This window comes from Meriones unguiculatus, chromosome 2 (genome assembly GCF_030254825.1).
Source record: "Meriones unguiculatus strain TT.TT164.6M chromosome 2, Bangor_MerUng_6.1, whole genome shotgun sequence".
NCBI classification, from domain to species: Eukaryota; Metazoa; Chordata; class Mammalia; order Rodentia; family Muridae; genus Meriones; species Meriones unguiculatus.
The window spans coordinates 157,736,184-157,808,272 of record NC_083350.1 but is presented as its reverse complement, the minus strand read 5'-3'; the positions used below and the strand labels follow the sequence as shown (position 1 = coordinate 157,808,272).

General features: G+C 41.0%; 1 long non-coding RNA gene across 1 annotated transcript; it reads left to right on the top strand.

Moving 5' to 3' along the window:
- The first annotated feature begins 14,765 nt into the window (after nucleotides 1–14,765).
- On the top strand, nucleotides 14,766–33,357 carry LOC132652212 (uncharacterized). Its single transcript, XR_009589692.1, has 4 exons — nucleotides 14,766–14,894; nucleotides 31,068–31,154; nucleotides 32,594–32,862; nucleotides 33,221–33,357. It is a non-coding gene; the product is annotated as an uncharacterized LOC132652212 (long non-coding RNA).
- The last annotated feature ends 38,732 nt before the right edge of the window (nucleotides 33,358–72,089 follow it).

The following is a 72,089-nucleotide window of genomic DNA, read 5'->3' as shown; positions in this document are numbered from 1 at the left end:
TGAAGGATCTGGTGAGCTGTGTGTGTGAGGATCTGTGCAATGTTGGCAATTCCTTGAAGCCAAAGTTACGTTGCAAGCATGCAACTGCTGCATGGAAGCCTTTTACCTGCCAAACCCAGAGCATGCCCAGTCCCAACCCATTAAAAGACTCAGATGTAATGTGCTGTATTTCTCTGCAACATTTTTTTCTTTGTAGTTCTAGGATCTCTCTCTCTCTCTCTCTCTCTCTCTCTCTCTCTCTCTCTCTCTCTCTCTCTCAAATCGCCTTTTCTGTTTCCTTTACTTTTTTTTCTGTCTTGATTTACAATTACTCTTTAAGTCTTCTTGTTGACTACAATCCCAAGTTTCACATATTAACTGGTTCAATGCCAATCTAGCTCACAGCTTCCGCTCTAAGCAAGTGTACTCCTAGAAGATCCGTGATCCCTTGTCATGACAATGCTGCTTTTCTTAGAGGGCCAATGTGAACTGTTTCACTCTATCGGGGCTGCTTCAGTCAGAGTCCCTGCAGGTAGCAGATGGTATGCTTGAAATAGGTTAAGCCAGCAAGGAGTCCTCCATTAATTTAAAGGATCTATTTAAAAAGATGCGCTATGAGACAACCATAGGGGATGCTGTCAAGATTCGGGGCCCATCAGAAGCCTCAGGCTGCAGGGTGTGGGGACAGCACTGAGCACAGCAGCTTTAGTCTCTTTGGGAAACGTAATAACTGTGGATTCAGAGAGGTCATGAACTTGACATGACCTTGCAGCCAAGAAGCCCTTTCCTTTTTTCACAGCAGCACCCAGCTCCTCCATGATTGAACCTAGCTCTAAGGTAAGACTCAGGTGCCAAATGCTGTTATCCACAAGTTGACAGAGGTCAGTATAAAGGACAGAGGAGGGTGTCTCTGTAAAGAGAAATTTGAGATCCCTGGTACAAGTTCATTTTTCTCAGGGGCATGATCAAATATCACTCAAGCCCATTGTGAGTGGAAATTCCAATATTAGTGAGCTTTCAGGGTTCATTTTTCTAGATCACAGAAAACAACTTCCCCAACCTTAACAAGACCCTTTCTGGCTGTCCCTCCTAGCTCCATGTGACACCTTGTGGGAGGCCAGTCCTCCATTGCTTCCATAGAATTTCTGTTCAGGGCTTGCTCTGGTAATGTGTGTTGGCAACACTTTTTCTTTCTCCGGGTTCTTCTTGAAAACTGTCAACCCCATCTTTCCCTTCCCCAGGATGGTCTCCTTCCCCCCTTTAGACAGCCTCAGTGCACCTTTGGTTGGACTTAGATCAGTATCATGATACACACTACAAAGACCAGATGTGTATCACATTGATGGGTAGGAGAATAAGTACAGGGTCAGCGACAGGACTAGCAAATAGTTCACGGTTCTTTCAGCCCAGAGTCAGGTAAATCACAGGGCAAGCATGATGCTAAGTGGCAGGAAAGCTTACAGCCAGCCTCCCCCTTGAGCTGTTTGCCGCTATTTTGGAATATAAGCTATTTTAAGGCACGCGGAACCTCTAGATTTTAATGTAAAACCTCTTTACTTTTAAGTGCTGCTAGGTAAATGAAGATGAATGTTCCATAGTTATGGAAGCTAATAAGACATAAGCTTGCCTTTGGTGGTTGGAGGGTAGAGCTTTGTAAAGTTGAAGGTAGAGAAAATTAAGCGTGGAGTCGCCTGTCCTTCCATTGTGCTGTAGGGAGCACAGGGGGACCAGGGAGAGGCCAATGGATAGGAAAGGGTGTATTCCTAGGCAACTTCTGAGCATGCATATTTAATTCAACTTCTAGTAATGGACACAGAGCTCACACACCAGGAAGGTTGGAATAGGCATCAGGTTGGAATTGGCGTGGTGCGAGCTGACACAATGCAGGAGAAATCAGGAGAAGCCATATCTGTCCTCCTTAGGAGAGGAGCCCCCCCGCTTTTTTTGTCCTCATTGACAAGAGTTTTAGTTCTTGCTACCCGAACTGCCAATAAAAAAGTTGAAATTTAACACAAGAGTCTTTGATATTTAATGCCATTTCCCTGAATTATGGAGGATTGGTTCTATCGGGTGGAGCAACATTTTAAGGTAGCTAAGAGTTAGTGTCATTCCTTTTCTATTTGACCAATACTAAGCATACATTTTGTGTGTCAGACAGTGCTAGGTATTGAGGATATAGCAAATGATCCAGACACATTGCCATCAACTAAATTCTGGCCAAATTTATTATTTAATTATTCAAGTGAGAATGAATTATACTCATTTAATAGGTGTATATATAATGTATGTAACCTTACCTGCCAAATTCCATTTGAAAAGACAGAGCAATGTGTATGGAATAAAAAAAAAAATTTAAAAGGCTTGGGAGTATAGCTCAGTGGTAGAGCACCACCTAGTATTACAAAGCCCAGAGCTTGATTGACAGCAGTGACAACAAACAAACAAACAAACAAACAACAACAACAAAACAGAATATAAGAACAGGTCTTATCAAGTTTGGATCTGGAGAATTGGAAAGTGAAAGTCTGGGCATCAGGGAAGATGCCGTAGTCCACGTGAAGTCCTGGCATGGGTTGTTTAAGCTCAGGCTTCTGTGCCCAGCCAGAGCTAGAGGACAGGCCCGGAACAGCCACTGTCTCTGATTCATTGCCCGTGGCTGTGGGGCACTGCACAGTCACACAGAGCCACACACGTTACACACAGCACCGGCAGCCAGGAAGGAGAATTAGACGTCCAGCAAAGAAGACAGAGGGCATGCTGGTCACCTGTGCCTCTCCATGACCAAATCTGGCCATGTTTTCTTTTTACTTCTGTATTCCAATGTGCCCCAAAACTTCTTTATTTCAGCCAGCTGTGATCTGGGGCCACACAGAGAAAATATTTTTGGAAAAAGTTTCTTTTGTTAGTCTTTGACATTTACAGCCCAGTAGAATAACAATGTATGGGAACAGAATCACACACACACACACACACACACACGCACATATGCACACATTACATATGCACACACATGTGTGCATACACACAAACACACATGCACATAGATATGCACACAGGCATACATGCATGAACGCACATGTGCATGCCCACATGCTGACACACATTCACACAGGCATATGCACATGTGCAAACCCTCATGCACACTCACTCACTATTGGCTTGCTGTGGTCTATCAAATAACTTCTGAAACAATTCCCTAAGTTGGTTTACATACACTGTGATTTTTAAGACCTTGTTACTTTTAGTAGTAACAACAAATGTTATGCTAAATATATATATATTAAAATACTACAAAAGGTCTCTCTTAGGTGCATTCCATTAAGAAAAAAATAATCTTCCTTGTAGCAAATGCATAAAGCACTATGCCTAAAGTCATGACAGACACTGTGTAATTTCATCTACCCGAGGGCCTGGGTGGAGGTCAATAGACTCCCTGTCAGCTAGAAGCTCTGGGAAGTCACAAGTTCTTTGTTACCTTGTTAGGTGTTCTATTACTGTTGAATGAAATTCATTCAGAGAGCATGCACAGCCCCACTTAACTCTAATGCCTCCCCCCAGGGAACTTCCAGCAAACATTGCTTTTCCTATAGGACAAACAAAAGGTCTGATATGGCAAGGGTCACAGAGTGGAGGCTAGAAGGAGCCACCTGAGACTTTCTTTAATGATGGCTGGAGATTCATGACCACCGAATCCTGGAAAACCATGGGTAAATATTTCTGAGAGTAACCATAATTATAACTAAAGGAATCTGACATCTCTTTACCCACATGCTTAGTCCTAATGAAAAGGGAAGGTGGCTGCTTGTATTCTGAAAGCTTGCATTATTTGATGAGAAGAATCTCCTGGTGATACGGGGACACAAATGTGGTGAAGAGACACCTGGACTTCTATTCATAGCTTTTATTATTTATGGCCTGGACTATTCTCCTCTGTAAAGTTTCCTTCCCTTTTTCCCTAACAGGCACATGAAGGTATTTTAGCAAGGACTAAATGAGCGTGTCAAGTATCGGCTAATTGTCGGAACTGGATAACTCTTAATTTCTTTACTGTTCTCTTCAACCCAAACTTATTTCATCACAGTAATAATGTATCTTTCTCTCCTAAAGCTATCGCTAAGAGGCTTTTGTGGACATTGATTTTCTTCATAAATAGAGACTGATGCTTCCTGGGGAGATAATAATAGATTTTCTGCAAGGCTGAGGCCTGGCTGTCCCTTCTGCTTTTTGCATTGGATTGAAGGGAGACCATAGCTAAATAAAGGTTATTGAGCAAGAGGCTGCTGGAGTGATGGAAAAATACTGTTTTTCTAGTTATGTTTGTAAGATGTTTGATATGACTTATGGAATGACTGGCATATTGTTTTGTTTAGTAGGGAGGAGAGAGACTGAATTCTTTTTTCAAAGATACTTGTTTATTTTATTTATTTAATAAGGTGTGTGTGTGTGTGTGTGTGTGTGCACGCATGTACAGGTGTGTGCCTGTGTCAAAGGACAACTTTGGGGGGTTGATTCTCACCTGTCACCTTGTGGAATTCAAGAATAGAACTCCAGTCACGCGGCCTGCATGGGAACATCTCTGTGTGTTGACCTCTCGCCACCTCTGTTAGTTTATTTTAAATGGCATGCACAGTTGTAGTTGTTGCGTTTATTGCACACAACATGACAGTCTGAAGTACGGACGGAACACGATGTGAAATGGCTATATCCAGCATGTTACTGTATCGCTGCCTTCCACAGCCAGAGGGCTGTTGGGGGAGCTCTGCATCCTCCCTCGGTCTTTTCTGAGGAGGCCGTACATCGTGATGCTTTCAAACCGTGCAGCCTTGGGAATGGCTCGGTGAGGTTTGTGGAGCAGAGACTCCTATTGTCCACCACTGCCACTGCATGCTGGAGTCTGGCATGCTCAATGCTTTGTGTCCACTCCGGACATACAAGTCAAGCCAACAACTGGTGAGTTCTTCTTCAAACGGTGTGTTCCTCCTAACCTAAAAGCAACAGTACCCAGGAGGAAAAGAAATCTTAATCCTTTTGCACCTCAAATAAAATATTTTTCTTATGTTTATGCGGGTGAATGAAATTTTTAGCAGGGATATTTCATTCCCAGTTCATTTCTTGAATCCCAAGGGAAACTCAAATGTAGGCCAAGCTCCGGATTTAAGTTACATTTTCTTAGATATTATTTAAATAAGACATATTATAAGATACCATGGAGACCATAATTTACTTCAGTATTATATTCTTGTTGTAAAAGAGTTAAGTAGCCCCTGGGTCTAGCTTATGAGTTAGGAGAACTTGTCTCAATAGATAATCATTAATTTTTATGTGAATTTATATAAAACTTGTACGTGATCACAAATCAGAGGTACTTAGTATATCACAAGTGTCTATTATAACTTTTTACTGGGTCTAGTGTTTTCTAGGAGTTGCTTAATAAAGACTACAATGTATATTAAAATAATTTGAACATTTTTTTGTCGTCAGTGGCTATTGGACTAACAGGAGACACGGCATTCCATATTGCCTTCTTGGGACAGTTTCTTTTTCTATAAAGCAAGGGGGTTATGCCCATGGCTCCAGGTCCCTTGTGGTTTTATGGCTGTAGAAATCACCCATTCCATGAGAGGGTTCCCATTGCTGACACTGCCTGGAGGACCAAAAACCAGGGGCCAGATGGCCCAGAGACTAAGGATAAAAACCAAACTCGTCCAGAAAAATAAAAAGTAAAGACACGATGCCTAATGATACTCTGCAATACTCTAGACAGGAGCCTAGCATAATCACCCTCAGACAGATTCCATGCAGCAACTGGTAGACACAGATTCGGAGACCTACAGCCAAACAGTAGGTGGAACTCAATGAATCCTGCGGAAGAAGGGGATAAAGGATTGTGGGAACCAGATGGGTCAAGGACACTGCCAGAGAATCCACAGAATCAACTGAACTGGGCTCACAGGAGCTCACAGAGACTGTACCAGCAATCAGAGGGTCTGTGTGTGACTAACCTAAGCCTTCTGCATGTATGTAGTAGTTGCGTAGCTTGGTGTTTTTGTGGGACTCCTAATAGAGGAAGTGGGGGGCTGTTGCTCGGCTTTTGCCTGTTTTTGGAATGCTTGTCCTCCTACTGCATTGCCTTGTCCAACTTCAATACGAGGGGAGGTGCCTAGTCTTATTGCAAGTTGATATGCTGCATTTGGTAGCTATGCCCTTTTCGAAGGGAAATAGAGGAGGAGTTGATAGGGAAGGTGGAGGCCTGGAAGGACTGGGAGGAAAGCAGGGAGAGGAAACTGAGATTGGAATGTAATATATGAGAAATAAATTAATAATGATGATGGTGACAAAGATGACGAAAGCACAACTCACTGGAAGATGCTCTCAGCTGATTAGAAATTCTCAAATCAGGAATGCAACTACTTCCTCCTTTAAAAGATACATTTGCCCCTTCTTAGTATCCAACTGACTTTACTGCATGCCATCTTTTGTCCTCCTTTCTTATTCTTAATAACGGTTCACTTGCTAGTCCTTGTGATAGATACTGGGACAACAATTAAAAATAAAATATCACTAAATAAATGGAGTTGGAAGGGACTGTGACAGATCATCTGGCCGAGCCATCTGCAGTTGCAGCTTGTTTTAGCGTTCACTTGCTCTATAAATAACCAAGAGCATCTATCCAGCCAAATCCGTATCGCTCAGCATGACCAAAAGTGCGGGTCACGCTCAGGCACCTTCCCTCTGTTTATCCTTGGGACTCTTTTGCTTTCCTTGGGTGGAGTTTCAGGAGAACCCGTGACTGCAGACCAGAGTCTGAAGTGAGCAGCAGCGGGAAACAGGGTTCTGTGGGCCAGGCACACCTGGAGACATTTCAGATAGCCCTCCTGCCTTTCTGCTTCTGTCTGTTTCAGGAGGGCATAACCTTCTCTGCATACAGCTCATGTTTCTGGCCCCTTCTGTGGGGCTTAAAGAGAACACAAGTAAGAGCCTAGCCCAGGGGCAAAGCCTAGAGTAGGACACCAGGACGTCAACACCGAGCTTCCAGAAGCTAACTGTCTGTGTCTTGAGCAATGCTATTTCGTGCCCAATGTGGGATGGTTCCTGGCACCTACCTGGGAGGCACTTGGCAAGTACTCACTCAACTTACTCCCATAACCCTCTCCACATACCTTGGGCCTCTCATCTCCCCTCTGCCATCTTTCTAGCGTATTCTGCTCTTGTTTCTTCTCTCACCTGTGAAAGTTCAAGCCATTAAGGGAAGAACAGTGTTGAATACTTAGACCCTTCTGCAACTGGTCTTTGACTTGGAAAAAACGTTTGTGTGATTGTGTCTGTATGTGGGGTGTGTGTGTGTGTGTGTGTGTGTGTGTGTGTGTGTTTGAGTGGGATAGCTGCTTGTCTGCAACCTGTCTGCTCATTTGTGAGCAAGGAGCTCCAGAGGATGCTTATGTGTGCTAGGTTATTCCGGACACAAATCTCACCCTGAGATATTTCCGAGGGGAATGTCTTAGTGGCTCAGCCCAGAAGCTGCAGCTGAGAAGATACCTCTTATCTCTCTGCTCTCCGGAAAGGCCCAGGCACCAGGGCTCGAGGTCCCTGCACAGAGACCTGCAAGCTCGTTAGAGCATGCCAACTCTGGTAGCTGAACGCTCAGTCCCTATCCCTAGAGAAGCTCCAGTTCTCAAGGACACAGGGGCTTCCCAGGCTATGTTGCTCTTTTGTGCTGTTCTCCTCAGAATAGCAAGTGAAATGATGCCTCATCCACCCGCCCCAGCCCCAGGCATGGCCTCATGTAACCCAGGCTTGACTAGAGCTCACTGTGTAGCCGGAAATGACCTTGTGCTTCTTCTCCTTCTCCTGTCGCCTCTCACAGGCTGGATTTAGGGCACAGTCTGTTTGGGGCAGGGCTGGCGATTGGCTCTGTGCACAGTAGGAAGCACTCTTCTGACGGGCTTCTTTTCCAGCCCTGACAAATCGCTGTTATACAGAAGGAATATCTTTCCCTTCTAATGTTCTCATTCTCCAAGCCCCATCTTGTAAACAGCACCCAGCCATGTTAAGCTTTGCTCTCCTGAAAGTCCTTCACACACTTTAACATTTCTGAATATTTGCACATGCCTCATATTCTGCCTAGAATACGCTCTTCTGTTCCATTGAAAAGCAGTCCCACTAGATATCCTGTCTCAAACCCCAAGACTTTCAATTTTCTTTATATGGAAAACAGAAGAACAGGATCTCCAGGTAGTGATTAAGTTAAGCATCTTGGAGTGGAGAGATTATTTTGGCTCATCCGGGTAGATCCTAACGTAATCACATGGGAGAGGCACAGGGAGACTTTACCTAAAAGATTCCATGTAAAAGAAAGAAGGCATTGAAGGGACAAGGGAAGGAGCCCAGGAGTTCTGGCAGCCACTGGGAGATGGAAGAGGTTAGGCACAGAATCTGAGAGTGTCTGGAAGGAACACAGCCCAGCCATCTTCAACTCCATGGCAGTGACACCACATTTCTGGGATCTCAGCCCAGGCCACAAACCCTACATACATGGACTTTAATACAGACATAAAGAGAAATGAAATCATTACACTTGAAAGGAAACAAATGAAAGAGGATACCATTATATCAAGTGAAAGAAAGGAGACTTAGATAAATACCACATTTTATATGCAAAATGAATTAAGTGTGTGTGTGTGTGTGTGTGTGTGTGTGTGTGTGGTGTGTACACGTGAGGAAAGTAGGAAGAAGTTCAAGAGAGGGGAGGGAGATACCTTCAGGGAGCAGGAAAAGAGAGGGTCATGGAATACATAGTGAGGGAAGGATGAGAAAGGGGGGGGGCAGTGGGAAGGGTAAGAGTGAACAAGGCATGATGTCATATGCATTCAAGTGTCAGAATATGGCACAACACAGAGTACCCACGGGAATGGCCTTACGGATAATAACTGGTGTGTAAGTGTGGGGCTGTGTCAGGATCTGCAGCAACCATGTAAACGTCAGGCAGCTGCCCATGGCCCGAGAACTCATTGCTAAAGACAGGATTCAGGGGCAAGCTGGGTACACAGACTAGATCAGCAGGAATTGGTAAACGCTCGCTTTGTCAAGAGACCCTGCCTGAAAAAGTGGAAGGGAGAGAGGCTGAGGAAGATATCTGATGCCTTCTTTGGGTCCAACATACATGTGTCCACAAGTACAAAGGGATTCACACACATGTGCCTCTACCACACACAGGCTGAACACACATGCACACATACACACACACTTCCACAATGAAATCCATTACTTTGTTTGTCAGCCAAAAAAATAAAAATTAATTGGAAGCAAAGCACAACAAAACAAAACAAAATGCCCAGCTCCAAGGCTGTCAGATTGCAGTTCCTAGTAAATAAAACTACGAGTTTGTAGCTGTTTAGGCATTTCCTTCCTGGGAAGTCTGTGTATTGCCTGGTACTTCTACTTGATGATTCTACACCAATGCCCTGGCCAAGCAACTTCCCCTCAGCCCCTCGACCTTAGAAGAGTTCTGTCTCCTAAGACCCAATGTCCTACTTTAAACGGGGGCTGCGTCTGTCTGCTTTTATCTTTTGTTCTTAATTTAGGTCAGGGCTTTTACACAGAGTTGGGATCAAGCATGTATTTTATTAGGGCTATACCATAAGTTCACAGAGATGAAGGGAAACAGCCTGGGAATTAATTAACAATGAACTGTGAGACTTGATTGCTCTACATTTCACAGTTCTGATTTGGCCTCTGGCCTGAACCCACTCCAGTCTGACATTCTTTCCCCCCCTCCCCACCAGGGCTATGGCCAAGTTCTGTGGGGCCTGAGCTCAGTTACAATATCTCTTAGAGAGGGCAGGGAGTTCTGAGCCTATGAAAGGCTCAAGACTTCAACACTGGAATGTTTCTTTCTTGGGGAGAACCACACAAGGTTTTGTGGTATGGAACCTTGCAGGCTCACATCTGTACACTCTGGCTTAATCATGTTTGAAAACAAGACTATGGGGACCTTTGACAATCTAGCCCAGGCCCTACTCCAAAATAAGTTGAAGGTTTTTCTGGCAATCTTTTTTTTTTTTTTAAATTCAGTCACCCATCCAGTGACTGGAAATGTCAGCAATACAAGACTAAAGCAAAGCAAAAACAAACCTGAAATTTCCCCCCAAAGAAGGAGTGGCCTGAATCCACCCTGCAGAACTTGAATAGATCCTCACTCAGCCTTTCTGAACCCTACCTTTTTCTTTCTTCTATCTGCGTAGGGTGGCTTGCATTTCTACACTGCAGTACAAGTGTCTGAATCATCTTTTCTAAAACACACATGGCCTTATGGTGACTTCAAAGCTTCCTTCAGGATCAATGAACCTTCCCATTTGTGTAGTTTAGAGACCTAGTTTGCTGATTCCATCTTAAAAATAATGTGCTTCATGGTTGAATTTCTGCCTCTACCTTTCATAAGGCTTAAAAAAAGATCGTGAAGAGTCAGTTATAAAATAAATAAATCAATGAAAAAATACTGAGACCTTTAAAATGACATCTCCCCTCCACCCTGGCTCCTGCTCATTAAGATGTCAAAACCCTTCTTTTCCTGGCTGTAGCTATGGAGCACCAAGAACTCTGAAGGATGGTTTTAGATGGTATGTTAGAAAGTTGGTTGACTGATAGCTTTTGTTGTTGTTGACTCCAACTCCAAGTGTAGATGTGGGCGGATGTCCAGTTTGTGTGCTTCTAAATGGAGCAGGAAATATGAGGGAATTTAGAAAATAGTAGAATAGCTTTTGCTTTTAGGCTCTGGAGGCCAGGCATCTAGTCATTTCTGTAATCTAGGTTTCCCTCAATAAGAAGGCATTTTTATAAGACTTAAAGAGAGATTCTTGTTGAGGTGGATAAGGATGGAGGCAGATGTGTGGTCCCTCCCCAGCAGGGAGAAAGCACATTCTCGTTGAATAGTGTTTTAAAGAAATATGTAGTTCTCAGAGACATTCAGACAAGTTAACAGGTGACCTTGGAGCGATTTAAAAATGATATTAGCTTTCTCATTAATGCAAGGTGAGCACATCTGTTACAGTCATTATCTTTCTTATTAGTGTTTGTCTACAGTTTGATAATATGAAATGAGGTCTCACCAATAACACTCTATTTCATTTTCATCATTATGCTTCATTATATTTCTGCTTTATCTGCATATATACACAATCTGATCCATTAACTGTAATTTTGTTTTAATTACTAAAGTATTTTATTCCTGAAACTGCTCTACAGGGTTGTTTTGTTTTCTCAGGGAATAAGCAAATATCCATTTTACTATTCTTATAAAGTAATTTGCTTTTTTTCTTATCAGTTTTTAATTTAGTAACAGTGATAATAATTCTTGGTATTTGGTTAGTAAATTACACAAGGTCTGGTTGTCTGTTAGCTGATAAAATGCTTTCCTTTTACTAGTTTTTGTTGCATTAGACCTTTCTGTCATTGAGAGTAAACACTTAGCACATTATAGCACATTAACAGTACCTTTTAGTCTTTGAGAAATGCATCCCTTGATGTCTTTCTTAATCTTTAAATAAGCTTCAATGCACAGAAAATAAGACTTTTAGCTTATTAATGACTTATTTATCGACACCTATTTTCTTGTTGGATTAAAAAATTTATTATATTGGCACATGCTTGATGAACTTCTAAATAAATCACTTCAATGTGTTTTCCCCTGTCTTCAATTTAGGGTGTTGAAAGTTAATCAATCAGTTGCAGGTACACTGGCTGGAATGTAACACTTTCCCACTGGGTCTCAATAACCTTCATGCATCTCCTACCTAAAATACAATGATAATTTCTCATTGTTTTAGCAAAAGTTGGGAAATGCCTTCTATATATGGGCTGTTATATCCCAAGTTTCAATTGCTTCATCCACATTCATTTGTGTTTGTGAAAAGACTTAGATTTAAATCACATTTTAGGAAATAATATTATGAGTATTGGGTAAAAATGTTCGTTAAACATGCATGAAACAAAGAACATGTATCAAGAAAACATATTGAAGGAGGGAAGGAGGAAGAGGAAGAGAGGGTGGGACTGGGAGGAGTTGAGGGAGGGGCTACAGTCTGGGTATAAAATGAAAAATTGTAAAAAAATAAATTAATAATAGAAGAAAGGCCTTTTCAGAAGCTAAAAGACATAATTAAGCTTAACAAGTCTAATGAAACAATCTAATCAGAAGATAGGAAAAAATCATGAAGGTATTTTTCATCCAAGAGAAGATGGGAAAAGAAAGTAAGCATATACATGGAAAGTGTTCATTTGTCATTATGGACATGTACATAAGGACCACGAGGAGACCACTGTATACCTATATGACGCCTACTAGACCCTAGAGATGACCAGGAGGATGTTCCGTTATCATTACAGGTGGCAAGATGTAGTACGATCATTGAAGAAAGTCACCTGGTAATTTATTTGAAAATAAAATATGCATTTGTCTTTTGCCCTAGGAATTATACTCCTGGCATTTAGCTCCGAGAAATAAAATCCCACGCTTATCCAAATCCCTGATCATTAATGTTCTCAGCAGTGCTATTTGCAGTTAGCTACAATTTCCCATGGACAGAATCCAAATGTCCTTCAATAAGTGTATACTCAGACAAACCCTGGTACATCTAGGTGATGGAATTCTACTGAGCAGTAAAAAGAAAAACATGACAGAACAGAACCCCAAACAATTAAGACCTGCACTAACTTAGGCAGACCTGAATGGCATCATGGTTAGTGCAGTGGCTGGGGAGGGATCTAAGAAGGCTTACACACTGTAGGGTTGTGTTCATAAAACGTTACAGAAACACTGAATCTAGAGAGAGAGAAGAGTGACTGCTAGGAGACAGGGAGCATTTTGGGTAAAAATAAGGTGTCTGAGGTATGTTTTGTGGTGGTTACATAAGGTCTACAAAGAAACAGATTGTATAAAACTTTATACCTACACACATGCACACACACACACAGAGTCAGACAGAAACACACACTCTCAGCAGTATTTCACTGAGGAAATTCTATGTCAGCATTGTTCTGATGTAAGCTTCCTGATTTTGTTCATGTATTAGCTTACATGAAATTGCCATCTTTGATTAAAGACTTCAACGAACTTTCAACCATATCTGTTGGAACCATATCTGTGTTCCATCTATTCTCATATGACTTTCCATAAATCAAGGTTTAATTTAAATAAAAAGTAAAAATATAAATACTAAGTAATTAACAACTTGGAGTGTTATTGACTAGCCCTTTGTAGAATATACTGTATACATAATTCTTCAGACTAGTCATTGCTGAAGAAAATTCATAGACAATAATTTTCACTCTACTATGATAAAGGATTACTTATCATAGTTTAATTTGATCAGACAAAATTGACCATAGAGATGCATTATATTCTTGGTATACACATTGTTTCATGAAGTAACACTGCATTCCATGTGTTTGTCCTCTGGGAGAAAGGGAAAAACAGTGACAGCAGCAGGGTTCATTGTAGACATCGGCCATTCCTTGATATTCCTTGGTAATACAGTGAATTAGTAGGCGCTGTATTTAAAGTGGAAAATAAAGAGCTTGGAGCAGGCATACTTATGACCTCTCAGTGGCTTACCATTGTGGAGGTGGCTCCTGCGTGGGTCCTAAGGAGATAGGTTTAGAATTAGCTTTCTTTATCTCTTCAAACTTGTTATCTATCAGTCCTCAACCTCTCACATGGCAACATAATTTCAAGAGCATCAGGGAAATGAAAAAGGGTATGTGAATATTTTATGAGTCATAATTGTCTTTGTCACACATAAAAAAGACACCTGTTGATAAATTTTTAGTAGGGACAGTGAGGTGACAATGAAGTCATCTTGTCTTGAGAACTCTTGAACTAACACATCGTCACACGAGGGAACTTAAATACTCTGCTGTCTGTTTCATTTATTGTCAGCTGTTGTCACACATTTCCTCTGTTCCGACTATTGGATATTTTCCTTATAAATTGAGTCTTACTGAGGTAATAGCCTGTATCTTTGGGTTTTTAAAAACAAAGCCTAACCTTAGAACATTGCTCATAGCTGTTGTCAGTGAATAGTAACTTGCGATTCATGGTATTCCTCTCTCACTGTGAGTAAATGTGGGTAGAAAATTAGACTTATAAAAGACTTAATGTTCATTTGCTCCAAATTCCTTAAGGTTTTATTTGATATCCATCAGGGCACCCGAATAGTAGTCCGCGGCTTTTAAGTCAGACAATATTTTCACTCCCCACATAGTCTTGCAAACGAGGAGTGAAGGTAGATGAATCCAGAAGCTCAGTAAATGTACTTTCCTCACAGAAAGCCTAACAACACTGAGAGCCAACTCCAGGACAGAGTTGGAGATAGACAGCAAGCTTTCCTGCAAGCCATGATTCCTTCCGTGTATTAGTTCCACAACCTCATAAAACAGGGTCACTGGATAGGGACCAAAAGTCCAAGTATATGAGCCCCGGAGGACATTTCACATTTGAGCCTTAGCAGTGTGCCCCCGATCCCCACATCCTCATGTCTGCCTCATAATGTCAGGCGCATTCAGTCTTGCAGACTCCCACCAGAACACCCATCAAGTTCTGCTTAGGGCATGTGGAAGCTTCTCTGGCTGGCAGCTCCAAGCTCTTCAGCATTCCTCCCACAAAACAGTTAAAAAAAAAGCAAACCCTACGAAACACCTGGTCAGATTTATCACAATGACTTCACTCTTGGTACCAGTTTTCTGTATGGGTTTCTAATCTTCGTGAAAAGAAAAACACCCTAGAGAAGCTACTTAAGGGAAGAAGGATTGATTTGGAATCCTTGTTTAGGATTTTAGTCTATCCTGGAATGGTGTACTGGTTTCATGGCATCATGTTGAAACTCCTTACATTATGGACAGACCAGGAAGCATCTGTGCACGTGAGTGTGGGAACATTTCATATTCCAGCCCTAATACTTGGAGTCTTCTCTGGGAGTTCTTCTTTACACTGGGTATTCAGTGAACTTTCGGCGGATTAGAAATTATGGGATATTTTTGTGGTTGCAAGGGGAATGAAGAAAAGACTGACTCATGCCCTTTGGTCTTTTTGGATGCCATTCTTTTGAGTATTGGTATTTCCCAAAGTGAATGGTCAGCAGACAAATGAAATTCTGCAACTATAGATTGAGAAAAAGCATGTATTACAGAGGACAGTTCCTGGTAGACTGGCTCCCACCTCCATGTTTCTTGTTTTGGTGAAGACGATGGTGAGCTGCTGAGGACCTAACCAGTGGTTTTCTGAAAAACAAAAGCCCCAAAACAATCAAAACCACATACATTCACATGCACACACACACACACACACACACACACACACACACACACTTTGGTATACATTGTACTGAGAGTCAATATCTTCTCACAGAGTGATTTTTAGTGATTCTTGAAAATTTCTTGTATTTGTCACCTAATGAGCTAATGAACAACTCTATGTAGTTCCAGTGTCAAGGTCAGTTGCTACTTTTATTTACCTTAACAAACAGGATAAAAATAAAATAGTGGAGGTGCATATGAGAGTTTTATCCAGATATTAGTGTCACAGAAGCTCCTTTGCTGAACCCGAGGATGGTTGTGAATACCGGGTGAGTGGTTGCTTAGCTTTGTGTTAGAGCAGTGTAACAGACACAACTGTGCAGGTTTTCACTTTGCCCACGCTCCTAACATTTTCCCTATTTCTTCAGTCTAGCCAAGCAAGCAAACGAGAGATGAATCATTGATTTTTGTACTTTCCAATTTCTGTGGTGTGAAGACTCTTATCATGGTTAAATTAAAACTCGTAGAATCATGTCACCAAATGTACGATTGGGAAGAGATTCCCAGTAGGACACCATTGTGTAGGTGCAGCTTGTTTGAAGAATTTCAAGAGGATTAACACAGCAAAATGCAATGATCGGTGGTGAGCATTTATTACTTGTGTTTTGAACATGCTTTATTTGTTTGGATTCTGAATGACTTAGTAGCTATGTTTAACCACTGAGTCTGAGAATCCTTAGATAGTTAGCAATTGGCTCAGCTATTCCAAGTTCTGGTTGCAGCATTTTTTCCCCTCTTTCCAGTCTCCCATCAGCTTCCTTCTTTGAAACCATTCATGGTTCTTCTGTTTCACCCTTAACTCCTCCACCTGCAGAATCTGATCATTCTCAATAACCTCCTACGGTGTTGACTGATCTATTATGTCTTTTCCCCCTGAGGATCAAGCCCAGATCCTTGTGCTAGCTAAGCATGGACCCTGCTATCAAACTATATCCTGTGCTAGCACCCTGACCACTCTAATTTCTCATCTGGATTGTTCTGTCAAGTTTAAATAATTCAACCATTCCCCTCTTGCATTCATTCTCTACATAGCAGTGATTACTTTAAACTTAATTGGATATGACTCAGCATTCAAATCTCTGCAGTAGCTCCCTCAGTTTATGTCAGTTTCACTTAGTTTATGCCTAAAACTTCAATGGCTGTAAGGCTTAAGAGTATCTGCTCTGTTCCCCATGGTTCTTTCTCATCTTGAACCCCCCCCTTGCTGCTCTTGGGATGTGGTGGAGATTCTTCAGTCATGGGGTCTTTTCCTAGCTTTACCCAAGAAACCTCACTTCCCAGGTAGTCTCTTCATTAATTTCTGTTCTTTTTAAGTATGTTTAGATTATGCACCTTCTTTCACCAAGTCCTTTGTATGCTGTATGCTTTATAAAACTAGGAGAAATGATATGTGAATGTTTACAACATAAAGAAATGATGATGTTTGAAGAGATGGACATATTTAGGCAGATTTAAATATCAAACAGTGCTCTAAAATTTATTGTTTTAAATTATGTGTATGAATGTATTTCTGTATGTGGGAATATCCATGTGAGTATGGGTGCCTGTGAGGGTCAGAGTTGTCAGGTCCTCTGGACCTAGAGTTTCAGATGGTATTGAGCTGTTTGACATTGGTGCTGGGAACCACGTTTGAGCTCTGTGGAGGCAGTATGCGCTCTCATGGCTGAGCAATCTCTCTAGCCCTGATGAATTTAGCTTTAAAATAACAACTGAAGGAATGAAAACACACATTTTCTCTAAGGAAAGGAAATAAGCCATTGTTTCCCAGTCTCAAATGTGGGAGATACATTGAAAGAAAAATTGCTGAATCTGAGGCCACAAGAATAAGGTGGATGAAACAATCTTAGTAGCAAAACAAAACCACAAAGAACGGGAACCGCGACCAAAAAATACAACAGATTTGGTTCACACATTTCTGTTTTATAACAAGCAAATTATAGAGTAGCAGTGGGGAAATAAAAGATACAAGAGACAAACAAAAGATTAAAATTTGCTTGATCTGACAAAAGATTGACTACAGATTCTGCAAGGAGCTCAGAAAAGTAAATATGAAATTGTTACTCCAAGCCCTGAGAATATTCCTGAACTCAGCAGGTACCACATTATTGTTTAATAGGAAGAATGCGTTTTGATATTATACACTGCAGTGGGGTGAATATAATTGACAGTCATGCAATGCAGATCTTTAAATAGAAGATAGGAATTTAATGCATTCATCTTAAGGAAATAATAAAAATTTAAGGTGAGAATATGATAATTACCTCAACTTGATCATTATCCAAGGTATATATGAATTCAGAAATTGTATTCTACCTCATAAATATCAACAGGCTTATGTGCCAATCAGAATTCTTTTCAAGGAAAAAATGTTATCCAATATTTTAGGAAGAAAGAACAAGCAAGTTCTACAATAAGGAAGAATGAGAATGACTCCCATTGTGCCTGCATGCAACACTGTCCTTCAAGCTGTTAGAGCACAGAATCCTAGGTTAGCAGCTTCTTCTTTGTGGAAGACTTTGTATCAGCAAAGTGGATGTTAAAACCATGAGACTGGTGTGTGGGGGAGGGCTGATACTCAAAGACTGGCACTCACTTCACAGCATGAAAGAAATCTATCTTTATATATTGGGGTGGGGTTCGGGAGCGTGTTCTCTACTTGTCCTATTAGAAAAAGACTAGAGGAAAAAAAAACTACCAGATGACAGATTAAGCAAAAAAGCAATTTTAATGAATTGAAATGAAGGGGCAAGTGATAGCCAATGAGACCAACAACATCTGTGTTAAATTCATATGGTAGGATACCACAAAACAACAACAACAACAGAAGCATGCAACAAAAAGAAGAACTGTGTTTCAGTAGGAACAATAACCGTCTGAAATTCTAACACTAAGATATCGGGAAAGCTTAGGGGCTTTCTATAGGGTGTATTGATAAGCGAAGTGGTTGGTCTCGATTGTCTATTTGACTACACTGGGAGTCAGTTTGGAGACACAGCTCTGGGCATTTCTGGAGAAGTTTAATTGATGCAGACAGGCCCACCCTGAATATGGATGGCATTATCCCATGGGTTGGGGTCCCAGACGGAAGGAAAAAGGAGCAAGCCTGCTGAGTACCAGGTGCGTTCGTGTCTTTGCTGCCTGACTATGGATGCAGTGCAGCCAGCTGCTTCATGCTGCCAGCATTCCCTTCTCACCATGGTAGACAATACGACTATAAGCTAAGGCAAATCCCCTTTTATTAAGTTGCCTTTGCAGGCATCTTGTCCCTGAAAACGGAAAAAAAAATCACTAATGCAATAAGAATTAACTAAAATAAATCTAAATACTTCATCTGGTTAGAAGAGACAGAAGCCAAAAGCAAGACCTAATCTGATTGTCTTCGGGTGGGGGCAAATGGAATAAATAGCAGCTCAATAGAGATGATAAATGACATGTTTCGTGAAGGCAAATTGCCATGGTAGAAATAAAAAGTAGAGTAAAATACCCAAATAAAAAGAAAGAGAACAGAGAAACACTAACCTCATTGAATCAAACCCAGAGGAAAGAATGGAATATAGAGAAAAATAAAACCATAACATAAATATGTAACATTGTAGAAAAAAACTTATTAAATGATATATTAAAAAGCTGAATTGTTTTTTTTAAATGCTGAAAATAAAAAAGCCAGCCTAAATATGCAGATAGATATACATGTATATATTCAAGAACCGCTTAAAATAAAGTTAAAAAAGTCAACATATACAACTTGGATAAAGAGAAATGCAGAAAGCAGTAGAGACAGTATTAATATTATACCAAATTAATGGAACTGAAAGTAAAACACTAAACGAAATAAACACATTAACAGAATAAATAGGAATATTATGCAATTATGGGAGGCAAAATTTACGAGTGAATTATAAACCTGTGTGCATTGAACATCAGAGTATTTAAATAAATTCAAGAAAGCTGCTAGAAATACCAGCAAACCCTGACAAATACTCAGCCATAATGGAGAATTTCTGTATGCATCACCCAAATGGGCTGAATTTAGAAGCCTCATGATAAGCAAGAATAAAAAAAAACTGGTAGAATGCAGCTTCTAAGTCTGATTTTATCCTTTCTCCCATTTCTCTGTTTTGTCAGTTCAGTATACCATAACAAAATATTGGACACTGAGGAGCATATATAGCAGAGACAGTTTTTGTTTTGTTTTTGTTTTTGTTGCTTTTGTCCTGAAGACAGGAAGTCCAAAGTCAGACTTTTGCAGGTTTGGTTTCTTAGGTGCGGTTTTTTCTGCCTTGCAGATGCTTTTCATTTTGTGTGTTTTGTTTTGTTTTCTACTCAGATTACAGTCTCATTTTTAGTATCTCATTTGACCTTAATTGCGTCCTTAATATTGTTATCTTCAAAAACAGTCACAATGGGGGCTAGAATTTTAAACTGTGAGTTTTGGGGGCACAACATTTTGGTCATGATGCTTTTCCTACACATAATGCATGATCACATACTGTTTACTGCTATTGTTGGTGGCATGAATCTGGGAGAGCAGGGTCTAAGGGGACAAAAGTCTTATGCAATAGCCAACTTCATCCAGAGCATCAGACAATTTATACTGTGAGGGTTAAGAAGAGTCACACAGTAAGGTGTTTAGTCACAAGGACAAGCCACACGTGTCAAAAACAACAACAACAACAACAACAACAACAAACATGGTTTTCCATAGAGGCAGATGAATAATAACAGCTGCTGTAAACTCACTCCTATCTGCTACACCTGGGAGGATCACTGAAACCCATTCCAAGAACAATTCTGTGTTTCTGAAAAGACTGAGGTCACAAGACTTTTGTCTTGTTTTCTCATAAGCCTTCAGAATTCTCTTTGCACGACTCCATTCTTAGACCATTTGACACATATCATTCTGAAGATCCTACTTCCCTTAATTATTATCCTGTTTACTCTGTGATCTATAAATGGCACATTCCATGCTAGGTAGTAGCACACCTGTTTATGACACAGATTACTGAGTATTCCAAACTTCTTTCTTTTCAAAAGAAAAAGACTTCTTTCAGAATATTGCTTCTCATCAATAATGTGCCTGATCAACCTAGAGCTTTGATGAATGTGTGCTGAAACTCATGCTATTTCCGTGTCTGCTAACATAGCACCCATTTTACACTCAGTGCATCAAGTAGTCATTTTAACTTCCATCTCTTATAACTTAATAGGTATGTTTTATAAGGCGAGGGCTGCCATAATTATTCATCTGATGGATTTGAATAATACCCACTGAAAATCTGAAGAACATGCACATTTTAGATGCCCTGACGAATGCCTATGAGTCACAGGAGATCAGACTGTCAGTAAAAATAGGAGTTTGGGAGAAGTTGCCACAGCCCGTTAGGGAGATAAGGAGTTCAGGACTCTGGCAGAGGTGATAACTGTAGATGTGATAGAAATAGAGCTAGAAACGGAGCCTAAATATGTGAATGATGTGTTACAGTTCCTTGATAAAGTTGGGTTAGATGAATAATTGATTCTTTCAGATAAACAAGTAAGAATTGTTTAAGTGGCTGAACATGATTGAAATGGCAACAAAGGATTTAGAATATTATTGTATAAACTCAGTTGCTAGAGCAGAAGCAGGTTTGAGAGGACTGCTGCAAAGTGTGAGCGGAGTTCTAGTGTAGGTAAACGGTAGCAAGCAGCGCCAAACCCTATAGCTAAATCCTGCATGAAAGACAGGATCAACTGATGTGGCAGACTCCACTGAGGTCTCATTTTAAGAAATTGCCACAGCCACTCCAGACCTCAGCAACCACTACTGCCCTGGTCTGTCAGTAGTCATCAGCATCAAGGCAAGACCCTCACCTATCATTAAAGTTAGGACATGCTGAACGTCAGGATGACCTTTAAAATCTCAGAGGAATATAATATTTTTTTTTAAGATGGTAGTTGTACTTTATTTATTTTTTCAATGCAGTTTATTCAGGAACCTTGAACAATCATCGGACCCTGGGGAATATAATATTTTAAAAGAAATATGTACATTTGAGACATACCATTTCTCACTTAATAGACTACAATACAGTGTAAATATAACTTTCATATATATATATTTAGAGACCAAAAAAAGATCCTTGTGGCTTGTTTTATTCTGATACACATTTTATTGAAATATTTGCTTTATTGATATCTTTGAGGTATACCTATAGATTAAAATGTCCTATAGTTTTTTTCTCTTATTAAGTCTCAGTAACAAGATTCATATTTTATGCAATAAGGCTTATATTTTATGCAACAAACAACAAAAATAGTTCTTATTCAGGAATCCATACAAAGCAGGCAGGTTTTGGATGGAGAGAGTGGGAACAGTATTCTGACTAAGTTTTTTCTATGCTTTCCTATGTTTTTCAGTCAAATGGTTAAGATTAAAATGCAGTTTGGGTCCCTACAAGAATAATTCCAGAATTTGGAAGGGTTGTTGTCACAGGATGGCTTATGTGTAATATATTTATTTAAGTTAAATAAATGATAATAGTCATCAAAGGTAGTATTCTGTCCTACTTTTAGGGTGGGTTAATGAAGAGCTGATTTTGCAGTTTGTAGGTATAAGCTCTGAACTCTAGACAAATGATCATTACAACATCCTAATGTATATGTCATCAATTGTGTCTTCATTGAGAAAAGATTTGGGGGAGGTTTACATCTAAGAATCTAACTCATCCTTACTATGAAGAGACATGAATACATGGTTTGCAGAATGCTTTTAGCTTCTGGGCGTATCTGAGACAGTTTCACTTCTCAATGTGTTTAATGATTTTTAGATATTCCAGCTATTTTTCTTTGAGATATATTCAAGAGAATCTTTTATAAATTGAAAAAAATTCCTGGGTGTGGTGTCACATGCCTGTAATCCCAGCATCCAGGGAGGCAGAGGCAGGTAGATCTCTGTGAGTTTGAGGACAGCCTGGTCTACTAAGTGAGTCCAGGACAGCCAAGGCTACACAGAGAAACCCTGTCTCAGAAAAAGACAAAAACCAGAACCAAAACCAACTAAACAAACAAAATCCTTAACCTATCTTCAGCCAAACATTACAATGGAAATGATTCGGAGTGGAGACTAGTTTAGTTGGCTCATACTGGGCAATTGGGTAGTAGTTATAAAAAATGACATGACTGCTGGTCTGTTGTGGAGCATCTCCAAAGGTCCTTTAGCTGATAACCATGTGACCTTTCTCATAGTACCACCAGTTTCTTGCAAAAGCAGCCTAGATCGGACCACATGTACCCTTATGCATCAGTTAAAACAACCAACCACAGCTTAATGAAGGAAGAGTTTGAGTCATGGTTTGAGGGGACACAGGCCATCATGATGGAAGACATGTGATGGGAGCGTGAGGTGGCTGGCCTCATGGCATCTACCATCAGAGCGTGGAGGGGAGATGAGTGCTGCATTCCCTACCTGCGCTCTTCTTTTGATTCAGTCTAGGATCACAGCCCACGGAATGGTGCTGTGAGACTCAAGGTCTTCAGTCTTCAGCCAAAACTCTCCAGGAATGTCTTCATGCCTGGAGGAATTTCTCCTAAGTGGCTCCCATGACAGTTAGGTTGACATTAAAGATCAACCATCATAGCCCATAAAGACATCCATCCGTGGAGAAGTCAGAAGAGAGCAGATACAGTGGCCATCCCTTCAGAGTTTTACCGCATCCTAGATTGAAGTAGTAGGTGTTCTTAAAGTAGGTTAACCTTAAAAACACATTGGGTAGTGAGACAAAAATAACCAACAGGAAAGCCATACTGTTTCACGTACACACAAGCACAAAAAATACATGCTAAGAAGAAAAACCACGTTCATGTTGTGTGTGCTCATGGGAACAGAAAGGCTCAAAGGCAGACATCAAACATGTTATAATACTTGGCCAAGGTGTGAGAAAGGAATGTGAGTGGGCTAGAGAATTAGAGAGCGGAATAAAGGGAGGCTGTGCTTTGCACAGACCAGAGCTAATAATGGGCTCTCAACCTAATGGCGTGATTAAGAGGGCATTCTGTACCTGATGTCCAAACATAAATCTGTGGACTGTAATTATAGATGATCCAAGCATAAAGAATGCATCTTTAAAAACATTTTTTTACAAGCCAGAATTAAAACATTCTGTATATCTACCTCAGGTATGAGAAGCTGGACATAAATCGGATATTAATAAATCTGCCAAAATTAGAAGCTTCTGTTTCAGGCTGTAATTGAGAACCTATAAATGTATGAGAGCTGAAGGAACTAAAATGGCCCCTGGACAGAAAAACATCTGACCCCACCTTTTCATCTACACTCCTTGCCAGCCACCAAGGGACAGGAATTTCCCATCCCGGATGTAATTATAACTGTTTCAGTATTCTGCACTTCACACATCAACTCTTGGAAGAAAACAGATGCTTTCAATTTGATTCTCTCCTCTAGAGTTTTGAGGCCCTTGGAGGGTTTACCAATAAGAAGCTGTGTTGATGTTCCCAGTGGCCTCTGGGATCTCCTGGCAGTAGGCCTTGGTTGACAGTGCCCCAGAATTCTTGGGAGAACATGGGTTGGGTAATTCCTGCTCACGAAGGTTGAGGAAGCTCGGTGTGTTAGCTCCACTCTATTTGCTTGTGTGTTTTTCCTGGTTCTGATTTCTTGGAAATTCTGTGGATTTCTTGGAAAAGAGCTTGGCCCTCACGACAGAGCAAATACCCATTGTACCAGCTGCAGAAGAATGAGATGCTGTTGTGGCTTCAGGGAGCTTTCAATGGCGCTGTTCTGTTACAACTCTTTTCACCTAATTATCGATTATCCTCTTAGAAGACTGTAGGTCCTTTATCCTACGGTTAATCACAACAAGACATTTTGAACACCAGGCTCTGTTTTTAAACTTTGGCATCCTTTTCTCACTATCTTCTTGGTCACCCTATGAGGTAGATGGTAGATGCTTTGAGGCCTCAGGCAAAGCGACATCACACATCTCTTCTAAGGACACTCAGCCAGAGCCTGGTAGGTGGGGACCTGGGTAAGCTTGTTGGCAGAGGCCAGACTTTGGACTACTGGGCACCATCATTTTAATAAAGCCACCTATCATGATAGGGCACTGGTCATCTAGCGTGTGGAAGTTCAAGGCAAGAGGGAAACAGCATGTATTTTGGAATCAGACTGATGAAGGATTTTATTAAGACGTTGTCATAGCTAGGTGTGAGATTCTGGGAAAAGTAATTGATCTTTTGAGTGGCTTAAGGTAGGTGTTTGAATCTTGTAACTGGCAGTTTTGCTTCTTACACTGATACTAAACCTAAGTAATAACAGTTAGATAACAAAATGATCATCAATATACTTGCTTAAGTAATTTAGACTTTTTACTAGTTAAACAACGAAATGTAGTATAATCATTTCATATATTACTTTATGCGTATAGCTCAGTAAAAATAAAATGAGCCATGGCAGCATTAACACTTGACCAATTAATGCATCTAAGGTTATTCATGCTATACAGAATTATTTTACAATTATAGTTAAGAGCAATCACTATATACATGGCTTCCATAGAATACGGTCTTGCATTTTTGAAAAATTTAAGCACAAATTTGACATGACAAAATATTAATATTAACCAGACATCCTTGTTTTTAAGAAAAAATAAGATACATTTTTACACACATTTGATATACTTATATTCATTTTTATGTATGAGTAAATATATTTCTGACTTCTTCAAGTGAGGAAAACGATCCTTTGTGTGCACACACGTGTGTATGTGTGTGAGTGTGGGTGCTTGCATGTGACAGTGTGAGTGCAGGTTCTGTAAACAATCTTCAGTGTCATCCCTAGCCTTCCAATTTTTTTTTTTTTTTTTGAGAGAAGGTCTCCTTATTTGCTGCTTATACCAGCCTTGTTGGCTTATGAGCTCCTGGTATGCTCTTGCCTCTGCCTACAGTTTCACTGCTGAGATTCCAGATGTGTGCTACCAGGCCCATTGTTGTGGGACATTGGGGACTTGAACTCAGGTCCTCGCTCTTGCTCAGTAAGCATTTTTCTCCACTGAACCATCTCTTCTGCCTTTTGGAAAGTGATCTTGTTCTAGAGGTTTTTCTGTATAATGAAACAGATAGCGGTAGAGTACACAAGGAGTTTAACTAAATGTCAACATTTGTATGATATAATTCTTACTGAGCACTGACTCTGCGTCAGGAAGTGTCTCAGGTGATTTATATCATCTTTTTTTTTTCCAATTACGTCTTATAAGAGGCTTACACTGTGTGATTGATACCATGGTGCTCATTTTATGGAGGAGTTAACGGAGGCACGGAGAGAAGACTGGCAGGCAGGTGCGAGGCGGCACAGCTGGTGAGCTTCTGGAGCCCGGGTGTGATCTCACCCCTCTTTAGCTCCTTTCCTACCTGTGTGCTCTCAGGTATTGTGTGGATTCACCTCAATGGAATCTAATTATAGGAGATGATTCTTAAGGGTGAGCATTGGCCAGAAACAACCCACCCACACACTGTCTCTAATTTCCTAAATTAAGTAGGGAAGTGTGTTTGTTTTGAGAAATAAGCACTTGACTGGGCATACATCACACGACATCTGCTTGTTAAAGTCTGCCTGCTTACAGCTGAGTCATATACTTGTGTATGTACAAATTCTTTTAAAAAATATTTGCAGGACAAACATAGTATTGGGAATTTATATTAAAGAGACGGATTGAACTGTGAGCACAGGTGAATGTATTTTTCAAGGATATGGAGAATTTTGAGACAGTGGAATACATACTTCATTGTTTTTTAAATACTTTTCTGGTATTTAAATGCGAGATTATGAAGTGAAGGTTACATCTAAATGAATGTTATCTTATTTCCCTTTACGCTGTTTCTCTCTAACTTTTGTTTGCTTATTTTTTATTGCGACAACAGTGAAATCAATTACATTTCCAGTATTTTAATATCTATTGCAAATGACTTTTAATCAGAACTTAAATATTTTATTTGACAATTTTTTTTTTTTTACTTTGGAAGTAGATAAAGTTGTATTTTCATCTGTCTTTATGACTACATATGACCTGAAGGTCGATATTCTTAGTGTGCATGTGTGTGTGTGTAAGCACAGTTGCTGTGTCCTATGGCAAGCATGTGGAGGTTGGGGGATAACAGTAGGCTTCGTTCCCTTCTTCCACCCTGTGCTTTATGGGTTAGGACTCCTCTTTGCACATCTGGCAGGCACTTTTACCAGAGACCTACCTCAGCAGCCCAAATCAGGTTGTTTTTTTTTTGTTTTTTTTTTTTTTTTTTTTTTTTTTTTTTTTTTATATAATGGAGAAGAAATGAGTGGAGTTATAAATAGTCACAAATACCCCTTAAAGCCTCTTGTTTATGTGTTAAGGGCTAAACAAATCTTAGTTGTCATGGCTCTAGAATCAAAGAAAGAAAGAAAGAAACAAAACCACTCAGTGTTTAGTCTGTGTCTTCTGGTGGCTGTCCTTGGGGGAGGTGATAGGAGAGATTTTAAATGTCTGTTTAACTTGAATTATAATCTACACAGTGGGGTAAAGATTTTGATGAGCTGCATTGCACTTTCATGTTTACTTGTTCACACACTGTATAGCTAAATGACTATATATGTATATCTTCTGTAGTCATTCAAATACTGCAGAATGGTGGATAAATGTAATGTAGAATGCTTAAATATTGGTCTCAAACCTTGGAAGATTCTACACCATGGAAACCAATAATATATTATAAGTTGGTCTGAATGTAGTGTGTGGACCTCACCTTTGCTTGTGCTACTGTGCAATAGTTCATTAGAAGCTCAGTATTGCTGTGAAATAGACACCCCCATAAGTTTTTTCCCCAGGTAACTGTTCCTAAAATGCATTACTGTAGTTAAAGCTGATAGTGCTACTCAGTTTAACATGATGTTATTGGTCATGTTAAATGCCTGTGCTTTCACATTGTATATGAACAGAAAGCACAGATCACTCTTCATTTTATTTACATTTAATTTTCCTTTTTCTTTTCTTTTTCCTTTATGCTTGTTTTTTCCAGACAGGGTTTCTCTGTGTAGCCTTGGATTTCTTGGACTCTCTTTGTAGACCAGGCTAACCTTGAACTCACAGAAATCTGCCTACCGCCGTATCCTTAAGTGCTGGGATTACAGGCATGCACCACCATGCCCAGCTGATATTTAAATTTTCAAGTGTACATGTTAAATAGGAATAAAATTAAGGTCGTGTTATGAATCTGTGAGATTTATCTTTAAAATACAATTTATTGAAACATTCTCTTATCAAAGAATATGCCCATTAAACTTTTTCAGATGATCAATGCATATATGTATTAGAAATATTTAGTTGTTTTTTAATACAGGACCCAAAACTCAAATCTAAGTATTCCATTGGGAGACTGTTTGCCATATATGTATATATAATATTTCTAGAAAACATCTGTATCCTGATTCTTACTTGGAGCTTACTGGTAAGTGGAATGTTAAGAATTTGAAACTTAAAAAAACCTGCCTAGTAAAAATGCAATCATAGCATAAAATTAATAGTAATTCACCTCAGTGAATTTCACTCACACGTTCTCTTATCCAATGAGAGCTACATCTTCTGAGAGAGATGAGAGAGAGAGAGACAGAGAGAGAGAGGTGGTGGAAGAAGATGAGGAGGAGGGGAGAGAAGAGAGGAGAGAGAGAGAGAGAGAGACAGAGACAGAGACAGAAACAGAGACAGAAATAGACAGAGAGAGACACAGAGGGAGACTCCTGGAACCCCTCTCCAGTCACAGGGTGATTTTTCTTCTCATTTTCCACCCAGACTACCTTTGACTCTCCTGCACAAGGACGTGAGATGGACTGATGGTCATGGGAACTCTGTGGTGATTATACGTAATTCTATGCTTAATCTGCTTCGTGACATCAAAGTCCTCTGCAGTTCCCAGCATTGTCTCCGTTCCTATAGGTATATATCTAATCTGGAGATGAAAATTGAGAAATAAATGAGACAAAAATAAAGCATTGTTCAAAGTCGCCTTTTTACTGCCTTGGAATTTGGGAATGATTGCTCTCTACATTGGCATTTGAGAGAAGAAATTTGGCTATTATAGTTTTTCTTGTTATTTTTATTAAGGGAATGAAAAAGGATGGTAGCCATCCAGCCACCAGGGTGTTGGAACAGCAAATTGAGGGGCCCCCAAAGACCTTGATACCCATTTTTGAAGTTCAATTCCAATCCCTGAGATTAGAGAAGCCCTTCCAAAATGAGGGTCACAAATGCATTTGTGATTTAGACGATTTGTCTGGGTGCTGTCAGGGAAACAATTGGCTATTATTGAACAGAGCTGCTGGTTTTCTCCCTGTACCATTTCTTCCTTTTGTTTTGGTCATTGCTGAATGGTAAAGTCTGACAGCACGTAACAAAAATGCTATATGGAAGAGAGGGTAACATGGAGATAAAATGGGAACAAAGCAATAGGGAGACAGAGTTTCAATTTGAGATGACATTGGTTTTGTTTAAAGTAATTTAATTGAGTTAAAGATATATATTTGTTAATTACATATAATATAATATAATATAATATAATATAATATAATATAATATGTAGTGCATAATAGAGATTATTAAATAATGTTGGGGCATGTATTAGGTAATATAAAACTGTAGTATGAAGGAGCTCTGTTACTGGGGGAAGGCAGTTGACAGTTTCTATAGGGCCTTCTCATTCTCACCGGCTTCAGTATCATCCCTCATTGTGCTCTCCTTCCCGTATCTGCTCATGGACCATTGGTTGGGAGCAAACAGAGAACCCAGACAAAAGCAAATCCACTGACAGAGCATCAGTACTGGATATGTGATCTTTAACAGTTGAGCCTTCTCTATCAGAATCTCTGCAATCTTCATGAAGACTTCATTTTACTGTAACAGTCTGTTTCTAGCCCCACTCGTCTCCCTATGACCCCTTCCTGTCCCTACCAAAACATTGTCATAATTTCCTGCTTGGTTTCTTCATAGGTTGCATGCTGCCTGTGAGGTCCACTCTCCAGTTAGACGTCATCAGATCACACCCTCTCCAGCTTGAAAGGTGTTGGTGGCTTTCTGTACACTTGATGTGCTCTGAACTCCGTCTCTTGGCCATTAGCCAACACCCCCCTGGCTCTTACTCTATGCTGGTCACTTCCCTCACCTGATTCTCCTTCTCCAGCAGAGCTTCTCCCTTCCAGTAACTAGGCAGTTCTCCTAGACAGCATCTTTACAAGGAGTTTTATGTGCTTCTCAGGGAACTTTTAAGTCTCAGCCTAAATGCTCTCTTCTAACTTTCCCTGCAGTAACCTTGCTTAAAGAAGAGCTGCCCATGAATCCACCATGGCATGTGTAAGAGTCTTCTCTGTCTGTGCTCCAGACATCCATTTGAAGTACAATAAACATAAATATGAAATGGAATTTTCATTGCTTCCCATCATTGATGAGTTAGCAGATAAAGTATATTCTCAATGAAGGGTGGTGACTATGTGGCCCCTAAGTCTGGCAGAGTCATGAAGAGGTTGACCTGTTAGATTTCAGAGTTCATGCTTTAGCTCTTTACCTTTGGCAAATTACTTAATAACCTCTGTGAACTATTGTTCATTATGTAACAAGGAGGTTATAGTATTATTTTACAAGGTTGTTGTAAGGATTATGAGCATGTGTTCCAGGTAATTAGCATGAATAATAATGAATAACATTTACCAATACTTTTCTGAGCCAGGTCCTAGGTTCAGAGTTTATGGTACCATCTCATAGATCTTTTCATAAGTCATGCTATTATTCTCATTTTGCATTGAGAAAGAGTTTAAGGTTCAAGTTTAAGGCCAAAGTTATTTAGTTGTTAAGTGGCAGAATTAGGATAAATTCATGAATTAAATTACAGAACCAAGTCTTGCAGACATTAAGCTATAGTAGCCTCTATATGTTACATGGACAATTCATCCAATGAGGAGTTGTCTTTTCTGAGTAAATAGGCAAAGTTAATCACTGAGTAGAGATTTAAAATACGTACAGTTGGAAGTCACATTAAGGACTAAAATGACCACTGGGAAAGGAATTTTTGGGAAAAAAGTCTTTGTAGTTTTGGTAGTTTTTGTACTCTGTTGTTATTTTTCTCATTGCTGTGAACCAATTACCCAACAATAAGCAATTTAAGAGAAGGAGGACTTATTTTGGATCATGGTTTGAGAGGATACAGTCCATCACAGTAGGAATACTACAGTCCATCAAGATAGGGGTACATTCCCTCATGTTGGGGGTACAGCCCATCATGGTAAGGATACCGTCCATCATGGCAGTGATACTACAGTCCATCATGGTGGGGATCCAGGTTATCATTGTTGGGATACAGCTCATCATTGGTGAGATAGCCCATCATGGTGGGGATACAGGACATCATGGTAGGGATACAGGTCATCATGTCTGAGATACAGCCCATTATGATGGGGATACAGCTCATCATTGTTAGGTCATCGTGGCTGAGATACAGTCCATCATTTATGGGATGACATGAAGATAGGAACTCAAACAGTCAGAAATCAGATAGAGATGACTCCACAAGTCACAGGGAGCTAGAGAAAACTTTTGAGTAGGTATATCATGTAACCAATTTTATATTTTAAAACTGGCTCAGGAGCAATACAAAGAAGGAAAGGAACTCAGAGAGAACAGTGACATAATAAAATTAGGATGGCATTAAAATGTCTAAATGAAATATAATTACAGAACTGGCTGAATTGGAGGAAACAGAAGGAGAAAAAGAAATTCAAAAGAAAAGGCTGCACTTGCAACTGCCAGGGTCCCAACTGCCAGGTAATACTCTAATGTCTATATTGGACAATCCCAGCCTCTCTAGACTCAGATGGCCAAGTTTCATCCTACAAAGTAAAAAGTCCAAGCTCAGGACTTGAAAACCCATTAATCCCCACTGTGGGAATCTCCATTCTAGAAAGCTCTGTCCAACAAGAAACACTACTTAACCCCCCTCACCCCACCTCCATCTTCTGCTGCGTCTTACTCGAGCAGAAGGAGCTGCCATCCTGGGTTTTTCCCTCCCAACAAATCTCTTGTGTGAAGTTTGCTGTGTGGTGTGACTTTATGATACTCCTTGGCTCCAGACTGCCAAATTTCCCTTCTTAGCAGTAACACTTCCACTGGGGACGCCATTCCCTTCAGAGCTGTAGTACTTACACCACTCATAGCTTATGGAGACAGGTTACCAAAGAGAGAAGGGAGAGAAGAGCTAAATGGAACTATCAGGCTTTTACCCTGAGTGATGAGGAAGACATTTGGTTAGATTTATTTTACTTCGCACACAAGCATGGAATCAGTCCATTCTGTTTTGAGTATTACACCTTATGGTGGTGTCTGGCAACAGTCAATACTGTGATGTCGCCAAGTGGGTCAACTTCTGGACCAAAGGTAGTGCTTAGCAATCTTCTTTAGAGGTTCTGTTACTTTTCTTGCTGCTGTGTCAAAATAACTGGAAAAAAAAAACACCTTAATGAAGGTTTATCTTGGCTCACAGTTCAAAGTTCATCATGATGGAGAGTGCACAGTGGTAGAAGCATACAGTAGCTGGTCAGAGGTGTGGTGGCTACAGTCAAGAAGCAGTGAAACTATGGATGCCACTGTTCTACTTGCCTTATCTTTTTTTATTTAGTCCAAGATGCTCCATAGGGAGGTTCTTCCCATGTCAATTAACACAGTACAGGAACCTCTTACAGGCATGTGTTTCAGTTAGTTTTTATTGTCAACTTAACACAACCTAGAGTCACCTGGGAAGAGAAAACCTCAGTCAAAGAAACACCTTGGTCAGCTTGGCCAGTGGTCATCACCACACTCCGTGGAAGTGCCTGGGTCTAACACACAGCATTCTAAAATGAGAAAGCTTTGCAAAGAATAAATACAAATAAAATAAAAAAAAAAGCAGCAGTCCCATTGTGGGGCAGCCATTTATGAATTGTGGTCAAATCAAATCAGTCTTCATGAGAGACTGCTTGATTCATGATTGATGCGGAAGGGCCTAGATCATAGTGGGTCGCGCCATATCTAGGGAGAGGGCTTGGGATGCACAAGAGAGCATAGCATGAGCCAGAGGGAAGCTAGTAAGCAACATTCCTCTGGGTTTTGCTTTGGTTCTTCCTTGAGTTCCTGCCTTGACTTCTCTCAGAGATGAATTGTGACCCAGAAATGGAAGCCAAATCAAGTTTCTTCCCCAAGCTGAATTATTATTATTATTTTTTTGTCAGGAGTGTTTGAACACAGCGACAGAGAGCAAACTAGAGCACGCACCCATGGGTCTGTCTCCTAGATGGTTCTAGAGCCTGTCAAGTTGACAGTCCATATTAACCATCACAGCAGTTTACCTTCAACACACCCAGGCTGGCCCAGAAGACCTTGATGTGAATTCCATACTCATGCTCAGATTGCCAGGAAGCGGCTTCAGTTCTTTTATGCTTATATATCACCGCATTCTGTGATCTTCCAGTTTCTGTGGGGGAAAAGATGGGTTTCCAAGGTGAGTACATTTTTCTTTTATCTGGGAATGAAATATTTGATCTATAGTTAGAGAAAAGTAAAATTAAATGAAACCATAGAAATTGACTGCGGAAAAAAAAAACCCGCTGTGTGTTAGCAGTTTATGAACTTTTTTTTTTTTTTCCGCTGACGAAGCTCGGCAAGCCTGGACAGAACTCCTTGCACAAATCTGATTATCAGACTTTTCCTCACTGCAGCAGGAGCCAGCTTAGCAAAGGGAATCAGCAGAATACAAGCTCCCTTTCCCGTTTTCCTTTAAGGGGAGATGCATCTTGGGAAATGTGCGGGGTGTTTATTATGATTCGGCGCAAACTTACGTGGCTTCCTTATTTCCACAGATCCCTTTCTGAATTCTAGATGGGGGCAGGGCATTCTCCAGTCGAGCAAGATGGGTCTTCATCTGAAATTGCCTCCATCTACAATGGCTCTTTACCTGCCCTCTCCAATACTTCTCTCCAACTGCTTTATTTCCTTTAGAGATGAAACTCAAGCCGAAGCAAACATAATAGACTTTTCAACTTGAAAGGGATGATTATAAGCCAATGCCTGTGTTTGCTATGTCCGGATCTCCAAATTCACTCTGATAGATGGTCACTGCCAAGGTCCTCGGAAGCGACTAGGTCTAACATAACAGCATGTTAAACCGGGAAAGCTTTGAAGACCAAGATTAAATAAAACAAAACAAACAGCAGTCCCATGGAGAGGCAACTATTTAAGAATTTGGGTCAAAGAAGCCTGAATTGGAAGTGAGGACCTGGATTCTGTTTTTCTTTTCCTCTGTCACTACTTCTCCATGTGGCCTTCTGTTCCTTGACCTCTTGGGGCCCTTGGTTTCTATATTTTGTGGGAAGAGAGAGCGATGGGCTTAGTGGCTTGCAGATGTTGCTCAGTGGTTGGGATGCACTGAAATCCCGAGAAAATGAAAACATTTTAGGCGGCACACTCAAGTTTGATTTGTAAGTTTAGAGCGAATGTTAGGAATCTTAAGTTTGTATTTGATTTGATTTTCTTTGATTTGATGATCTTTTACTTTTAAAGGTTTTGTTTCAAAGAAAAATCTGAAGTCTATAAATGTTTCAAAAGAACAAAGTGAATTCTTATATTTTCTTCATTTAGACTTCTTTTTTAAATATTGACACTGTCACATCTCTCTTTTCCTATGTCTCTGTGTGCATGCACTGTTAGGATATGTTTTTAAGTGAGGATGGGTTTAATATAGATATTTAAGCATGGGTGGTAAGAGGAAGAGATCGTCAGAGAAGAAAGATGAGGCCTCCAGAGATGACCATGAGATTCTCAGAGAAGACTAATATTTTTGGAGCTATCTGAGGGTAAATCACAGTCATCATGGTCCCACACCTCAAAACACTTGTTTATCTCTTTAACACAAGATTGTGTCTACCTTTACAGTCATAACTCAGAAAATCCAGCACCGGAATGACATTATCTAGTATACAAAACGTTTTTAAAATTTACGGTTTTCTGAACATTATTCCTTAACTCTAGCTAAATTTTAAGGTGCATTTAAAAAAAAATGGAAATAAGTTCAGGAACGTTGAGTCAGTAAATAAAGATACTTGCTACCAAGCTTGATGACCTGAATTTCATTCCCAGGCTCACATGGTGGAAAGAAAAAAACTAACGCTTGCATGCTGTCCTGTGGCTTTCACACGTGCACTGCGGCACCTGAGTGAGAGTGTGCCTGTGTGTGTGCTCACACACAGGCACACATATAAAAATATGCCTAAAAATTGGAAATAAGCATTTAGCAGTTTTAAAAAGGAAAGCTAACATAGAGAGCCTTTCATTCCCAGACTCTAAGGGAAAGCTGGCAATCTGATTGCTGCATTCACTTGAGGATTCTAGTGTGTACTTCCTAAAGAGACTGTCTCCTACATAAGCATGGTTCAAGCCCCAGTGGAGGAAATTACCATCTGTACTGCTGTCCTCAGGACCAGACCCCAAACTACCCTTCAGATATGACCGGCTAGCTCAGAATTTGATGCTACACTTAGTTCTCATATATTTTTAGTTTCCTTTAGTCTTGAAGAGCTGCTCAGACTTCTTTTTGGTTTCTTGATCTTGTTATTTTAAAGATTGGGGGACATTTATTTTGTAGAATGCCCTATGTCTAGTTTCATTTGGTGACACAGGCTATGTGACCTCATCAAAGATGTCTCCACAGTCCTGGATCCAGACAGTTCCCTAAATTGTCTTCATTCTTTGTAGCGAAAGACAATATTCTTGAGTGCAGATGTGGGTAATAGACATGGTCATGTTATTGCCATGTTGCTCTCCTCTCCTTGCTCAGACTTTTAGACCCCTGGCCATGATGGATTTTCAGACACTGGCATGGGTGTCTACTGTTTTGTTCCCCAAAGTAAAGGGATTCCTGTTCACTTTCCTACAGTTCAGTATTAAAGGAGTAAAACTAAGTAGAGCTGACTTACTCCAAAAGCAGGAGTGAGGGAATGAAGTCAGGATTGTTCAATAATAAATGAATGAATCATGGAATACCACATAACCTGAAAAGTGATGACTACATAAAATAGTATATAAATTTGTGTAATCTATGTTAATGCATAAAATTTCACTGTAGTTGAGCAGTGTTTCCAGTTTTCTGTAACTGTAAAGTGGTTGCACCTAGGTTAGTGCTATAGAACATACTCTGTTGTGTAAGGGGCCGGGGACAGGAAATGCTCTTCTGTCAGATTGCTTTAAGGAGGACTTGTGTGATCTACCATATGCTAATGAGAAGCATCCTTTCATCCTGCATGGTTTCAGCTTTACAAAATGTCTTCAGATGGATTTTTAAAAATACGACAGGAAAAATGTGACTTATTAAACATATTAAGCAGTGTCCTGCACACTGGCTATGTGACTATAGAAGCCACAGACCTTATTTACAGAGGAGTGTTCAGGGGATAGGGTGGAGGCCTAATGGACCCTCTGCAGCTTTGTGCCCCTTATTTGGTCCTTGATTAAACCCAAAACATACTGTATTTTACCAGCTGTAGCTGAGTTGGGGATGGCATGGAGAAGGTGCAGTCCTGTAATCCCAGCACTCTGGAGCTAGAAGCAGGAGGGTTGAAAGTTTGAGGCCAGCCTGGGCTATGAAGGGAGAACCTGCTTCCGAGATCTATATTACCCACCAATCAAAACCCTAAAATAAGGAGCCATAGAAGTCAGGGCCAGACTCATATTTTATTTTCTTTAGATTATAGATGCATAAATAAGTTACAAATGTAGTTAGAGACAGTCATTATGAAGCCACAGTTGCTGTACATCCAAGTATTCATTTGCTCATTTGCTATTGAAGTATGTTTTTTTGTTTTGTTTTGTTTTTGTTTTCTGAGACAGGGTTTCTCTGTGTAGCCTTGTAGTCCTGGACTCAGTTTTTAGCCCAAGCTGACTTCGAACTCATAGAGAGATCCACCTGCCTCTGCCTCCACCAGTGCTGAGATTACAGGTGTGTGTCACTGTGCCCAGCCTCAAGTGTGCTTTTTAAATTAGTCCCAACTCTATCAAAATAATCAAAATTCACATGTGGGACATAGAGTGACTGACACAGGCTTCTAGTACCAGGGCAGCCGTTTATGGCCTAACACATGCCCTGCATAATGCCATGTACCATACCCACCACCAAAAGCACCCTTTGGGGGTGCTCCAGGCTGTTCTGAAAGCCATGCTGCATCTACTATTGTGCTTTTGATTTTTGTGTGCTGAACCTGAAATGGGGTCGAAACTGGGAAGAGGAGAGCCACAACTGCTTTTGGGCTGTAGGTTTCCTGTTTTGATAGGCTCCTTCTTCTGACTGATGCCTCAGTTCAGAGCCCTTTGAGAAGAGAGACACTCAGCCCCTGAATACACATGTGAGCACCCTGATATCGGGGCAATTTAGATTGCCAGAGCTTTGTGTAAATGGAACAAAAAGGAGCTGGCTTTTGTAGTGTGGTTATGTTTTACTGAACTAGCAATGTAGCATGACCTTCCAATGAGTCTCCCGGATGCAGGACGATGCGTCTTTGCCTGCCAGCCTCTCACCCTGCTGATGCAGCATCTGCAAAGCTCCGGGGAGCCCATGTGGAGCGTGCTGAGGAGGAACTCCTTGCTATTAACCACTTTCTATTCAGAGAGAGGGAAACACTTCCTCTAAAGGCTTTCTTAGTCATCAGAGGGGATCCGACACGTTTGGCTGGACCATTTCTGAAAAACAGCCCCAGACTCCAGTCCTGCTTCACTGAGGCCATCAGTCACCTCACACTTCACAGGGCAAAGCTTTCATTAGACTCTTCTGAATGGCTCTAAAACTTCACTTCTAGGCTTGCGTCCTCTGCATAGATGAAGAGACATAGGTAATGAACACATTGCTCTGTTTAGTGAGAACTGAATATTGACAGCAAGGCAGAGATAACAGCAGTTGTTACTGTGTGCTCATTAAGTAGCATGCACATTCACCGCTGGGGCCTCTTGCCACAAAATATCTTATGCACCCCCTTTTTCTCCCCTCTGAGGTAGTTCCTCACATCTCCAGACTTCCACTCTCTGCAAGCCCAAGAAAGAAAAACCACTTAATGTAAAACCCTTCATCTAGATGAGATAAAATGAGCTATCCTCACCCTTGAGATGCAGGTAGATGAAAAGAAATCCTTCGTCTGGAAGCATAAAACAAGAAAACTTGCATGGCTCCTCCATGGCACTGGGCTCAGGAGGGATGGAACATCCTTTAGAGACAAGCACCAGCACCCCGCCTCTGGCAGAAGCTAACTGCCCTTCACCTCGATGGCCACTGCAGGACACGCTGGGATTTTGGAAGTATTAAAATTGCAAACTTTTGTCTTCGAATGAATGAAATAGCTGTTTTTGTCAGCTTCTTGTTCCAGGTAAAGAAATTCATCTGAATGTATAACACGGGGTGTGCTTGACCCTGCTGCTTCCTGAGGGTCCCTACAGCCTGACATTTGAAGGACAAGCGTCTTAGGAGATGGTTAGATAGATGACCGTAAGGAGGCAGAGCCCACTGTCAAGAAAGTTCACATGTAAGGTCACTGAATCAGAATAGATTTTTTTACGTGTAACAAAAGGATAGGAGGATCCCCCAGATCCAGCATCCTGTGCTGGCCTTCTCTCTTCACACTGCAGGGTGCCAGAATAATTTTTTTTCCTTGAAAAGGAAAGGACTTTTCTTTGAAAACATTATATCTATTTATTTTTAATATAAAGCAAATAAATGGGAGTAAAATTTCCCTGTTGGGTTTTTTTTTTATAACTCACTTAACAGAGGATATTCTTTGAGCGTTTTAGACTAAAAAAATACTCCTGTCACACAGTGCGACTATATAAAGAAACTTATGCATAAAACCACACATGCTTTTCTTATAGAAAACACAGGAAATGGAAATCAATAAGACAAGAGCTTAAATATCTATCTATCTATCTATCTATCTATCTATCTATCTATCTATCTAACTAACTATCATTTATTTATTTTTGGGCAGAGCCTCATTTTAGCCCTGGCTGGCCTTGAATGCATGTAGTTGAGGATAACCTTGAATTTCTGATCCTCTTTCAATTTGGGGTTTCAGGTGTATGCTGCTGTGCCCAGCTTAATGGGTGCAGAGGATGGAGCCCAGCACTTCCTGCATGCAAGGCAAGCAGCTGAGCCACACCCCTAAGTCCCAAGAATTGTTATTAATAAGGATAAATCTCACATCTTTGGGGTGTTTCCCCAGACCCTAATTTTATTTCTTTTTGTCTTGTTTTTACTACATTTTTATATCAAACAGAAAGCAAGACTGACATGCTTGAGTTTGTTTGCACATATTCTTATATTACTATTAAAGTAGAATTTGAAGAAAAACAGAAGCATTACAGTGCATAGGATGAGCTCGGCTCATTTACAGGTAGATGAACGGGCTGGAGCAGGAGAACCATAAACTGGAAAGCAGGATGAGTGGATCAACTAGTGGATTCGGATAAGACTAGCAGGGGATGGCGGTGCGTTGGTGTCCTCTGGAGAAACGTGGCTGATAGAACGACTACGTATAACAAAGGGCATTTATTAGGTTGGCTTATGCCGTGTGACCGCATGATTTTCTAATGCTGGCTGTCCTCACAGTGCAGAGGATGATCACTCTGTGTGGATGGGTGCCTCAGTGGTCCTAACCTGGCTGAGAAGGCATGGAAGATCCCTGGAGAGCAGCTTCGGTCTACTTCGAAAGGCCAAAGAAGCTGAGTTCTGCAGACAGCAAAGGATGTGAGGAAAGGTTGAAGGTGGAAGCAAAGTGAAGATGCTTTCTGTCAGAATCCTATATCCAAGCTGCTGCCAGAGACTGCTGTGGACTATGGAGGGAAGAGTCTTTCTCCCTCAGTCAGTCTTCCCAGTCACACCCTCAGAGACTCTCCCAGAGGATATTTCCTAGACGATTCCAGGTCCAATCGAGTTGATTGCCGAGCTAAACCATGACACATTATAACTATAATTTTAGGGCACCTTCCCAGGCTTTCTCCAATTATTTTTACTTTTTGTTACTGTCCTGCTGTGGGAAATCCATCCAGAGAGAAGTTTCCTGATGAAGAGCTTGTCCTGCAGCAAGCTGGGCTGGGCAGAGCTTCTTGCAACCAGCTCATAGTTTTGAAAATGACTTATTAGTTGGAAAAGGTGCTGGGAACATGAAGGACTAAAATCCTGAAGGATGGTCCCTGAAGTTTTTCTCCTGAACTCTTGGGAAACTTGCTTTTTGGGCCAACAGAGAAGAAGGTGCTAATGAAGGGCGCTGGCTGAATCCTCTACATCAGAATGTCATCCGGAGAAGGTCTGGAGAGTGTAATGAGGCGAACAATAAAGTTGTTGGAGTTTGAAAAGGTTAAAACAGCTTCGGGGATCACTACTTGTGCTTCCTGGGTATTGGAATGTCATGCCAGTAATAAGCAATATGCAATCCAGAGACAAGGAGGCAATTAGCTCTCTGCATTGGTGAGTCTGTCCAGATTTAGCATGATGGAGAAGCCTGTGTGTACTTTCCCTCTGAGGCCAATGATGATGAATCTTCTCAGTCTGTCAGCAGTGTTTACTGGGTACCCACCGGGTACATACCATATAGCTAGGTTTGAACAAGCCCTCGGAAGCCTGGGATGCATGGAGTATGATGTCAGTCAGTAGCCTGAAGTCCACAGCTCTCCAAAAGTCTGCGGTGCTTTTGTTGGGATTTTAGGTCTGGAACAGACTAAGTTTCATAAGACAATAGTCTTGACTGCCGAAGTTGCAATGAAACCGCGAGCAAGGCAATCTCTTGTTCATCACACTGGTAGGCTGTTGAGATCCTTATGTAATTCAGCAATAAAATAAAGGATTCCATTTGCAGCTCATTAATGAGCACCCGTTGCGTGCTTTACAATGCTCTGTTTCACTGGGGGTATAATGAACAGAACGGATCCTCTTTGGGATATTCTTGTTTATAGCATTTTCCCTGGAAAAACTGACACTGTTCAATGACTACATACTATTCCCTTTGTTGTTGTTTTGAGGCAAGATCTCAGCATGAAGCAAACTCTAACCCTCCCATGTGCTGACATTATAGGAGGACCCCATGGTGCCTCCTCCTACCCATAGTGCCCCTCCTACCAGAGAAAAACATAGGAGAAATACCACTGCTTTCCACCCAATCTGTCCAGTATAGATTCTTTATCATGGCAAAAATCAGGATCCCAGGAGCAGGTGAGGGCTCTCCTCTGAGAATGTTGGCTTCTCAGGCTTCTCATGCACTTAGCCACTTAGGGATCTCTTAAGGATGAAGACTCCTACTCTGTAGGTTTGGAATTCATTCTAAGATTTGGCATTGCTTTTAGATGACCATGATAGTTACATACTGGAGAGTTCAAACTCAGAACTTGGTACATGGATATGGACTTGGATAAGATTTGATTATCCTATAAGGCATTTCAAACCTTATTATAAGACACAATATCACGTTGTGGTTTGAGCTAGAAATGTCCTCTATAGACTCATGTATTTGAATACTTGGCCACCAATTGGTGGGAAGGCTATAGGACCTTTAGAAGCTGAAGCCTTCCTAGCAGAAGTACTTCGCTGGGTTGGGGCAGGCTAGGAGGGTTTATAGTCTAACTTCAATTTCTGCCCTTTTTCGCTGCTTCCTGTGTTTGGATGAAGATTTAACCAGCCAGCTCTCGCTCCATCTGCCTACTGCCATGCCTTTCTTTCGATGATGAACTCTCCTTCTGGAACCGTGAGCTAAAATGAACTCTTCCTTCTAAATGTTGCTTTTGATCATGGTGTTTTATCACAGCAATGGAAGGTGATTAGTTAAAATGCAAGGAAAAATGATATCATGGCAGGGCAGAAAGATGAATCTTTAAAAATATAGAAGCATGATCCAGGATTGGCCTTTCTGGGATGACCTCAATCTTGGTAAGGGAAGTGCAGTGAGAAAGGTGAGCAAAATCCCCCTGGGATTGAAAGTTGGGTACAGATGTCTGTCATGTGTAGCCTGAAGCTAAGAGCAGAGAGGTAGCATATTTTTTGCTCTACAGTTGAGAGTTATTTTCCAAGCTAGCAAACTTTTGTGTTCCCTGAGCTTCTTGGCCAATATGGATTCCTGATAGGGAAGTATAGGACCTGTCAGCTGTTGGAGGATGGCAGAGAGAGCCACAATATTCTCAGTCATGTTTGTGCTGTTCAGTGAATTTATGATTTGGTTCATCTTTCCCAAGTTGACACCTTTGGGGGAAGGAAGAGTAGGGTTTTCCCAGAGCTAAGTTTCCCAAAGATTTATTTTTTAAATGACTCTACCTCTTCTAGCGGTAGGCTTAATCATCAATAAACTCATGCTGCATGTCCATCAGCAGTTCTGGGTTAGTAAAGTGCTTTACCTGTGTGCCAAAATGCATTTTTCAAAAATGGCTGAATCTAGGTAGTCAGCAACATTGAGTGTGACAGAAAGCTACAAAGAAAGCAGGGCCCGTCTCTTCCTGTACTAGTTAGTGCCCTGCGTTCAGTTATGTGAGGGCTCTTTCTCCCGAGGAAGGTTTTCTGATATATTTACAGATTGTCACTGTGCTCCCATTTGGCACACAGAACAGATTTTGCACTTTCCTCTTGTGTTTTTCTTCTGTGTGCATTGTTAGTCAGAGATCAATATTTCTTGTTTCTATGATCCTATTTTTATTTCATCTTAGAAGTTATAGCAGCTATATGAAGGCAAGAATGCAAGATTTTTTTTTTTTTTAACAGCTTCTGAATGAAGTCTGGACTTGCATACCACACACACACACCATCTGATTTCAACTGAGCTGCCACACTCTCATCTACCGGGGGCTGATACTCTTTGAACAGAATATGAACTCAACTCCCCAAAGGCATTTGAGAAAGGTCTTGAACCAAGTCAGAGTTAAAAATATAGATCCTATCTGTGCAGTTCTTGTTTCTGTGCTGTTTAAACACATTTCCTTTAGGAGCAGACACAAGGGAACAGAAGTGAAGAGAACAGCAGAGAATAAAACATTCTTCAGACACCTAGGGCAAACACATGTCCCTGGAAAAAAATCACAATAGAAAGAACACTTGTCTAAAACAAATGCCGTCATCCTATCCTCTTCCTTCTAAGGCAGCATCTCTATGTAGGCTTCTGCTCTGTACCCTACATTTGCTTTACAGTAGCGTTCTCATAGTGTGAGTCACCACTCACTTCTTAAAAACACAGTCTGAGGGTTAGCCTCCAACCTTCTGAAGAGAATCAGTAGATCCTGTTTTTCATAAACATCCCTGATTAAAATTACTTAACTAAGCTTCCATCTGCTACATCTTTGTAGCAGTTCATGTGGGTCCTCTAGCTAGGGAAGCAGGGACTGCATTAGGGACACAGACTCACTTGCCAGCTTTTAGATCACTTTCCCCTGGCGGGACCATCATGTCAAAAGAAGAGGACATGCTCAGTCCTGATGCAGTTTGATGAGCTGGAGTGGATGGGAAAGGGAGCTCCCCTTTTCTGAGGAAGAGGTGAGGGGGGAAGAAGAAGAGAGAGAAAGAGAGGATGGGACTGGGAGGGGAGGAGGGATGGGGCTACAATTAGGAGGTAAAGTGAATAAAAACTAAATAAATCAATTAAAACAGTTTAAAAGGACTGGAGAGATGGCTCAGAGGTTAAGAGCCCTGGCTGCTCTTTCAGAGGTCCTGAGTTCAATTCCCAGCAACCACACGGTGGCTCACAACCATCTATAATGAGATATGGCACCCTCTTCTAGTATATAAGTAATAAATAAATAAAATAAATTAAAAAAAAACAATTTAAAAAGAAAGAAAAATAAATGACTAAAAATCACATAATTAAATTTTGCAAAATACTAACAAATAAGTTTGGAGAGAAGGTCCTATTGAAACTCTCCCTAGGAATCGTGAGGAAGCTCTTTCGAGGAGAGTCAGTATTAGCTATCTGTCTGTTCATCCATCCAGCCTTATTACCAGGTACCCAGGAAGGTTGGCTTTTAAACCCACCAATTATTTAATCAAATAACTGTTGGTTCTGGAACTTCTTTTCAAGCACAACTCTTCTGAAAAAAAAAAAGTGAATTTCATTAAATATTAGATTTTTATTATAAATATATTTTATAAGTAAGCTAGTTTTTTTTTCATATAGTTTTATTTTTCATATAAAATAAAAATGGAGCTGTCTTGTAGGAGAACAGGCACATGTGTGTTGCATTGTGAATCCAAGTGTACCTGCTCAGCTCCTGTTCCATTCTTCTGAAGTAGGTAAGTGTTGATAAATTGCATCCAGCGAACCATATCTTACTCACTGCCTATTTTTTTTTTTAATAAATAAAGTTTTACTGAACACAGTCATGCCCATTTATTTGTGTAGTGTACATGGTTGCTTTGGGGCTATAATATCAGAGTTGAGCCAAGACAGAGAGCTATTTAGGTTAAAAAAAAAAAACCCAAAAACCTAAGTGAAACATTTTCTATCGGGCCCTTTATGGAAAAATGTTGCCTTACTCTGCTAAAGCCTTTCATGCTTGAGACGTACATCGTGTTGGCCTTGGGGCAACTTGAACCCATGTAGGTCATTGCTGTCTATGGTAAGTGCTTACCATTGTGTACTGTCTAGATTTATTATTATTGTACTTTTTGTCACAGAAACAAAGAAAGCTCTTTCTGATGACAATGGGTTAGCTACTGTTTGGCTAGCTTTGCATATTCTGACTTATGAAATGATCGTGAATGGTACAGTGCCTTGTGGGATATTTGGGGATATTTCTTCCTGGGATCCTTTAGTTATTCCACATTGCTTGGTTTTCTCTTGTCTCTAGTAAAACCTTTTTTCTGACTCTTATTTAACAGCTGCTCAGTCTTTCCCCCCACTGGTTAGATAGCTGGAAATTCATTCCTCTAATCAATGGCCAGGCAATCTGAGCCTGAGAGGGGTCTCCAATTTTGTGTTAAGATTTGGCAGGCAAACTATGTACACTGTCTTATACTGTCTTATAGGTAATGAGTGCTAGTGACAACAAGAAAAAACTTAGTCACTTATATCTTGTAAGATTGGCTTAAATCAAATTCCCATCTTCTTAGGTCATTTTCTGTTACTACACTGGCTGTCACAGATAGGATTAACTTATTAAAAAAAATAGATAGTATACACCCATGCTTGCACACACACCTGTAATCACAGCACTTGGGAGGCTGTAGCAAGAGGCTCATTGTGAGTTCGAAGCCAGCCTGGCTACAAGTGAGGCTGTCTCAAACAAATGAGAACAGCCCCTCCCCCAAAATCAATTGACTAGAGAGTTCACTGGTTTATGGTTCTGGAGGGTGGGAAGGTCAAGAGTACAGTGCCATAGTCTCCATAGCAACTGATTTAGGTTTTTGTTCTGTTTTGTTTTTTTTTTTTTTTTTAATTGCATGGCAGACAGCATCACATGGTAAGACAGAATAAACATTTGGCTAGGTGTTTCTTCCTATTGTCAATTCATTCTCATTATCATGAAACCTGACTCATGACATCATCCAAGCCTAGTTATTTACAAAGGTCCCAGCTCCTGTTACATATGGGTTTGGGAAATATATATCCAACAAATGACCTTTTCAAGATATATTCAGACTGTTCAGTATATTTCTTTCTGTGTCCATGAATTATATTTGTTTCATGAGTGGTGTTAGCTAGTTTAACTATGGTTTTCACTTGGTCGTATATAAAAAGGTAAAGCTGTCTTGGAAAAGTTAGATGCTAAAGATGAGGTCATTTTGATTACTCCTGCATTGGGTAGGAAGAAAAGCATATTTTTTAAAGTGTGTCGTTCATTCATGATAGGGCCACATTCAGGAACTTATATTGCACTGACAAATTTCTGCTCTTTTCAAAGCATTTTATCTCATTCTACTTGTTTTACATAATTTGAATTGTCAGTGCAAAGGCACTATGGTGAACAGAGGTAACGGAGTCATCAGTATCATTAGAGACAGAGAGTGTTTACATTATAGAGTATGCTGATTGACATTATATATATATATATATATATATATAGAGAGAGAGAGAGAGAGAGAGAGAGAAAGTATGCTGATTTACATTATAGAGTAGCTGATGATGGAGGCAGCTTAATCAAAGATGTTGCAGAAATGGCCAAAAGAGACATTCTGGAAATCTTCATGTATGCTGTGTTTAATAAGATCTAGTCCTGGTCTGAATCTGAGTCTCATGCCCTTGCACTTGAGTGTTGTCTGTTGCTGTTTATAAGTCTATTTTGACAGAGCTTCAAGTGGCATAATCATTTCCTTCTGGAACTTATCACCACAATTGAGCTCCTACCTCTAGAGTCATAAGACTCTAGAGGCATAAGACCCATTTTAGCAGCAGAAGCAGTTCACTAGGATGCTGCCACATGAAGATATGGAAAGGTGTTCTCTTTATAGTGTATAGACCGTTCAAATGGTGGTGTCAGTACTGGATCTGTGGTAGAACAAGGTTAAAACAGAAGTTCTAACCACTTATTTGACATAGACTTGTAGGCCCAAGGCAAGCTGAGCTTACTGCCCAGCTTCTTCCTTTTTAAAGAAATTGACCAGGAGTGGACACATTGTCATTCCAGCCTCTTTGGATGTGGCTTATCTTCTTAATGGCTTCAAGTCAAAAGCCATGGTGCCATCGTCAGAGATCAGAGTCTGGCTTTCTCACAATGATTTCTAGTTTCTCTGCTACTGATGGAGAAACCTGATTCTCAGTAGCACTACATCTCTCTAGATGGCTACATGAAAGGGACCGGACCTCAACCTGCTTATTCCCGTCACCTGAAATTGTTCTAGAAATAGAGGCACTTCTAACTTGATGCTTTCTTTCATAGCATAGGACAATGCGATAATTCTCAAGTGAAAACAGGTGAGGTCTGTTGAAATTATTTTCCTTCTTTCAAATAGACATAAACTTAAATGTTTTCATGCATCTCCAGGTGTTCGTTTTCTCTTTCTTAGGATGAGATACCCTGAATGGCCACTGGTTCTTTGTAGCCTGCACTCTAGCAACAAGCCCTGAACGGCAGTGAAGGGGTCAGACTCTCACCTGGGCAGCATCTGTCCCAGGAGAACATGCTGCTTTTCTTCCTTAGCAACGTGCAATCCCAGAGAACAGGAGAGGCGTGGGGTCCGCCATGGTGCACGAGATACTAAGTAAGCAATGATAGGTGCAATAATAGTGTGGGTTTGTTGTTGTTGTTTCTTTGTTTTCTTGAGGCAGGGTTTTGCGTGTTCCAGGTTAGCCTAGAACTCTCAGTGTAGCTAAAGATGACCCTGAGCCCACTGGAGCTTCTGAACTACTACTGTAATGCCTGCCAGCATTACAGGTGTTTGCTCCTCTGCCCAGCATTGCTGTGCTGGTGGGTGGAGACTGAGTCAGGGCTTCGGTCAAGATAAGCAAGCACTCCGCCCAACAGGTTTGCTTATTAAAAAAAAAAAAATCAAGAAATTTCTTTTCACATAGTGAGAAACCTTCAGCCCTCCTTCTACTTTTACAAATACCCCATCCTGTCACTGAGGAGCTTATATCCCTTAGCCATGATATTACATGGATAGTAATTTACAACGCAAAACCTCCCATAATTAAACAGATTGCATTTCTATTAAAAATCCCACAGCTGATGCAAGAGCATATTTCTTCTCTCCCTTCAAACCTTCTCCAGCCTTTATGGTAATGGTACCCATTCTTTATATAACCTCCCTTTGCTTTCTTCACAGTTCCCCAGGTGGTTAGAAATGTTATTTGAAAGACACAGGCACATGTTTCGCAATCAACAGGCCTTCACTAAATAGAACCAGCAGACCATTAAAATGCACGCATCTGTCCAAGCTAGCTCTCTTCATATTTCTCTCCATGACAATGACCTGACCCAGTGGCTAACTAGGTGGGGGAATCCATCTCTTCAGCCCCACTCTATGTTAAGTGCCAAATAAGAGCAAGACACAGATAATGAATTTCTACTCTCAACAACAAATGTTCAAATACTTCCATCCCAACTATGCCTCCTGTTGAGGCTGCTGAATCAGGAGTTGCACATTTACCATAGGAAATGGAATAATTCACATACTCCAACCCAGGGAGAAGCGGCATTCCATAATAAATGGCCTGGCTGTATAAATAATAAAGTAAAAATGGGCCTGAAGCTGCCTGGGTTTTTGTTTGCAGGAAATAGGATAACTCTAAGCAATTTATGATACTGTTTCCCAGCTAGAGTCCAAGGGCTATTTAGTTAGTAATGGCAATAACAGGAACAGCTTCTTGTCAAGATGGAGCCACAAGTGCTAGGCAGAAAGAGAGCAACAAATATTAAAGGATGTCAACTGCCAGCACGAGTTGATTGCAACTTGTGGTGCTGGGAAAATGGAGCATGCCAGAAGCATTAGGAGTGAGAGAAGCAACCATTGGAAAACCTCGGAGGCCAATAAGAGCTCAAATTCCCTGGACCCCGAGATCCTTACTGAGGAAAGAGAGAGGAATAATTGATGAGCCCTGGAGGCTTGGTCTGTTAACACATTATTATCTCAGCCAGAATAATTACTGACCTGACAACATTTATAGATATGCATTGAGAGGAACACACATTCTTGGGTGATTGCATGACGTAAACCTTTCAGGTTGCCAAGGTGACCAGTCCACTGTTGCATATGTCCTGGGGCAGACAGAGAGGCAGCCATGCCCACCTTTCCCTCTGAGGTGTTAAATACAAGAGAGATGATGTCTATGCCTTTTTTTTCTCTCTCTCTCTCAAAAATCATACAACAATAAATCTGCAAACCTTCTCAGGTTCAGATTCCAATCCAAGGACCATGGTGTTAGTTTACACTTATTGAGCTCTTACTGTATGTACCTGCAACAGAAGGTATACAGACTATTACCTGTGGTGCCTGCAGTGACCTGAGGTAGGCACGTTTCATCTGCTTCTTACAGACTACTGAGGAAAGGCATAGGGGACTGATGAATTTTGCAAAGGAAACAATGTTGATAAGTGGGGAGTTGGGAATCAGACTCCATTTTGTTTCATTCCAGAGTTTGAGGGTGTATTAGAGCTCATGTTGTCTCATGTCGTAAAGATCACTAAACGTTTTATTCTTTTTAGCTTATATTAGCTGAGTACTGATTATGTGTTATCAGAGAGTTAGCTATTTCAATAGAACAGGATAGGATTCCCAATGTAAAAAATGGCCTCAAATACACTGCAACCTGGGGGTCACAAATCAAACCAACGAGGCAAATGAAGGGTGTGGGTGCTACAAAGGGAGGTTCTGCTCCAGGAAGTCATTGAGTGACCCAGGTTTTCCCCCAGTGAACCGTCACTACACGGACTTGTGTCTTGTTCTAGGGAGAGGAACACAAATCCCCAACAGGGCACCCATGACAAAGCTTCTGAATCTATCTTGTGAACCAATGAGTTTATTAAAGTTACTTAGAGAAGCAACATGGGTGAAGGGTTGCCTATAAGAGCCCGGATGACAAAAAGACAGACCCTTTATCCAGTACCAAAGAGCCTCCTTCTCCTTTAATAATTGTTTGCTGTTCATCTAACCCAGGGAGGGGCTTGGTGAATCTTAAACTTTCTGAGCATCCTGGGTCTTGTAAGTTATGTGAACTTCCTGAATCTTACAGCTCTGTCTCTTTCCTCCAGGAAGTAATGTTCCTATTTAGAGGGAATGGCTCACACAGCAGGGTTTCAAAGGCCTAAAAAGAAAGAACAAGGGTGCTCATGGGAGAGGGGCACCTTACTGCTGTAGTGCAGAAGTGAGGTCACAGTTGGTTGCTGCTGTTGGCTAATGTGTTCTACCTGCCTGGGGGATTGCTGCTCAGCAGAGGTTAACTGGTCCTGTCAAGAACAAAATGTCCAGTGAGCACCCAGTTAATCTCTGAAACAAAATTTGACCTGCATTAGCTTATTTCTCACACGAATGTTTTGACATTCTTCTCATCATAAAATTAAGGAAACAGATATTGGTCATCATACTTGGCTAAGATTAGCCAAGCAGTGGTTAGACGTGGGCTTATGGTGACAATGACCAAAGGCTCTTCTTGTACAGCAAAATTTGAAGTTTGTGGAATCTCTTCCCCATGGATCCACACTGACCATTTCAATGGAGCCGCCAGCAGCATTTGCCCTTGCAATCATCTCTCTAGCTCCATCCATCCCTGTGATTGCCTCGATAAACCTGCTTCTTTCCCACCTCTGCCTTTTGCCTGAACTCCTATCTGCATTTCTCCTGACCTGCTCCTCCCCTGTGTCCTTTTCAGTCTGCGCTTAGACACCCATTCTTCAGAAAGTCTGATTTCAAAGCCTGAGTTAGAGATACTACGCCAATTTCCCTGCCTTTCAACTTTTAGCTAGGTATTTGTCTTTCTTACCATACGCCGACTTCTACAAGGGCAGAGATACGATTTAGCCTCTTTATGTCTGTGTGATGGTAGCTGAGGTGCCTGGCCACAAAAGAAGACCAGTGAATATCTATGAAATGAAGAAAACACTTCTCAGTGTTCTGACTCTGCAGTCTCCCCTAAGGTAAAGGCTTTATTCTTATTATATCCACTGTTTATGCTCTTACAGTGTACGGTACTCTGTTAATCCAGAGATAAATTAAAGAAAAAGAAAAATTTCCTAAGCTCTCCGGGAGACCATAGACTACGAGACAGAGAGGTCAGTAATACTGAACTATAACACCCTTGTTCATCTGCTGCTATTGAAGGAAAGTGGTGCGGGGGGAGGGAGCAGTGATTTGAGAGCGATGAGAAAGGAGAGATTGGATAGGTGTGATAAGGTTGCACAGAGAATAGGCCTTGATGAGCTACACATTTAATAAGTGTGTCAGGAGGATAGAGAGAAGACTCAGCAGTCATGAGTACTTACTTTTCTTGCAGCGGACCCAGGCTCAGTTCCCAGTACCTAATGGCAGCTTAAAGCTGCTGGTAACTCTAGTTTCAGGGACTCTGATGTCTTCTCCTGCCTTTCATGGGCTCCTCCATGCATGTGGCAGATATAACCTCATGCAGGCACATACACATATATATTAAAAAATGTGAGTTTGATAAAACCTTATATCAGACAGAGACACAGAGAAAAGGTTGACCAATGCATAGGATGTCATGTAAAAAAGACCAGGAAGATCCAAACACTTACTTATTTTAATTTTAAAAATTGTGTTTATGGGGCTGGAGAGATGGCTTGGTGGTCAAGAGCATTGTCTACTCTTCCAGAGGATTTGCATTCAAGTCCTTCAATTCCCAGGGGATTTGACACTCTTACACAGATACACATGCAGGCAAAACACAAATGCACACACACACACACACAAACTACCATAAGAATATGTAAAAATATATTTGTATTTGTGTGTGTGTGTGTGTGTGTGTGTGTGTATGTGTATGTATGCCAAGGTACATATGAGGTGGTTAATGGACAACTTGGAAGTTGATTCTGTCTACCCTATGGGTTCCTGCTTGATACTAAATTCAGGTCATCAAGCTTTATGTCAAATTCCTTTACCTTCCTGGACCTCTGGCCCCAGATGTTTTCTTTTTTCAGGATATACAAAAGAAAGGAATCCAGTAAATAGTCAAATGATTTGAACAAATACTCTATAAAAGAAAAAATATATATAGTCTATAGATATCAAAGAGTTGTTGAACGTTATTAGACATGAAGAAAAAACAGATTAAAACAGGAGTGATATTTCTCTGAACATCCAATTGAATGACTGTCATTAGAGAGACTTAAATATGGAGTGTTGGATGGCCATGAAGCAGGGTTTCTGCAGCTCTTGTACCCTACTTTTTCAAATTCAGACTAGTACAGCAATTTTGGAAAACAACTTTGTCTAGTGTATCATGGGATAAAGTGTGCCCTTTCCTGAATGCTCAGTTGCTCTATCCCTAGACATGCAGGCAACAGAAATGATAACCTGAACCCACACAAAGAGGGGTATGGACATTCACCTAGAAATTTTATTCATAACAGTTGAAACAGAAAATCAATCAAATGTCCCTCAACATGGAATTGGATGAACAAGTGGCTGTATGTGAAAAATGTTTTTTATCCTATCCAGTGTAGTTAGCCCAATAAGGGTCCTACCCTTCCCCAGTTCTGTCAGAGTATGAAGTTGTGGTTCTACCAATAGGATGAGATGCAGTCACAACCTATGTCAGTGTTAAAAGACAGAGGCCATTTTGGTCATGCCTGCTTGCTAGCCAGGTCAGCGTTCTGGTGCATCACACCCCTTTTGCAGTAAGAGATTGCCTTGTAGGTAACTTTCACTTTGGTTGTGTCTTTCTTTGTGTGACATCAAGAATACTCATTCACTACACTATCTGGTCTTACACTCCTCTGAAATAAAAAAGAAGCAAATTACTGATACACCCAAGAGTGTGGATGAATCACAGAAGCATTGCGTTGCATGAAAAGAGACAGACACAGAGTTCATCTACATGAAATCCCAGAATGGACAAAACCAATCTTTCGTGATGGGGAGTGGATTCACGGGGAGTGAATGTCTAGAAATAGGTGCAAGAGGGCATTTTGGGGTGATAGAATGGTTCATAGCTCAGTCTGGTAATAGTTATAGGAATGCATGTATTTACAAGAATTGTCAAACTGCGTAAAATGAGTAAGTATACTACTTACCTCAGGAAAAGTTTGTTTTACTTTAAAAGTAAAACAAAAATAGAGCAAGGAAGTTTGTCACTTTTTAGAGGTGGTAAGTAGATCACAGATTGTGTGTGTAATGACCTGCTTGGAAGAAGGCTCCAGTCAGCTGGCAGGAAATGTGTGAAAGGGTGGCCTTTTTCCAGAGGTAGATGGATCTCAACTTGTTTACAAAGATAAAACAAGACATATTGTCTGTATTAATGCACTGGCGGACACTCTCTACCCCTGCACACCCATTCATCAAACTGCCCTAGTCAATTATAGTTGCTCTACTTTGAAGCCAACTCTTCTCTTTAAATAAAAGATACCTGGATAGTCCAATTCACCCCACAGTTCATCGGTGTGTTGTGTTTGTGTATCTTGAAGAAACTAACCAGAAACAAATAACCATCAAAATGATACAGCTAACTGACATGTTTTGGAAACCTCTGAGAAATAAAGAGGTGGGGATGGGAGTGAAGGAGATCAGTTAGCGGGTAATTTGCACTAGGAGTCGTAGACTTTCTTTGTTGCTTACTAAGTGGCATGCACTTTGCTAAACTCTCCACATAGGGACTTCCAAGTCACCAATTTAATGAATAGGAACAGTTTACCGCCATTTTTCCGATGGTTTGGCACATTGAGTCATTTGTTGGATTTCCTGGGATTAATAAGGATCAACGTGGGGACGGGAATTCTGGCTAGTCTGCCTACAGAGCTTCAGTTCTTAACCTTCAGACTCCGAGACCCACAGGTGAGGCCAGAATTCAGTGGTGCAAGGATGTAGGGGAGGAAGATAGTTATTGAGGGGTGAATTTACAGAGTCTGGGGAAATATGGCTGACTCCACTTTCTACTCTGACTAACGAGGCATGTAGTAGCACCGTTCATAGTTTTGAGGACACAAAAGAAATTATTTACTTTGATGGAAAATGAGGGAACAGGAAGAGGAGTTTGGCTTCAGACAGACTGAGCATTGAAGCAACTTTGGAACATCCATGAGGACACATCCCTCTGGTGTTAGAGTAGGATCAGAGCTCCTTCTTGCTGTCTTTGAATTTGCTTCTTATTATTCCTTTTGTCCTTATAAACCGACTTACTATAGATATGAGGGTCACAAATTTCCTGGCTCATTAGCAGGAGAAAGTAACAATTGTTTTCGCTTCTGATCTGAAGATTCTGGTCGCTTAGGCTGGGCTATCTACCCACTGCTGGCTGTCATTGCAGTTACGCATGTACTTTGAAGGTCTTGTTTTCTACTCTTGAGCTAAGAACAGGGCTACTCAGATTCTACGGTCTCAGGAGTGGGTCTCTCAGGAAAATGAGGCTGCTTCTAAAAGTGGGGTAAATGGATTCTGGGTAGTATAAACAACAGTCCATCCATGCCTCACGAAAGATGCACCACTTGTTGATTTCACACGCTGTGCCAGAGACACACAGCCCTGTGTGTGCCGGACGAAATTCTCTCAGTGTTCATGGCATCCTTGCAATGGTGTCAATATATCCATTTAGGTATTCTTGAGCTGATTTGCTCCCCAAGTTTTACTATGATACTTATCTTTTTTCTTATTCATTTTTTTTCCACTCTACCATTGTGTTGTATTCATTTCATGCCTTTTCCTCATCAAGTTGCCCAACCTTCCACGTGCAGCCTGAGGGCAAGGCCTTTAGGATGCATTGCCCAACAATGCCTGCTACAATGGATGGTGTTTGTTACAGGTTTGTTGATATAAAGTAATTGGAAGCAGTAGCATTTTCGCTCTGGTCTGGGAGCCGTGTGAAATCACTTGTTTTCACGTGGAGATACATTTGAAAGAAACCCGGTGTTTTTCCATACCAGGTGTTCACAACAGAATCAGAAGGATTTGCCCTGGGATTAGATTTTAAAAATTAAACCATCTCAATGTATGCTGAGCCTAGAAGGAGAGAGGACAGTTTTACAGACACATGTGATAGTGGGTTATAAAGTGAGAAGGTTGCCACTATAAAACTAGTGTTTGTCTTGTGAAAGTTCTAAAGCAAAAGAAAAATAATTTTGCTTTTATAAACCACGAAGGCTGATAGATGGTAATTATTTTCTGCTTGGCTGCAATTATAATTTCATAACATAATATAGTATGTTAATGACTGTGTTATTTTAATTGGAGAAGCAAGTATATTAAGGATATCTATGAGAGTTTAACACCCATAATGTATCTGGATTCTTAACTTTATGGGAAAAGCTGCATACCATGATTTTTCAGTGTCAGAACGCTTAGCTCTAAAGCCAAAGAATTTGAGGAATGAGCTCATCAACACGAAGAATGAACCAACTGGCAGAATCTCTTTTCACAATAATAATAATAGGAAAGAATGTTACCCAGGAGTTTGGAAAGATGCAAATTCTGAAGTTCCTGGTTACAAAGGAGAGCGCATCTACCTGTGGCCCTCCCCAATTCTGCCCCTCATTCCTTTTGTTGTGAAGTTGGTCATAGCCGTTTTTCTGTGTATTCAGTGGGCACAGAGAGATGAGAATTGGGGTGTTTATAAATTTGGTTACCGGACAAGACTTCAGTTAGGCTCTTTGGGCCCCTGTGTGCTTCTTTGAGTCTTGTGTCTCCCTGCTGCATTCAGGCACAACACCAGACTTCACCCTGAGAACTAACCTGGGTGACTGGAAAATACAGTCAATGAACACTTACCTATTACAAGCCCTCTGACCGACTGGCACCGTGGGCAGGTTTTTCATGAACCTTGGTGAAAACTGCCCACATCTGTTGAATGCCGGTGGTTTCCTAAGTGCCACACATCACGCCCCTGGCCCCCGGGATCCTGTGTATTCTGTAGAAAATCCTACAAGGCAAGTTTCATTGCTTTCATTTGACAGCAAACTGAACCTTTGGGTAAATCTACTTATGAATATCCGACCAGTAAATATTGGGGTTTGAGGCATACACACTTGCTTATTTGGGGATCACTTTCATCAAGGTTCTATTTCCCTGTGACCTTTGGCTCTGAAGTGAAGTTAGAAGTAACAGGGCTGGAGAGGGGGCTCAGTGGTTAAGAGCGATTACCGTTCTTGAGCAGGATTTGATTTCCCAGTACCTACATGAGGTGACAGCTCACCACTATATGTAACCCCAGCTCTAACTCTCTTCTGGTCTCTCTTCAAACATCTGTGAGGGACCACACCCATGCGTGCGCTTGTGCACACACACATGCACACACATGCACACACATTCACACACTCACACACACACACACACACACACACACACACACACACACCTTGAAAAGACAATAACATGAAAAAGGAACTGGATATATTTTACATATTATTCAAGATGAACTTACAAATATATACCCTAGTTTAAGTAGCATTTTTTTTAAAGGTGGACAATGTTAATTCACATGGTCAAAGTGGCAAGCCCTGTTCTCTTCTTTCTTGGAATTAAAGTCATTGCCTCTGAAGCTGAATAAATATGCAAATGTAATCAATATATTTGTCTGTTTAGCTTTTGGAGTTGAAAACCTGGCTTTAGCCAGATCCTGTCAGTGCATAGTTAATAGCTTCAATGTATATGCATGAATCTCTGAATGCATAAGGTTACGGCTTTACGTGTTTGTCACGAATGGCTGCGGCATCCATACATTATCCAGCCATGCTTTTCTAATGGGGATAAATGTGCTGCACGCTGGACTCTCAAGATGGCAAGATACACAGCTCATGCTCAGTGGAGCAGGAGAAAATGTATTATCCCTCTGCCATGCTGTGACATGCATACATTCCATCCAGGCTTCATGAGGGTATTAAATCCAGAGAGAGATCAAATGAAAATGCAGAGGCAGACCTCCACCACTGGCTTCGCCAAAAGTTTCTCTTGGCTTAATGCTATTTGCATGGAGTTTAAAAAGCACGACTGTTTTGTTTTTTGTTTTTAAGAGAAATCTGCTAAAATGTTATGTAAGTTTTTTGATCTCCCTGGAAGGTACATTTTGTTAAACTGCATAGGAATCCAGGGAGATTTTTAATAAATGATAACTTAAGGGAAAGAGTTCCATTCTGGTTTAATAGTAATGAAATGTGGAAAAATGTGAAAGTTACTTATAAATTATAAAAACAATGTAAGTTCAATATTTTATTTCCTAAAGGTCATAGCTTATATAACGTGCTGAAAATAATTGTTTTTTTCTGGCATACTGCCTTCTGTCCTTTATTGTGGTGGCATTTTAGAGTCTAAAATGTATGTACCTCTGGTTAGTGAATAGATCCTGAGAGCATGAACAATTTCATGATTAAAAAGCGCCTCCCCCTCAAAGCATAGTCTTTGGCAAGTACATTTCTAGAGGAGCCACCATTTTCAGATATGTCCCCCCACTTGGAGAGAAGACTATTAACACTTGTGGAATTTGGGGTCTCAGTGCCCAGTGGTTCACACAAAGAACTCTGTGATTCTCCTTGGCTTGCCAGGTCATGCCTACTGCTTGGCCTGTGTCACTGGGCCTGGGTATCAGGTATCCTGATGGAAATGTAATGAAGAAATGGACCCAGAGCCCTGGGTGTTAGTCTTCTGAGACCCCTAGACAGCTCTTACTCAGAATTAGAGTCAGAAACTGTGCACTTCGCTCCTGAAACCCTACCACTATGACCTGAGAATTAGACATGGTAATGTACATAAGGATTTTGTATGTGGACTGGAAATTTGCTAATAGCGTTATTTTAAAGTTCAAAGAAGAGAGAGCTAAGACTTTTAAAAGACACTGATTTCCAGTTGGTTCCACAGGAACCGCTGTGCATCACTCTCGTGGTCTGAGCCCAGATGCTGGCTTTTCAGATTGTGGAGGTTCTATCAGACTTTTAGGGACTCAGACTCCCTCAGGTCTCTCTTAGGATGGGTCAAGATTTGGACCAGAATGTGACCTATTTCTTGGAGGAAGATTAAAAAGTGGGTAAGGCGTTTACATCCTTAAGAGAAGTTTTTCAGAAATTGCGTTAATTTACTTTTGTTTACAACTCATTTGATATATGATCTGTTTGGTGGCCACAGGGAGTTACAGTGGAATTTGGGAAATGGAGTCTTAATTCCAGGTGATAGGAGTCGAAGGTGCTTGTTACTATTAAAAAGGAAGAAACAATATTGGGGTGGTAATACGCTGCCTCTGTTACACCACCTCTAAATAATCACTTAATACTGTACAGATTTCTAATAGCAGAGAATGACCCTCTAAATTGTATAGGGTCATTTTTTATACATAGAAACGTAGGACTAAAGACTACTATGTTTTTGTTGTTGTTGTTTTTACTATCCTTCCACACACATGTACTTTTCTATTACAACATCACTTCCATTCTATTTAGTTTCATTCTCCATTTTTTCAGTATTGGCCAAAATTTTAATGCAAAGATTATATCCTTTAGTATCACTGCTGAAGCAATGGGAGAATGAGAGCTATCTGACCTTGTCCTCAGATCTCACACCATGCTGTCTGCATTGCTACACAGCAGTCAGAGCTCCACGGACAGCTCATAGCTAGCTCCACTCTTAGAGACCTACCTGTCCTGTTCCTCCAGCATCTAATGCCATCTCTGTCCATGCAGATGGCCTTGTCTCAAATTTCACTAAAGAAGAAAGCCAAACTGAAAAGCACAGTTCATGGCAAATCCATCTGTAATTGTAGCTTCTATTCCCCTGAATCAATTGTTGTCTCGGCTTACTGTCTCCATCTGCTAACCTAGGCCTAGTCCTGGAAACTTCTAACCTCCATACAGTCTAATCTAGGCCTAGATTGTTTTCAGCCTCTGAGATTTACTGCTGTAGAAGCTTAACCTCTCTAGCTCTTCTGGCTGGCTGGTTCAATGAAGCTGATCTGATTCAAACTCCTCTCCAAGATGACTGATTCAAACTGGCTTCTTTCAGTTTTGGAGTGAATTGCTCTGCTTGGTCTCACACTAACTTTGGCAATGTGTTGTAATCTTCTGGCTCCTTCTCATTCTCTGGCTCATTCTTTCTTCACCTGTGTTTAGCTTGCTCTCTCCTCAACCCGTCTCTGAAAAACTCACCTATTAGAGACTTGCATAACTGTCCTCTGAGAGGCTCCACCCAGCAGTGGATAGAAACAGATGCAGAAAAAAAAAAAAAGAAAAAGAAAAGAAACAGATGCAGAGGCCCACAGCCAATCATTATGTGGAGCTTGGGGAGTCTTGTTCTTATTTTTCTCATTCTTCTTGTTCTTCTTCCTTCTTCTTCTCTTGAAGAACACAGTATGCAGCAGGATGAAGAACAGAAGACAAGTAAGGTTTGTCCAAACCCACTCTAAAATGGGCAGAAACGGCTCCTTTAGCTGCTTGAGCAAAGGACATACTTCAGATGCTGAGAAACAGGGAGGCCCTCCTCTCAACCCAGCAATCTACTGGGAAAACATGGTTACAAAGCAAGGTACAAAATTTTCTTTTTAAGTTTGTCCCTGCTTTACACACATTCTCTTTCCATGTGTGTTGACAAAGATTTGGTTTGAACAATCATTCTTGGGATGTGTAGAGTTGCATCAAAAATATGTGAATGGCAGGGCATGGTGGCACGCACCTCTAACCCAGCCCTGGTGAGGTAGAGGCAGAGCTTCCCTCTGACTGTTTTCATGTTCCCTTTATCAACTTAAGTTTATGACCTCTTCTTTGTCATTGTTTTACACACACACACACACACACACACACACCCCCTTCTGAATCCATTTAGTTCTTCTAACATACATGTTTAGGGTTGATCACTTGAGACTGGATTAGATATCAGAGAGTTCATACCTTGAGAAGACTTTTTCAGCTATTGATTGCTTGTAGCCCTTTATCTGGGAGTGGGGCCTCATAAAAACTTTTTATCTACATTAGCATGCTCTTCCTTCCTTCCTTCTTCTCCTTTTTTATTTTATTTTTATTTCTTTGAAGAACACATCAGTACAGCAAGAGCAAGAACAGAAGGCAAGCAAAGGTTGGTGTGACATCCACTGTAAATTTTGCATTCTAAAATGAGCAGAAACAGCTCCATTAACTGCTTAAGAAAAGAACAGACTTCAGATGCTGAGAAACAGGGAGATCATCCTCTCAATACAGAAATTCTCCTCTCCCTCTCTCCCTCCATCCCTTCCACTTTGCCTCTTTCTCTCCCTGCTTCTTTCCTTCCTTCTTTTTCTCTCCCTCCATGCCTTTCTTCCCTCTCCCCTCTCTTTCTTTCTTTTCTTTCTTTCATTTTCCTGATGGCAACTACTCTTGGACAAAGAAGGGAGTTCACCTGGATGAATTTCTCTAAGATTAATGGAGCATTCTCTAGCAGAACAAAATATCTGAGCATACATCTACTGTTTTAGTCACCAGACTAGAGCTCTTCTTTTTCTTAGGTCTTCGGTCTTCAATCACTGTTAAAACAAACAGTTCTAATAATGGACCAACACCCACTTTCATACTGACCTTTTTAAAAGTCTCAGTGCTGAAGACTGGAAGGGGCTGAAGATGGTGTGTTTTACTTTAAGTTGCTCTATATGGCCAATTAAATCCCCTTTGTCATCTGTTTTTATAATAGTAAGATCTGTAAACATTCTGGAGTTTGGGGGACAAGAGAAAATATTATTCCTAACTTGCTCTGCACTCGCCACTTGGGTATTGACCATTTTTTTCTTAAGAAAGCACCTAAATAGATTAGCTGCTCCACATAGCTTTGAAGGAATGAAAAATACTGTTAGAAAAGGTGCTGGAGATCACAACAATACACTAGCAATTGCCATTTAGCTTATCCCTTTGTAATCCTCTGTTCCACCTCACTGAGAGTGCTAATACAAAAACCAAACCCAGAACCTGCAACACACAGCACAGAGCCAGACAGTTGAGACTGTGGCACACAGGTTATCCAGTGCCTGGCTCTTCCCTGCCTCCTGAAGGTGGAATCTTCTCACGGGCTGATGCCACTGGGAGGGGGATGGAGGGGGCTCCTTGACCCTTTCTAACAGGAATGCAGCTGACACCTTGAGTCTTGAAATGGTGCTTGAAGATGCTACTGTCTGTCATGAGTAGCTAGTGGCCTTCATGCTGTTCCTGGAGTGGTGGTCTCTGATGTGCATAGCCAACATCATCAGACTGGAAGCTCTTTAGATACGCAGAATTCAAGGTGCCCTGGTGGGTTCCTGCAGGAGACCCAGGAAGAGAACTGGGAATTCTGGCCAGCCTGAGCTACACAATGAGGCGCCATTTCAAGACAAACAAACAGCAACACCCCTCCCCTCCCTGAAGGAGAAACACGCCTTACCGGCTCCAAGAAATCAGCTGCATCTAATAAGGTTTCTGGTGATGAGCCTGGAAGTCCACAATGCATCACATACTTCTATTAGTCTAGGAATAGCATTTAAAATGTTCTTATCACAAAGATGAGAAACATTTAAAGTGACAGCTCACTACCTCGATTTGTTCATTTCATAATGTGTATTTTTTATCTATGAAAACATTTAATCTATCCCTCAAATCTACAATAGAATTATTATTTAAATTAAAAATAAAGGAAAACCCTTCCAAAGCTCCCAAGGATGTCAGACATCTTACAATAGCAAATGCTGCCCTCTGTGCAGCAAGGAAGACCGTTCCTAAATTTTCCCATTTATTTGGCTTTACTCGCTTAGGGAGTCCTGACTGGAAGTCTCTGAGGCTCTTCTCTTTTCTGATTTGTTCCCTCACCCTGTGTCCCGAGGTAGGGAAGTGTGGTCTTCCTTCTCCACCTCCTGTCCCTCGGTTGACAATGTTTGAAAGGTTGACAAAACCTTTCAATTTCATGTTTAGCTGTCCTTTCATACATAATAGTTTATCTTTGGGGGAAAAAAGAAATCAATGTTTGTCCACAAGTTATTTCTTTTGAGGGCTTGGTTCAGAAGAATGGAAAGCATCCAGGGATATTCTTAGCATCTTCTAGAGCCCTCACAAAGCTGCAAACCTCCTCAGTCCTCAGAGAGGCCAGGATGACTAAGGTGCACAAGCACGGCTAGGAAGGACACTGAAGAACCTTCCCTAAGGCACGCTGCTTTATTTCTTCACAGAGACCGCTAGGGCAGGCCTTCAAAGGGGGGAGTTCTCTGCAGAAAGTGGCTCGGCAGGATTCACAACAAAGGACTTCTCAAGATCAACAGTCTTTGCTGACATTGGAGTGGGCTGGGGGATTGAAAACATGATTAAAATAAAACCAGGAGACAATGGCAGTAGTGGAGAGAGATCCTTTAGGGCCCTGTGGGAGGGCAGGAACGACTCAGCAGTTTTCTGGAGTTGGGGTGAGGAAGCCTTGTAGCTGCTGACTTGAAGTGCTGTTTCTTTTTTCTATTCTTGAAAACATTCATGGTTTTCCTTAGAGATCTCAGTAAACATGTAAAACCTACTCTCTGAGATGCAGCATCATTCATCACTAAGAAGTTTTTAAGTAGTTATCAATCAGTCATTGCTTTGTACTACGATGAGCTCAACTATGTTTCAGTTCCCTAGTTCAGTTAATATGTTTACATATGTAGATGCAGGCGCTTACTCTGTAGAAACAGAATAATACATAGTATCCTCCTTTAAGATGGAGTTCACTGTCAATGTGACAATATTCTCCGCTAACAGCCAAGGATGAATTTAAGGTATTAATTATTTGAAGGGTATTTGGAGGATGAAAACCAAAGTAGGAGCCTGTCAAGACAAAATGTCTCAGAATGGTAGTTTAGATGAAGGCAGACTGCCCACAAGAAATTCAGGGCTCCAGCATATGGTCACACATATTGTGTACCGCTCAACTCTAGGGGGTGGCATTTACATGACCTCCATGAATGTCATCCCAAAGTTATGAAATAGCAGCTATGAGTACTGTTAATATTACCAGCATTAGACTCAAAATCGTTCAGTCGTATTCAAGCTAATATTTTTAACTCTTTAGCTAGTCTAGAACCATGTAAAGTAGTCCCAGAAATAAAAATGGCCCTTATATATCCTGCTATTTGTCGTGTGGTAGCAATCTGATAGAGTTAAATGCCACTTTTCTTTTCTAAATGGAGGGATGTGCTAGAGCACTGTTTAGAACTCATTTGCTTGGAGTACATCTGTGAATTGGTACTCAGAAGCGTGCACAAGTTCACGCGGCACTTCATGGTGAGATCAGTATTGCTCACTATGGTAAGCTCCTAGGGAGGAGGGCTTTGCAGCCATACCTGAGTTGGGATCCATCTTCTTTTAACCGATCAGTTCTTTGCTCTTTTTCCTCTTCCTCGTTCAGTCCTGGGGGTGGGGGATTCAGCATGCATGCTTCAAACAGTCGTTAAGAAGGTTGTGTGATGGTCCCTACAGAATCAGCTTCTGCAGCTAAGCATCATTAAGAATCAGCGTCCAGCCAGAATGCATGTAAATGAGAGGGCCTGCATTTCCAGTCTAACACTCTGAAGTCCACGCTAGCATCTCCTTAATCTTAGTGAAAATGGTAGAGGAAGGGAGGGTGGTCTACCCTGCACCCTTGCATTTACAGGTGGGTGATGCAAAGAAAAGATCGACCTCTCTCTCTGCTGATGAGGAACTCTTTCTTTTGGTCCTGAGGCAGAAGAGAGAGACAAGGAAAACGATGGGGAAGTGGGAGGACAAAAGAATGCTTTCCTAGGAGTCTACTTAAGCCTCTTATCAGCACAATAACCAGCTACTTAAGGCCTTTCTCCCTTCCCAGCTAAGGACCTCTAATTAGGACTCTCACCAGGAACCTTGACCATAGCAGAAGATATACACTAAATCCCCTGCGCTACCCTCGTGGCTCCTGGGTTTCACCTTAGGGATTCTAATCCACCCAGGGAATCTCTGGGGCCACTTTAAAATCTCACTTATCAAAAAGATAAGTAATTGGGATACCAAAATAGTGCATGTGGCCAATGCTAAGATAATTGCTCGTCTCCCTTGAGAAGCCCAGACCTTCTTGGGTGTGTTTTAGACTTTCCTTTTCTGTTAGGCTGGTGCTTTAAAATTTTGAGTCCACACTGGGGCTCTCCTTAAGAAGCCCTACCCATGCTGTCCAGTGTCTTTATTATTTTGTGAACAGCTTCCTCTTTATTTTTAATAAAACCCCAACTGGACTTCATACTGACCAGTCCTGAGATTCTGTTCTGAACCGAAACGATGAATCTCAGTTTGTCTCAGTCAAGATTCCTAATGGAATAAAGGAACCCCGTGAGTTGCTGAGGGTGGCAGTGTGCAGCTGTGACTTTGTCCCCTCACTGACGACAGTCTGAGATACAAAGAATAGAACAAATTGCTTTGAAAAGTGTGTGAGTGTTTGCTAAAACCTCTTTTTTTTTTCTCTTACTGCATTCTGAAACTCCTGGGTGAGTAGGAGCCATGGCCCCACCAATATCTTCTATTACATCTGATCTCTGGTCCTCAACACATGCAGGAACGGCACTTTCCTTTGCACACAAGCCTGGAAAATGCCATGTAGCTTGCCTTGGTTAATGAAGCATGTGGGGAGAGGCGGGGCAATCAAGGGTCTGGCTTTCTAGAGGGATCTTGAATACTTGATTTTTAGCTCTTGTTTCCCTGATTCAGTGACATGAGTGTATACAGAGCTGCTGGCAGGTTTGTGATGGTCGCATGCTATGAGTCTGATGCAAATCTCATGTTTGCAAGTCACTGAGATCTGGGGAAGTGTTTGGTTTTGCAGCAAAACCTGGCCCTGAACAGCAATGTGGTAGATATGAACCTTCTGAAAGTTCCGTGTGTGTGTGTGTGTGTGTGTGTGTGTGTGTGTGTATGTGTGTGTGTATGCAGGTGCACGTGGATGCGTAGGTGTGAGGGCACATGTGTGCGCACACATGTAGAAGACAGAAAACAACCACAGATGTTAGGATGTTATTCCTTTGATGCTGTGTACCTTACTTTTTTTTTTTTTTAAACACAGTTTCTCGATAATCTAGAACTCACCAAATGGGTTAGAAAGTAGCTGGCCAGTGTCTTCCTCCCCAGTGGCGGTATTCCAAATACACACAACCACACCTACACCTGGCTTTCCTCTGATGCTGTTTATATTAGAAAATATAGATGCCGGTCAATAACGAACTGGTTTATATATTCTAACCACCTAGTAATTAATAACAGATGCTACTTATTAAAGTATCTGTTATATATTTTTAAAAGTTAAATATGCAATCTTTAACAAATCAATTGTCCTTGGTCAAGGTTGATGTTACTGAGACAGACTGGATCATAATGTATTTTGATATCCTCAATCCTATCTATTTTTCAAGAACTCTGAGTAAAATTTGATCTGTCTAAGGACAAAAGAGTATAAAAAAAATCACTGGCTAATTTTCTCAAGAGAAAATAGGAGAGAATTAGGATCCATATAAAACAATTCTTTCCTGTAACACGGGGCCAAGCCAGTAGCAGATATGAAATTATTATTGATCTTTACACATTATTTATGGTGCTGAAAGAAGGTGACATACATGAAAAGCAAGGATGACTGCTGCATTTTGAACTCCTCAGCCAACTAGGACAGAAAGTATCTCAGAGTGAGCCTACGAAAGCCAGGAAGGTGACGTCACAACTACCAAAGACTACACTGTGAAAATGTTAGGGGGCTAAGAAACATGCTGGATAGTAAATTTATACTTCAATTATTTTAAAAATATTAGCTCATAGCTGATCAAATAATATGAACAGACAAAGTCGTAGATTCATAACCAGTATCCCCACTAAAATAAACTTGATTGAGAAAACACACAAAGTAGTGAGAAATGAATATGCTCTCAAAACCAAACCAAAAATACAAAAAATGAAACCAGAAGTAAATTTATTAAAAATTAAATCTGTGTCTCATAAGATATCTTAAATTCTTGTACTCATAGATAATGCCTACTTTGCTCTGCTTTTAGAGTGATTTGTTCATAAATTTTAATGTTAATGTTATTCTTGCTTATGCTCTCTGGTAGGCAACAGATACACGGTGGTTTAGATTAATTTCTACTCTCACCAGGATATAGAGTTTTGTCACTTGCCAGGAATGACATTAGCTTGTTTATTCAGTAGCTTCAGTAACCAACATGGGGTGCCTCTTCTAAATGTATTGCTTTGCATAAGATCTATTTCATGCAGTTTTGTTTCAGGGGTAAAGAAAGTGAACATCACAGACAGGAAGAGGGTGAAAGGATATTGGGATGATCTGAGTAAAAAATGGCTGCCATAGGTTCATAGGAAGTGGCATTCGTAGGAGGTGTGGGCTTGTTTGGAGTAGGTGTGGCTCTGTTAGGGAAAGTGTGTCCCTATGGGGTGGGCTTTGAGGCCTCAGAAGCCTAAACCAGTCCTAATGGCTCACAGGTCTGCAGCCTGCTGATCCCAATGTAGAACACAGCTCTCTGTCCAGCACCGTGTCTGCCCACGTGCCACCATGCCTCCATTCAGGACAATAAGGCCCTAAACCTCTGAACTGTAAGTCACCACAGTAGAATTTTTTTTAAATGAGTTGCCGTGGTCATGGTGTCTCTTCACAGCAATAGGACTCTAACTAAGACAGGCACCATGGCTACTGTGGCAGAGTGGCTTCTGTGTGCACTTCAGTGGTGCCCATCTGTATTATTCTCCTGGATCAGTCATCGACATGAAAGAGCAAAGAACAGACCCAACCACCTGTCACTTGACTCTGGCAGATGAATACATCTTGTCATTCCTACCCCTTGAGTTAAACTATGTCTATGTAGACATTGTCAGTGGCTCCAATGGACCTCTCGAGGAAGCTCAGACTCCTGTCCTCTAGAGAGAGCAGAACACGTCCCTTCAAAAGAAGGCTGCAGAGGGAGTATGGCAGTCATGAATGCATGTTGCTATACAGGTCCACTTATATTTAACCTCCATCCCTGTCTACTCTTATTTCATTAAATTTCACCTTTCTTAATTGTTTTTCATTATTAAATCTGGACTTCTGTTTTCTCATCGAGAAGAGATCCATCTGTTGACTGGCAGATCTACATGAAAGGTGACAATTTGTTTTAAGCAGTCTTTTGAAAAGCTGCTTTTCAAAAAAAAAAGCTGTTTTTCAATTAGTTGATTATCGGATTGTATTTTATTTCATTATTTACCAAAAGCATTTGAAGACTAAAGCCTGAGAGGACTTCACAAGATAATGAAGAATAAAAACCTCTTAACGTACCTCATATAAAAAACCTCTATTAATGGTTCACATATCTCCTTAGTTTAAAAGTGGCGTGCTGACTGAGATGTAAAAGGCTCAGGCCATGTTCAGAAGACTGATTCTTTGGTAGGACAGTGTCTCTGTTCTGGAAAGCTGTGGAATCTCCTGGAGGTGGGGCCTTTTGGGCAGATACACACCATTAGGAGCTGGTCTTTCAAAGGAAGAGCAGGCCCTGGTTCCTGTCCCAGTCGCTGCTACTCTACTCCATATTCTGTGTTGTGAAAAACCTCCATCACACACTTCCACCGCACATTTTCTCCCTTCCTCGCCTCCACAGAGGGAAATCCCCTGAAACTATGAGCCAAAATAGAACTTCTCTCCCTTAAGCTGTTTCGACCAGGTATTTTGGTCACAGTGGTTCAAAAGTAGCTAATGTGGATGAATCCTGTCAATGGACTTAGAACAATAATAATAAATCCCATTTCATGAGCCACACTCCTCAGAAAGCAGCCATGTTTCAGAGCCTGTGAAAATGGTCATGACTCACACCAGGTTTTTTTATCCCCTCCCGTATGTAGCTGGCATAAAAAGTGAGGGAAGTGTCTAGTCCTGGCCGTTTGTAGACACTGGATACAGTTTCATACATATGTTTATGTATTTCTTTTAAGAATTATTGTGCTTATTTATTGCGTGGGCCCATGTGTGCTGTGGTGCGTGTGTGGAAGTGAGAGGACAACCCGCAGAGCTCAGCTCCCTCCTACCCTGTGGGTTCTAAGAATCTAATACATGTGTTCAGAGTCACCTACTGAGACATCTCTCCAGACCCACTGAAGTACTTCCACCTCGCAAGAGAGCGAGTCCTGTGGGAATGACAGTGTCTGATTCATAAGCTACACAGAGGAGCCACGAGCTCTGAGGAGGTGCTTGGTGATCTTGTGGAACTCCCATGGAATTGCTGGTCTCCATTTCCTGCTCGGTTATCTGAGCCTCTGAATGCGCTTGTCACCTTGCTCTGCTCCCTTCTGGTGGTACTGAGAATCAAACCTGGGCTCTTTTGTATGCTTGGCGAGTGTTTTACCGCCGAGTTACATACCCAGGCCAGCTCAGTTTTAAAATTCATTGTCCTTCAATTTAATAATAATTTTGCTTATTTTCTCCTCTGCGTTTAGGGCTCAATTAGTCTTATAGAGCTTAAAAATGCATGAGTTGTTCATTGGCTATGGTATAATCAATAATGTTGCCAGCCACCTTCAACAGACAATGACATTTACCTTGCTGTGTGAGTGTGCATGAGAGAGGCAAAGGAGAAAGACTTTTTTTTTTAAAAAAAAAATTTCCCTCTCATTTTGTAAATCTTCCTCATAGAATTGCTAGATCTGACGACTTTAACTTAGGGCTTACTCGGTGGGTTCAGAGAGCATCAGTTGGCTCTTCAGTTTTCTCTAAATTCCCACATTTTACAATCAGTTTTCTTCCTGTCCAGGGGCTTGTGGGCCAAGGTAATATCTGTGACCTGCACTAGTGTGGGGCTTTGGTAGCACAAAGTGATAAAGTTACACAGCAGAAACCAGGCTCTGTCACCTGTTCTTAAGTCTCTATGGCTCTGGCTTCACAGCAGCAATTCGCTTCACCAATGGGCAGCAAAATAACAAAAAGCATATGGAATAGACTGCTGCATCTCCATGCAGGTGGGAAAATGTTACGTATGCCACAGGAGAAAAGAACAATGCATCCCGCACACTACAATCTTATTGGCTTTCTGTTAATTTGTCTTGAAACCATGGAGCAGCTGAAGAAAAAAAAAAGCTGACAATAATGTTCTCAGCTTTGGACCTGGGAGTTTGGACGCTCCGACAATGAGATTTTGGCCTCATGGATGATTTTCAGAATTGCATAGCACTGAATTGGCTACCTGGAGTTGTTGGAATCAGATGAGGAAATATTATGTCAGTGAATCAGAGATTGTGAAGTTGAGCCTGACTCTCTCCTCTCTCCCTCATTTTAAAATCCCTTTATGGAACAAAATTACATTTCATGTAAAACTCCAGGATTCTTAACTATACCCTCCCTAGACAATCTGTCTTCTTCTTTTCCCCATGTTGCCTTTTATCTATGTTTCTCCTCTTTTCTTCCCTTTCCCATTCAGGAGAACACATATCTGGCAGCTATTTTGCTGGGAGAGGATTGCATTGTCTATTTTGTTTTAACATTCAAATGCTCAACTTGAATCCCTGTCCCTTTAGACATCATGTAAGAATAGTATGCGTTGGAGTTTAAGATGTAATTTCCCTTCTTCCCACTCTGCTCCTTGTCGCCAGCAGCCTGGCTCATGGTTTTGCATTTCTCAGGCATTCAAGTGTTTATAGAATCTAACGATCCCAATCTCTCACTTCCTTTTTATAAAGCAGAAAATGATAGTGGAACATGGCACAGTTCCCGGTGATGCTGCAAGAAGAAAAGTGTCAGCCAAGCTGAAGCAGGGCTGTGAAGAGCAGCCATAGGTGTGTGATCTTCAAAGACTTGTCCCTCCCACCCAACCGACACGGTAAATGGCACAAGGACTCTGCAATTTCATTTGCCAGGAGAAAAGAAAACTGGAAAAGGATGTTTGAAATCTCCCCACATCAGGCTCCTTTTGCAGTTCTGTTCACCAGATTTTTTGTAAAGAAAAAAAAAAAGTATTGCCAAATGAACTAAACAGCTGGGATAAGATATGTAGGGATATTTCCTGTAGCAAGGTGATTGCCTATGAAGAAACAAAACTAAACAGGAGTAGAAATTATGGTATTATTTTCTTTATTCATTAACCCAGTAAGGAGAGATACTTAAGTAGTTTCATATCAAGGAAAACTGATTAAAATCACAAGAACTCTTCAAGCACTAGGCTTGGGTTTCCTGAGGCTACAAGTGTACGTTGGCTATATCATCTCTGAGATTGTTAGGTAGGAAAACGCTGATAACAACATCCAGATGTGAAAAAGACCAGCAGGAGTTGGAATGATTTGATGTCATAGCCACAGGCCTGAACATTAGGGTGATAATCTAAATAGAGACAGGAAACACATTCCTAGAAGTGTGCTATTGAGAGAGGGCAGTCAAGAGGTAGGAGCTGACACAATTTAATGTAATAATGGCAGTAATTCTGCGCCAGCATCAGTTCTAGGGATTTTGAACAGCTGGCATGTGGTAATTTCTCCCAATTTGCACATGAAGCAGATAAGACATGGAGAGATCGCACAGAAAATGAGCGGCTGGGCCACGGTTCAAACCACGTACCTAAGTCCTACAGTGCCCTTCTACTAGGTAAATAGCTTCCAGGAGACATGATGACATGTCCAAAAACTGATCTTCTCAGAGACGCTGGTACAGTTTCTGAGTGAAGACATCACTCATTGGCTAGACAACTCTAGTCTGGAACCATGTGGTCATCACGGCTATGTCCTAGATCAATTTCCCAGGGTGGGGTTGCTTTTGGCTCTGTCTTCCTCCAAAGGCTGGAAGGGGTGTCTTGCAGTGGTTCTCAAGTTAACCTAGGCAGAAAAATAACATGTCTTTGTGCTGTTCCAGAGGAACAACGAAGTGCTTACTCTGTGCCTGGACAAACCTCTGCCCACCTGCCAATCGGTGACACATTCACTGGCATGACATTTGCATCTGAGCTGTCAGAAGGAGGGGTGAGGCTCATGGTTCCTGAGGTACATGACACTGAGGAGGAGGGCTGAACACTTAAATGTGCATCAGATCTCACAGGTGAGAAGTGAAATGGCCGCTCTTAGTGGCTACTTCAGAAAAGCCAGATTAGTCCTGGAGTTTCCCATTGTCAACACGCACTGTGTGTTGGCTTCTTGGAATTGGCAGACATGGGTAGAAGTTGACTCAAGTGTCGGCTACATAATTTGACCCATCGTTCTTACATTGAGGTGTAAGCCAGAAGGGTTGAGTGATATACATGAGCCTTCCGGCCTCTTAGCATTCCTTTTTCTCATTTTTTTTTGTACAAGAAAACCAGTTTGAAGCAGCCTCTTCCAGTTAGCAGAGCCAGGGCGCGTTTTTGTCAAGTACTGTTCAGTATGTGACACGCCAAGCCAGCAGCTGTAGTGAACTTTGGATACTGCACCTACCACTGTCTTTTATTGACTGTATTTTTCAAAAATTTATTTTAAATTCCGGCTTCTTAAGGCTTGAGGGTTGGATTTTAGTCATTGACATTTAGGACAGCTGCTGAATGTAACTATGAGGTTGGGAAGACCTTCTTGGATCTGCTCAGTCCTTGTGGTGACAACCACAATGCCCCATCCAGCCGCTGCTGCCCCTGCCTTCATGGCGGAAGTGGTTCATGGATCATGGCCCTTCTTCCCGCTGAGCTCCGGTGCAGGGGAAAAATTATTCTTCATCCAGCTACCAGGGCAGTCACTGCAGAGCTGGCACCAGGAGGATTTCCTAGTCTGGCTCGAGGACCTTTGTCTCTGCCTGCAACACAGCGAAGCAAGAGGAGTGGGATATTTGGAACCAGACCAGCGTGGGTTGGAAGCCAGGCTTTGCCCCTTCCTAACCTGCTTGTGCCACCTTACCTGCCTGAGCTGTTCCTCCTGTGGAAAGTGAGACTAATAGAAACACTTTTGTAGGCTGTGTTGTGATACTAAAAGAGATGGAGCACATCCTGTTGCCAGATTGCACAGCTCTGTAAAAACTCATTTGCTTTCCCACCAAAACCTCCTCCAAGGAAAAATGAGAATGAATGCAGTTTTTATGAAAAACACATCATATTTATGTTTTAATAGGCCAATATGTTTAATGAAGAGAGTTAATTGTGATAGTATTGTGTCTCTACGCTGGATATCTTGAGAGAGGCTCGATTTGATCCAACTGCTCAGACCGTCCTGGTTCTGTAGAAAGGCATGGCTCAATTTCAGTTTCCAAAATGTCAAACTTGGCAGAGAATAGTGTTTTAGGGAGTTACAGAAGGCGTAGAATCCATAATCTTTGTCCTTGAGGAAGTCAAGCCCAAGGTACACAATGACAAGTAAACATTCTGTAGAATACAAATAACCGAAGCCTGGAAATAGACTCACATATGCTGAATTACAGCTCCATAAATGTATTCGCTTCTAAAATATCTGCATGGGCAGACAGATCAATGGAACAGGATAGAATCTTAAGTAGGTCCAGATACTTCAGGGAATCTAGTGTATGATAAAAGTGGCATTTTAAATCAGTAAAGAAAGATGGATTGTTTAGAAGGTGGCACTGAGTCAACGTTTCTAGCCATTTAGGAAAAATATTGGATCTCTATCTCTCTCTCCTCACACTAAAGTGCATTTTGGATGTACCAAAGCTTTAAAAATAAAATGAAAAACTGTAAAATTTTTATAAGGTATCATGGAAAGGCTTTTTTTTTTATAAGTAATCTTGGGTTGGGTAGAAAAATTTTTTCTCAAGGTAGAAACCATGTGAGTAGGTATTAACAACAAAAGAGTCATGTATATCTTCTCTAACCCTTAAACCTTCTCCAGGGAAAAATAGAGCGATTAAAGGCAAAGACGAAAGGATGAGCCATGCATGCAAATGTCTGTCTCCAAGTGTATTCCAAAGAGATTGATCCAAGTTTCACACATGTGCACTGTGCGTGTGTGCACAGTATGGTTGAACATATATATTAAAGATTGTTCTAGACTGATAAGAAAAATGTCAGTGGTCTAGTAAAACGGGAAAAGGATGTGAAAAAGTAGTTCAGAAAGAAAAATCTCTATTTTATGCATACAAGAATCCTTGATCTCATTCATAATTCAAGAAATGCAAATCCAAATTGTAGGCTGGTTTCTCAATGACTGGGCTGATGATAGAAAATTTTCAAATTGACAGAGTGGGTAAGGACATGGAGACAGGCACACACGTGTTGATAGGCT